The sequence below is a fragment of the Thermobia domestica genome, chromosome 16 (genome assembly GCF_964235325.1).
Source record: "Thermobia domestica chromosome 16, izTheDome1.hap1.1, whole genome shotgun sequence".
NCBI lineage: Eukaryota > Metazoa > Arthropoda > Insecta > Zygentoma > Lepismatidae > Thermobia > Thermobia domestica.
The window spans coordinates 60,465,954-60,530,521 of NC_137469.1; the positions used below are offsets into that span (position 1 = coordinate 60,465,954).

Consider the following 64,568-nt stretch of genomic DNA (forward strand, 5'->3'; position numbering starts at 1 on the left):
TCAGCATAATGGTTGATTCTACCTAAGATGTTTCAGTGCTCAATCAGCTGGCTATAGTAATTCGCTACGTTATAAACAGTCAAGTATTTGCAAGGCTGTTAGCAGTTGTCTTAAAGAGTGTCACCACAGGACAAGGAACTTATAATGAAATCAAAAGAATACTTTCTGCCAACAATATTTTGATGTCTGATATTGTAGGCTGATCTTTCGATAGAACTGCTAACTTGAGTAGATGCTATAAAGAAGTTAAAACATTACTGGAAAAAGATAATCCTGAAATCATTTACACCCACTGCATGGCTCATTCTCTTAATTTGGTTAAGACACATTCAACTGAGCAGATTCCTGAAGCTACAAATTTATTTGGCGTCTTTCAAACTAGTGCCATGTTCCTGTCTGAATCTTAAAAAAGATTGGATGCTTGGAAGAAAATGATTGATGCAAGTCACGAGGGACATGACAGATATGAAAACTTCAAAAAGTTGATGTAACACGATGGTAGAGCAAAAACAAGGCACTGAATGCTATAATCGACACTAACGAGTCTCGCTACGAAACAGTAGGCCAAGACGAGGACGACTGTCCATCATCATCAAGATTTCTTATATTTTTATTATTCCTCAATGATGTTGTAGAGGACAGGCGCTTTGATGCAAAATCAAAATTTCAAGCTGAGACTTTAGTGAATAAATGGACAGAATTTAACACTGTAACGACGTGCTCTGTGTATCAGGACTTGTTTACAGAAACGGAAGCTGTTTGAAAATACCTATAGTCTCACGGATTGGACTATCTTACAACCTGGACACTTGTAGACAATTTGCAGCTGTAGCTTCAGAAGAAAGTAGAGGCAAAAGAAGTTGTCTGTTTAATGCTTTACGAAAATACAAAAATATTTTGTGAGAAGATATTGAGAAGATGTGAGAAAATATTTTGTGTAGAGTGTGGAATCACTCTAAGGGGTGGAAGAACCTCGCAATATTAACGAAGATGACGCCCGGCCAACAAAGTTACTGATCCTATATAATACTCTTATTATTGTTCATTTAACGTTTAAGGAATAGCCTGTAAATGGATTTAAAAAATAACTTTTTCTTAGATGGTACTGTCACGGAGTGTCCCCGCGGTATTCGTGGTAAAATTGATTCAAATGTAAAGTTCTCCGCGACCCAATGTGAATTGTAGCAATTTTACCCACCATACTGGTTATTTGCATATTTATGGGCCTTCACATATCCGCAATTCAATCATACACTATTATAACGCTCGGACACAAAATTGCTATTATTTTCTTTCGATGTAACTGAACATGAATGTGGGCATATGCAAAACAAATTGGATCAAGTACTGCTTCTCTGACATATGTTGCCCACCCCGGCCGCCATATTAGATTCAATTTTCGCTTTTTCAAATGGGAATAACTACAAGTGATACATCAAATTCATGTATAATTTTCTCGAAAATTCACTGGTGTAGTGAATTTTACCATAGCTTGTATCGTTTGCAAGGTATTGCATATTAAATGTCAGGCACTTCACGAATATTGAACCAGAATGGAAAGTTGTGCAGAGCCTCGTGTGTATATGTAATGTTTTATGTGATTTATCACTGACGAAATATTCTCTGAACGTACATACATACAGACACACAGACGTCTATACGGAAATGGTAGGTCTTTATCCAAATTTGGTACTATCTAGATCAGTGGTGTCCAATTGTAGTGAGCCTGAGGGCCATCACCGCCTTTACTAGTAAAGTGGAGGGCCGCAGCTAATAATAATAATAATAATAATAATAATAATAATAATAATAATAATAATAATAATAATAATAATAATAATAATAATAATAATTATTATTATTATTATTATTATTATTATTATTATTATTATTATTATTATTATACTACAAAAGGAAATAATAAAAATGTATTTGAAATATTACATCGGCCTATCTATTCCATGACTGGGATACCTACATCCATTCCTGTTGTTGCGAGTCGAAGGAGATGTAGAGAAGAATAATCTACAAGACAGCTTCTGAAGCGATTCTTCACAATCTTGATGCTGGAAAATGCATTTTCACAGAAACAAATGCTACCGAACATTGACATTGTTTTCCAGCCAAACTCACAAAAATAAGAAAAACATGTTGCCATGGATGCCCGCGCCTTTCTGTTGTACAGAAGCGCTAAATGAATGCCTTATTTTGAAAGAAGCATGGAAACATTAAAAGAATGAATATATGAAAATAGTATCAGTAATAACAATCGTAAATCGCGAGAGCTCTGTGGGCCGCAGTAAATGGTTTAGCGGGCCGCCATTTGGACAGCACTGATCTAGATCTACATTAGGCATTTTGACCGCAATACAATACTTCCTTGATATAGTATAACAGTAAAGTAAGAGCAATCACTCACAGAAATGTAATAAGATTATGATGCTAATGTTGTAAAGAACTTTTTTATACCTACAGTATTTTTCCAGTTAGAAATTATTTTGATTTGTCAACATAAAAAACGTACGCGTAACTGATGTTACTCTGCAATGTCTATTCGCGTAGTGAGTGGAGGGATGTAATATGAAATACCTTCCGAACTGTGCACGCTACGGTAAAATTCACTACATCAGTAAATTTGCGAGAAGATGTATCACTTGTACTGTACCTATTCCCATTTGAAAAATCATAAGTTGAATCTAAGATGGCGGTGGCGGATTCAAGAGGGCGGCCGGGATGTGTAACATGTATCAGAGAAGCAGTACTTGATTCAATTTGTTTTGCATATGCCCACATCCATGTTTTTAGTTACATCTAAAGAAACTAAAAACATTTTTGTGTCCGAGTGCTATAGTAGGGGTCAAGAATATGATCGCATTCCGGATATATGAAGGCTGATAAATATGCAAATTAACGGTATGTGCCGCTAGAATTAGTACAATATACATTGCACCGCGAAGAATTTTGTATTTGAATATATTTTACACGAATCCCGAGAGGACACTTCGCGAATGTACCTTGTTAGAAGTATGAATACTTTAAGTTTACTGTGGATATATTTTTGTCATTTGTTGTCGGATAAAAGCAATTTGTAACATATAATTGTAAATAAATATTTTATGGGGACAAGCCAAGATTTGGGGGCCGGTGCCCCCCGTGCACTCCCTTAGCTACGTCCTTGATTCGGGGTAAACTGTGTACGTTTCGAAGATGCTATAGCAAAACCTCATTAATTATGTAAAGAAAACTTATTGAAAATGTGAGTTAAGCCTGGAAGTATTTGACTTGAGAATACCAGGAAGAATATCACGTATGTTTTATGTCTACTTTATTGTTAAATTCTATTAGCTACATTTAGTTAGCTATGATCTGAAGACCTCTTTTGGCAACACTGCCATGCAAGCTTCGACATGGACGCTGTAGCTGCAGGCAACTGAAGAGATTGTGTATTAGAAAAGTAAAATGCATATAGAACCAGAAGAATTATTAGAAAGTGATTCCATGCAGTGTTTTTGATCCACAAAGTAAATTTACTGTTAGAAAATATACATTCATATTTGATAATCACTTATCAGCTTTTAAGTGTAAGTATTGAAAGTTAAATATTTATTTTTTAATATTATTTATGCTACAAAGGCAAAGTTAAGTTTTAAATGCGGTTAAAAAAACCTAACCTTAATATCTTGTAAGTAATCAATACTAAAGTAACATACTTTAAGTCACAGAGATGAAATCAGTTTATGCGTGGATAATGTACAAGGACAAAAGTACGTTTAATTACCCTTTGTATCATTGTGCGTACAACTCCGTACAATAATCAAGTATATTTTCAGTTTGTGTATAGATTACGTTAAAATTAAAGTAATGTGTAGTAATAACAATATAACGTGTAGTTCAAATTTTAGCACACCACTCGATATATTTTTTGAAAGATTATAATTCTTTCACGTATAACCCTCTAAAAGATTTGTGCTTCACAATATGACAATACCCCATGGTCAATGTTCCGTTAAGGGGGTCCAGTAATTTCTTCCACACGAAATTTGCAATTTCTCCAGTACTTCCCATTGATTTTCGTTTGATTACATAATAAAACGTTATATTAGGTTAGTTTTGTTTTGGATCCTCTTCACGGAACACTCCATTTAACATAGATAAAGTTAAACGGTCATCAAAAGTAATTCTCCGAAAAGGGGTATGTTTAGTACAAGGGGTCCAGAAACACGTAAAAAATACAAAATTTATAGGAAAAATGAGTGATGCAAGTACTTAGACGTAACATAACGTAACCAAATCTAACATAAACTAACGTAAGCTAACCTGAACTAACCTAAACTAACGTAATATTAGTAGAAATAAGCGAAATTCTATCATTTTTTAGAAAATTATGCGGGACTCCTACACTAATATAACAAACTAAACTAACGTAACGTAACCTAAATTAGCCTAACCTAACTTAAACTAACCAACCCTACCCTAAAGTAACCGAATGTGAACAGAAATTACCAAAATTGTAACATTTTTTAGAAAAAAGAGCTGGACCCCTTCTGCTAAACATAGGCCTCCGAAAATTGCAATTCGTTCATGATTTGTGTATGAATACAGCGTCTGGACATGTATTGTAAAAATAATCAGCAAACATCAACCTGTGTTAGGTGTCCATTAAGATGAAGATTGAAAATCTGAATCCATACATACATTCAATGTATATATACATCTTTTTTAGTAAATTCACACTGGGTACCTTAATAATTTTTAGGGTGTGAACTTCCATTCATCTGTGCAGATTCAATTTCGGAGGGCTTCAGTTTTCGTATGCCACAAAATTTATTGAAAAAAAAAAAAAAAAAAAGCCAAGCTCCCACCATAAAGCACAAACGATACCTATCCAAATTAGGGCAGGGGCGCGTCGATGACGATGCGCATACTCGTAGATGAGTATAGTATATAACAATGTATACGGCATAAAAACATTTTACGTGTTGGACTATGGCTGCAGATTAAGACCTAGGCTAGGGTAATTACCCTGGCGCATGCCCATATTATTGAATACAGATGCGTGCAAACTGATGTGCCCTTGAAATGATCACGTGTAATATCCTAATATATGTAATCACGAAATTCGATCGTCGTGCCTTAGAAATTGTTTCTTAGGGTAGGAGTTCGGACTGCAGATTAACTTTAGGCCGACGACTTCCCCTTACGGGTATAAATACGCGTTCGAACATGTGTATACACAAAACAATTTGTGGTTGTTGGTTACCAGAAGTGAAAATACCTTCTATACGAGTGAGGGCAGGAGCCGTTAGGAGGGCACTCGCGCTAAAAGGGTACAGTCCAGAAAACACTGGCTATCGGGTAATATCAAATGAATTGTAATTACTTGTAATGGAATCAAACTTGTGACTCTATACTTGTACATAAAGTAACAGATTTTCTGCATCATGCAGAAATACCTCACCGGTGGATATTAGTATGTTACGCAGTCGTCTGTAAAGTGCACTCGTTGATTTTAAGTCTAGTATAGTCGTTGTTGATGGTTTCATAATTGTAAAAATGAAATTCTCTTTTCCTGCATTGTGGAAAATTATTCCGACGGTAGAATTATTATCCCTACATAATCCTCTTTCATATGTACCCAGTCATTTTAACCGTAAAATTATCACTTTTATTACCGACCTTTTTTACGTAATGGTCTATTAAAATAGTATTGCAATTTTCTTTGGTAAATTTTAGAAATATCTGGATTCAGATTCTCAAGTGGCACCGCCATTAAATCTCTCAAATGTTGTCTAACCGGCTCAGTGCACTGCGAAGCTGGAGGGCCCACGATGGGTAGTTCGACTGCAGCAGGCTCGACAGCGGCTGTGGGTATGCGGGTTAGGGTTTTCGTAGTGATTCTATAGTGGGAAGGTTCTAGAACACAGGTCCGCCATATAGAGTAATAGTTAGGTTGGTTCCTTTCTAAACCGAACACATTGTATTGTCAAGCGAGCGTCAGCGAGTGAAGGCAGGTTAGTGCCCCGCAAGGCACGTTGCTTTCTGTCTTTATTGCAGCTAAATGGTAAGCGGGACCTGTGTTCCTGAACCTTGCCGTAATAGTTTTACGATATAGTTGTAGACATTAAAATACAGTGTATTTTGTGCAGAAATACTCCGTCGGCGGAAAATAGTATCAAATAGTCACCTTTTATATACACCCATGTATTTTAAACGTCGTAAAGCACTTGAAGTGATTTTACATTAGTACTCCTATTATTCAGTTCTTCCGCTTGCAGAAATTTGTTCTTTATAAAAATGACTTTCAATGAACAGTATTGAATTTTAGCTGGAAATTTTCCAAAATATGTAGTGTCTAAACTTGACCAGCACCATGTATATTAGAACATAAGTTGTAATAAGGGAGGACATTAAGAATGCGCGACACGCTTTAGCAGCATGTCGATAAGTAAGATCGCTTTAAAAGTGTATAGTGTAATAGGGTACAGAAGAGTAAAGATGAGTCGATTTACCTCAGGAAAGTTTGGACTCCTTTTGAACTGATTGCGTATTACTACAAGACGCGTTCTCTCGCATGCGCAGTTTGTCTAGAGTGACAAAAAACATCCTGTCCTATTTTTGGCCGCATAATTAAAATGATTACGTACTGGTACTCGCATCTCTGATTAGAAAATGCATTCTTTGTACCTTAAAAAAATGTTTCTTAAAGGAAGAGTTAAATTGTAAAGGACGTAGGGTGCGGATTCACCTGAGGAGGACGTATATTTTATGAGTATATAAATATGCAGTCAGAGATATGTCGTTAAGACGACTTTGTGAAAAACACGAACCAGCTTGTTCTAGGTGACCACTAAAAGCAAGAATTGTATCTAAGCAAGTCAGAGCAGCAGCGCAACAAAAGGAAGGGCCGCGTAAGCGATGATGGGTGTGTGCGTAGCCATAGATGGTGGAAAAATTGTGTTGCTATGTTGTATGTGTCCCACACTTTTGGTTGACTTTCATCGTTAGGGATTTACGGTACTCTGATCTGAGCTTGAGATACGTGATTTTACATGTGTTCCTATGGAAAACTTTCTTATCTTTACGATCATCACACAGTTACTGTTACTAAGCCGAGAAGTTTGTTTTTATACATATTAAGTTTTTTATATACTTAAAATAACTATTTTATTTTGGATAATAACTCATAAAGCTTAACCCGTACAGGGGAGCGCGTATGGAGAAATAATATATATTTACTTTGGAACAATGCAACCCGCGTGTTTTCGTGGGTGGTTTATTAAACGATGACCGCAAGGGGTCTTGCGCCCAAGAGATCGTGCACAGCACTGAGGATTTTTTTAGTTAATTATAGCTTGTATATAGCGAGCCGGGAAAATTTTGATTTTTATTTGTAACATTGGGATTAGAATTATGGTTAAAATTATTTATGAGTTTTTTTTTTTTTTTTTTTTTTTTTTAACGAACGCTGAGCGATTTTTTTCACTATATAAGGGAGTTTTAAGCGATTTGGTTGAAGCCAAGAGCACCAACACATAGAAAAACACATTAAATTTGTGAGAAAGTAGCTTTGATATTTTTTATGCACGAGGCTTGGTTAATTAAGTTTAAAATTAACATTTTTTTTTTTCTTTCTTAAATGCGATAAATGGGCTTGGAGTCGGTGATAGTTCTTTCAATGTATTTCAAAGTGGCAAAAGTGAAGACTTGTTCTATGGTGGTGTACTAGTTGATTAATAAATATGTTGACTAATATTTCTTTTCTATAGGCTCCGATCACCTGTTGCTAGAATTTTTATTACGTATTCTCGTATGTTTTCAAAAATATAACTTATACCCACCCTTACACCTTTGTTACGTTCCTGAATTAAAGTAGATGTATGCTGATCTATAAAAATATTAGATGGGTATACGCTGTATATTCCCGTATATCCTCCATTACATCCTTGATACGTTCATAGTGTTAGATTTTCCAAAACACTTTCTCATTATTAGTGAGTCTAAGGCCTGTTTGACACGTAAGTATTTTTCGGAAGATTTTTTGCAGCAAAACTGTTTATCATTAGTATATTGCGTATAGAGTTCAATTAAGCTATTGTACACTACCGCATATAATTTTGTGCATTGACGAATTGTGATAGATTAGAAAGAAGTTAGGACATAATTGACCAAGTTAACTATCATCAGGAGGTGAAAACTAAAATGTGTCGAAAATTCAAAGTTGATTTAAAGGCGGGACAGTTTATAAAATGAAAATACCATTTTACTTTCTTTGCCTGTTATTTGAAGGGAATTAGCAGTGGATCTGAAAGGTGTAATATACTTGGGGCATTTGATTGGGAAAAAAAAATGAGAACTGTAAGAACACATGCTGAATTTAACTAGGGTAAAAACTAAGGGGTGCACCCACGCGAAAAGGAGGTCCGGCAAGTCCGGATTTCCCTTCAGATCTTCGCAACTCGACATAGATTTGCACACTTTCATAATAAAAACAATCATTCTTTAGTAGATAACTGGTTGTAGAGTGTGAAGATTTGATCTTACACTTGATAGTATTAATAAAACAAAATTGATCTAAGCAAAAAATATATACTAATAAGGGTCAGGGTTTGAAAAAAACGTTTAAAAAAACCACCTGGACTCATATGGGTTTTTTCGGGTTTAATTTTTTTTTCTTTCGAAATGTTTCAATGTCTTTTGGGTAAAAGTGTTAAAATGTGATTTATATTTCAAGATTGTCATTGTCACAACTTGAAACAATTGTTTATTCAGTGCTGTTTTGAAAAAGTGACCGCCATTTTGAAATTTTACATTGAATCGTCGAGGAAATCTCTACAGCAAATTTAGCTTATCTCCTGCTTCCACCCTCAAAATTTAAATTTAAAAGACAGAAAATTGCGCTTTATAGCGTGGATATTCGTAATTTTGAAAAAAAAAAAATGGTCGCCATTTTGATATTTTACGTTGGTATGCCGCCAAAATCTATGCAGGAAATTTAAAACATCTCGTGCTTGTACCCTGAAAATTTAAACTTAAAGACCGAAAGTTGTACCTTGTAATGTATGTGTGGTACTGGTAGATAAACGAACAAATGTAGATCGAGTCATCCCAGGAGCCTTAGTATGTTCTATCGTAAACAGTCACTGAAAGTCTCAGTTGTATTAAATCCAGGGTTGGAACAGGCAACATTGATTCTCAGGATATAAACAACGTGGCCATCTGGTTATTTATTGGGAAGTATTCAATTTTAGTTATATTTATTCTGGATATTTTCCTTATTATTGAATTAGCCTTGTTTTACTGATAAAGGATAGTCGGATTGCTATCCGAAAAATTTAGAGTGTAGTAATTAATCATTTGACTGTCATTGGGAACATGAAGGTTAATAACTTCGGAGTTGAAATTGAACTATTTCTTACGTTCTATGGGTAATTATGATGAATTTAGTTTTATTATTATGATACATAGTACTTGAGAAATACTCTGAGGGGTGTGTAGAGTTCCAGTTGAGAAACGTATGGGAAAGAGACCATTGGGAAAACTTGGAAAAATGTGGGAAGACAGTTTAAAACGGTTTTATGGAGGTAGATAATAATCCGAACTGGATTGGCTAGGCAAAGCGTAGCACAATAGCGAATTTACGTTGACGTAGTAATGATTTTTTTCTTTTTTCATCAATATGGTGTTAATTTCCTTATTGATTGTAGTAGTATTAACTTTTGTAAAAGTAATTCGTTTTAATTATTTCAGAAATATGGCGCGGAAGGCTGCAGGTAATGCAAAACCTCAGAGCAAAGCTAGAAAACTTGCTGTCTCAATGAAGAGAACGAGGGTGAAGAGTCTGCGTACGTTGAAGTAAGTATGAATTCTGTCGTTTGAGAAGTTATTATGCATAATTTTAGAACAAGTTTTTTCTCATGTAAGATTAAAAGTGATATTATATTGTATCTGTGAAGCACCGTGTCCGTAAATTTTCTCGGGGTCTTCCGTTTCTCACCACATATCCATTCCATCAATGATATAACTATTCACTTCCATTAATCACCCGTCTGCTCAAACTACAAGGTATAACCATAGGACGTAAAACAATAGATTTAATTTCATTTTTATCTTAATGCCGTTCTATTTTTTGAAAATTGTGAAATCTTTGGATTAAATTTCAGACAACGGACGACAGGATTAACGTTGTTTTTTGCTGTGGTATTACAGTCAAATTTCTTGGCTAGAATGATACAATAGCACATTTAAGACCCTCAGTTCTCTTTCTACATCGTATTTTGTAGAAAAATATCTCATATAAGGTTATTTTGGACGTTCAAATGGTTAATTTCTAGCTCAATGAATGTAACAATACGGAAATAGTTACATGAAGACAGTCATAAAAGTAGCGAACAAATAAGGAACTCATCCAAAATCAACTAACGAAACAAAATATAGATAACAGTACCTAGGGAGTGATTTTTGCGAATTCTCCATGCTGTTGATCCTGCCATGAGGCAACAATTGTTTTTGAAACAATCAATTATAATTTGATTGTTCTCATTCAGAAGTTAACTGAGGTTTGTACTAGTACTCACTACAAACATATTTAAGGAACTGAGTAGATGACATTTCGATACTTCGGTTGGGATCATTGTTATAAGCTGGTAATTGTTGCTAAACGCGATCAGACTACCTCTAAGTCAGACTTAGAGTACAATGGGGGGGGGAAAAAAAAAGAAAGAAAGAAGATTCCAATACCACGCTTTCCAATGCTGCTATTTTTCCTATATATTTGCATCTCTTCCTATAAACTCCTATATTTTAACGAAACCTTTTATATTTTTGTGTCATTGCTACTTCCACTTGTGAAAATAAGGATTTTCAGCCTCATAAGACTAAGTTGTCATACTCAATATCTCAGGGACTTATCCCCTATTTGCATGAAAAATTATTGTTCGATATTAAAACTTCTGGTAACTTCTTCAATCTTGTTGTAGATAAAACAACAAACGCAATAACTGATCAACAGTTTGATATTCACATTCGATATTTTTCTTCTTCAACCATTGTGTTGTTACTCAGTACCTGGACAGTGTATTTTTGGGGCACAGTACATCTTCAGATCTTTTTCAAGCTATTGCGGAAACTATTAACACATCTAAACTGCGTCATGATAAGTTCCTCATACTGGAAAGTGACGGATCTAATGTGAACGTGTTTCTTCGGCTAATGTTAAATGATTGGTGCCAAGATCAAGGGTTACCAAAGCTTCTGGATATTGGTTCTTGTACTTTGCACAGTTTCTAATGCGTTTCAGATGAAGTAAAATCATTGTCGTGGGATATTGAAGGTTTTTGTGTGGATGTATTTCTGTGGTTCAGAATGTTGGCGGCTCGACGAGAGGACTATGCTCTTTTCAAGTCAGTATTGGATTTAGAAATACTTCACTTTTACTCTTCTGCGGCTCACAACAACACAGCAATGGCTGTAGATATCCCAGCCCTTGTTAACATTGCTAGTCACTTTCATTTGTCACGTTGAATATGTATATAAGATTTCAAATACATTTTTTAAATATTTTTTTCTGGCGTAATATTATTATTATTATTATTATTATTATTATTATTATTATTATTATTATTATTAGCTGCGGCCCTCCACTTTATTAGTAAAGACGGTTATGGCCCTCAGGCTCATTATAATTGGACACCAGTGATCCATCTCAAAGTCAGACTTAAAATATAAATAAGGTTCTAATACTGCCAGAGCAGCAAACGAAAAATTTTCAAAGCCTTACTTCTCAATATACACTCCGTAGTAGTTAATGCAAAACATAAGACGAAATAATCATAATAATAGCGAACAAATAAGGAATTGAGACAAAATTAACTAAGTAACATAATTATAAAAGACATTTGTCAATTTTCCATTGTTGATCTGTCAATTTTTCATTGTTGATTGTTGAGGCAACTGTTGTTTCTGAAAGAGTAAATTATAATTTGCTTATTATCATCAGAGGTCAACTAAACTTCGTAGTACAACTCACTATAAATATTTCTAGAGAACTGAATAGACGGAGTTTCGAATATTTTGCTTCTGACCATTATTACAAGCAAGTCATTGGTCGTTGTGGACCAAACATCTCAAAATCAGACTTACTTTGCAGTGAAAAAGTGAAAGTTCGAATGCTTTAAGAGTAACTAATTTAAGAGTTTCCAAAGCGTTGTTGGCGCCCCTTTATTTTGCCGCATCACACCTGTTGACATCAGCATGGCAGATCGAGACGGTTCCAAATAGATTGTTTTTTTGGCTTGGATATCGATCAGTACGCTACCAAGTCCCGTGGTCGTAATTTGTTGTAATGTAGACGTGAATGGTAACACCCACATGGCCTGCATGGAATACTGATGACTAGTGAGTCTGGCAGGAAGCCAGTTAACAGGTGATCAATGTACCATGGAAAAGAATATCAGAATGATGGACGGGAACGAAGTAGATTTTACTCTGATGCCGTTTCTATAATATGTATCAATCAGACCTAAATTATATGTATGCCACAGACATGAAGTCATCAATGAGAGCATCCGGTGCTTCGGGTCCCTGGTTCGATCCCAGTTCGCGCCGCGTGGACTTTGTGGTGGACAAACACCGTGCTTGTGGGTTTTCTCGGGGTTCTCCCGTTTCCTCCCACTTTCTTCATTCCACCATTTGATTCATTTCTCATCATCATCGTCTCCTTTAGCCTAACCGGCATAACCTTGGGATGTAAAATTTAAAGATTTAATTTCATTTCAATGAGAGCAGTACGCTATATGTACATTCAAGAACTGTATCGGCACCATGTATTCAAATATTGCAGCGTTTCTTTAAATATATTCTTTCACCGATGCAGTATTCTGATGAGCATGCATTAGTGATCATCGTTATACTATGCTACCCAACTGCATTCACCATCAGAACGCTTCATAAATGTAGATCCGAACTATCATCTGCCAAGAACTACTACCTATTCTCAACTACATATTACTCATCTGGAATACGTAGAGTAAATGAAAGAGAAGTTCGACGTATTCAGGTGACGAAATATTGTCAGGGATCCTAACTATTTATTCGTACATTTTTTCCGTATTTATATTGGCTTCAGGAAAAACGAACAACTTAAATGCTACGTTATTAAAGTTGACACTAAATATAAGTTCCGTATTTTATTGTTTAATTATTACTATTCATCAAATTAATTTACACTATTCCTGTAATAATATTGTATATGCAGTTTAGACTTCTTTCCACATTTTCAATTACAAAAGCATAGATGAAAATTGTGAGAGCAACTTAATACATTATAACCTCTATGTTTATACTAAGTACAATCTGTATCAACAACTTCCTTCTTCTGAGGGGCTGCGGTGGCTCAGTGGTAGAGCGTTCACTTCTGGTATATGGGGCCCTTGGTTCGATCTCAGCTCACATCAAGTGAACTTTGTGGTGGACAAACACCCTCTTCATTTTTTCTCGGGATTCTTCCGATTCCTCCCATTTTATTCATTCCACCATGTCATTCATTTCTCATCATTACCGTTTCCTTTAGTCTAACTAGTATAAACGTGGGACGTAAAATTTGAAGATTTCATTTCATTTTTTCTTCTTCTTACAGGTATATAAATAAATTTCGTGCAAGAAAAAGAGTCTTAGATTAAATTTACAATATATTAGAATGGAAAATGTATAATTATTTTGTTACATAATTTCGATATATATTTACTTAGAAAATTGTATTTTTATTATGGAGTTCATTATTCCGAATCTGCATGTTTTCTAGCAAATTGTACATCTAAATATAAATAATCTTCGAAATGGTGCTCAAGTATATTAAATAAACAAACTGGTGCTAAAGTAGATTAAATAAACAAACTAGTTAAGCTTTCAGATACGCAGCTAACGAAAGGAGTTGACAAATTGAATATCTACATTAAAACATAAATATAACTGTAAGGACCATGGACCGGTACAGCGTTTCTCATAATTATACATTTCTCGTAACAATTATCAAAAATATATTGTTGCAAAGCATCGGCGAAACATAAGACGGAACTATTGTATCGAAATTTTATATGGGATACGGTATATTGCTTATTTTTTCGTAGAAAGTTGTGATTTTTTCCCCTACTATTCCCAGTGAATAAATCTTGGGAAGAATTCCCATAGTTTCCATGAGAGCATTGGTGGAAGCTGCTCATTGTTGCCAAATGGAGTCGAACTATCTTCAACTCTGACTTACGAGGAAACCGATTTAAGTGTGACACGAAATTGTGGACGAGTTTATGCGCAAACGAAGTATTTTTGTGTACAATTAAACCCATTAGAGAGGAAAAACCCTCGATCTCAACCATTCCGGAGATATAGAGGAATAAGGGGAAGGTTGGTGCAGCAGTATTTTGCGAATTTTCGGCTATGTTGCGAGTGAATATGTTTGAAAATTGCATTGAAACGTTAAGAAAGATGCACCAAGGTGGAATAAAAGTGGTGCTGAATATTGAGGTGAGTGGCGTAGCTTTTACCCGGGGCCGGAAAAAGAAGGAGCCTAAGGAGTAACAAACGCCATTGAAACGAAGAACAAAATTGTATGATATTACATACTAATATATCATGTCGTTAGTTCGCAAGAAATGAGAAAAGGTGATAATAAAATGTATTAATTACATTGCCAAAGGAATAGGACGTTATTGTGTGAACTAAAATGCAGTGTTATATTCTGTGCGAAAGTGCTATAGAAAAACGAATTAAATAATACGAATCTTAAACACATATTGTTGCAAACGTAAGTACGTCAGTGTGTAGTTGTGTGACATATATTAAAAGGCAATGTATGGATCAGTAAGCAAAAATAGTATCTTCAACTTTAAAAAAACGAAAACCGGTACGCCTTACATACTGTATATCACATGCAGTTCCGATCGGTTAATAATTGTAGAAATTATAAATGTTTGGAAAGTTCGAACGACCACAATTTGTTACATTTTTCATCCTGTTTGGCTGATGATACTTTTTATTCGATTCAGCGTACCAAGAAACCTGAACATAGATACCTGACACGCCTGTTTCAGGCAACAATGGAACTCCGATATTTCGCCTTCCCAGTGCAAAACATTCTTCCCCTAGAATTTTTTTCTTTTTTTATGGGCTCTTCGGTTTTGTAACCTTCATGTCTAAGACGACGTATTACTACAGTTTCCTGGATGTAGAAGTTATTCATTTTTAAAAGACTCTTTTACTTGTACCAACGCTACATATTCAAAAATTCTCAAAATATCGGAGCACCAGCCTTTCCCTTATTCCTCTATATCTCCGGAACGGTTGAGATCGAGGTTTTTCCCTCTAATGAGTTTAATTGTACACAAAAACACTTCGTTTGCGCATGAACTCGTTCACAATTTCGTGTCACACTTGAATCGGTTTCCTCGTTAGTTTAAAATTTAAAAATAAAAAAAATATATATATATAAAAAAATTCAGGAATTTAAGGACAATAAATTGACGATTTTTCAAAGCATTTCTATTCATTATATACTCTTCGTAGCTATTATTGAGAAGCCATTCTTACAAAAGAACGTCTAAAAAAATAATTACGTAAATACATTTAAAGTTAGCGTGTGACCATTGTTGAAATCTGCTCAATGCTGCCAAACGAGTCGAATTATCTCGGCCTATTTACAATAAATAAATACTTTCAGAGCTACTAATTCAAGATTTTCCAAAGCCTTTGCTCTTCGGAGAAACTTATTGCTGCAAAACAATGACAAAACACAAGACAGTGTAACCACCAATATATTTATCTTGTATAGTTTTAGGGTTACACTTTAGCCCACAGTCCGAATATTTATAATCTAGTTTACTACTTTACCAAAATCCACTTAAGCGCTCCATCTTGATATAACCTTTTATTATAATACGTAATGAATTAAACATTTACACCTTTTAAATATCATACATGTTGATTCTACAAGATGGATCTTCTGTTATATCTTATGTTTTGTCGTTTCTATGACGACCAATAACACATATCGTCAGATTACCATGTTAAAAAAAATATCAATAATAATATCAGAAAGAAATTATTTCTTTTTATATTTTCTTCTTCTAACTAGCTTGTGCGTATTTCAGAAGCACATATTGCCCGTAAATACAAGAGATAATGTTTAAGATTGCATGAAAAATACACGATATCGTTATAACAGAACTTCGTATAAATATATAAAACTGAATTCAGTATCTCAGCTTTTTTTTTTTTTTCGTAGGAAACGAAGAATTTTTTAATCCTGTTTCTAGTAATGATATTGAAAGGAATGAATATAGAATTTTGTTATTTTTTTGTGACCATTGTAGGAAGCTGCTCATTGTTGCCAAAGAGAGTCAAACTGTCTTACAGTCAGACTTAGCTTATAGTATTTAAAAAGTTGCAACATTTACGAAACAATTAATTCAAGAGTTTCCAAAGCGTTTCTATTCATTGTGTAATAGTTCTTCATAACTATTATCGAGAAGCTGTTGTTAGAAAACAATGCACGTTAAACTGGATACGATAACTCGTCCGTTCTCGTGTAGAAAATGATGAATGATTTTAATACTGTTCTCTATAAAGATACGTAAGGAAATGAATCAAGAGCCGTTCACAGTTCGGAAAGCTTGGTGAATTTAGAAAACAAATACTACGGAACTGTGAAAAATAAGTATAGTAATTATATGTTGTGTTCATTCATTAACTAATATTTCATGTAAGATAGTGAAAAGATTTTTTTTCTTTCTTTATAGGAAGATTGTTGTTACCAAGAAGTCATTAGATTCCGTGCGAAAAAATAAGAATATTTCACAAAGTCCAAAGTCGCTTTCCAGAAGAGGCAGCGGTCGGCGTCCCAGTATCCAAGAAATAAAATGGGAAGTAACGGACGTGAACAAGAGAAGCAAAAATGAAACTGTTGTTGGAAAGAGAAAACCGCAACAGAAAACTTTTCAAAAGACATCCCCGACGAAAGGAGGTAATCGTTCAACTGAAAGTAGGAAAAATGCGGCGATAGATGTTAAGCAAACGTCTCCGAAGGGTAGATCAAGGTCAGTCATTGAAGAAAAACCCAGTAAGATATCTCCGCGAAAGTCATATAGTGTATCTCCTAAAAGGCAGGCACGAGAAACTGGAAAAGAGTTACCTAATCGTAGTTCAAAGTCACCACCAAAGGTTGTTACTCGTACATTACCACCAAAAAGTGTCAATCGTGCATCACCACCAAAAAGTGTCAATCGTACATCACCACCAAAAAGTGTCACTCGTACATCACCACCAAAGAGTGTCACTCGTATATCCCCAAGCAAAACTACCCAGCAGCAATTACCTAAAAAACAACAGATACTACAGAGCTCGCTAGAACCGAAAAAGCAGAATAAGCCCCTTCAGTCAGTGAAAGAAGTAAGTAAAACCGTGTCTTCGATATCAGTACCACAGGAAGAACAGAGAGAGAACGTGCGTAGATCTTCCAGATTGTCGCCTCAGAAAAGTACTGAAGCAAATGATGTTCAAGATTCCCGTAAACATCGGAAGTCTCCCAAAGAGAGTACGCTGAAAGGCGACAGATCTCGTTTAGTGGAGAGCCAGGATGTGGAGGATAAAGAGAACAAACATGCGTCTGCTACAGTAGGGAAAACACGTAGTTCTAAGGATGTTTTACAAAACGAAGTTCCAAAGTCGCCAATAGAGCACAAAAAGAAAGGACAGTCTTCAGGGCGAACAGAGAGAAATTCAGAAAGTGAGAAGAATACTAGTAATACCGAAGTGCGCAAGGGAAGTAGAAAAAAGCTGCAGTCATTGAAAGATAAATGTAACGATCAACAAGAAGATACTGTCTTAGTTGACCCAGAGACATCGCTTGTTAGACCTCAGAAGCGGATAGAAACCCAACAAAGTGTAGAAGTTATATCACATTTAAATAGTGGCGAAAATAATACGGACGATTGTTGTAGGAAGGAAGGCTCGAAGAAAAGAAATAAAACGAAAGTTCATTCGAATGATATCTTTGATGTAATCGACTTAGAACCAGAACCTTCTGTTAGCAACATATTAACGAATAGTTCATCATCTAGGAAATCTAGTAGTGATATAGAGATCATGGACATTCAAATCATTGATAATGACAGACCAGTGAGTTCTGAAATACAGTGCACTTCGTCTAAAAGGAAACGGAAAAAATCTGAATCTGAATCATCTTTATCAACAGAGAAACAAACTTCACTTGTTACGGAGCCGTATCAAGACAGTAATGAAGGGTCATTTGGGAGTGTAGGGAATCCGTACGGTGCATTGTTTGAGGAAACTGCGTATGATAGATGGGAAAAGTCTCAAGGGAAGAAATTGCCTTGGGAAACTAGTGGAGAGATATCAGAAATTACAAGCGCTGTCGCTGAAAATAACAATCAACGTGAGGAAGTACCAGTACAAAAGAGAACAAAAGCTGGAAAGAAGGATAAAAATAGGAGGAACAGGAGACAAAACGCTAAAAGGAGTGAAGACAATATTGTTGCAGAAGAAGAAATGCTCGTGGAAGATAATCACGAATTCGTCATGGACAATACCACGTTAGAGGATGATGTAGCATTACCTGGAACATCTTCAACGGAAGAACCGTGTGAAATAATTGATTTATCAGGAAGTGAAAAGGGTTCTGATGATGTTGAAGTAGTCGAACCCAGTGCCGCGCAAAGGGAAGAGAAACAAGACTCAACTCTAGGAATACTGCAGTTGCGGAATTATATATCTACCATAAAATTTCATGAATTAAGCTTTGGAAAGGTTTTAGTTGTGTTAAAAAGTAACAGTTTCATTTATTTCAAGGGTAAACTTAAAATTACCCCCGTGTGGGGTAACCTGGATGTTCTGGGATATGTGATAAAACCTGATTGCCAAAGGACTTACACCGTATATTGTCCGAAAGGCTATAGTCTTTTATGCTTAAAGGTGAAGGGTGGCGAATTGGAGAGTGATCCCGAGCAAGCTAAAAGAACTTTGGTGTCAGAATCAATGTCCGTCGATCGCGCAGACAAAGTTGTATCCGAATTGAACAGTGCTGATGCTGCCTTCGTTGCGGAAAAGATAGAGAATACATTGAGTGAATTTGTGGGTAAACACGTTGCGCAGTACATTTTAAGTTACGAGAAGATACCAAAGTACACATATCCTTGGTTGAAGGTGGAAAAAGAATTGGATTGTAACATAATAGCACCTCATATGAAACATGCTCCACAACTTTTCTTAAAAGGACCTGAATGGGACGGTATAGCAGATGATTTAGTGGATTCATCTCAGTTTGGTAAGTTTGTTTATATATTTCTTGAATTATCAAATATTTAACTGTAGAATTGTCTCCTTATCATCAGGTGGTTACACAATCAGTTGCCAAGACGCTTCTTTCGTAAAGTTTTCTCTAATCTTGCAAGTCATACTGAGCTATTCTTACATTGATTGATAATTTTAATGAAAATCTTTACTCTTGGTGAGAATTTCGGGAAATACAGTCTTGAGAAAAGTATTCTGAGTCAAAAGACTCAAACCAATGGACGAGTGAAAAAAGTTAAATAACAATCATCTAATATACAATACAACATAATAATAACTCATCCGTGAATGTAGTGCAAATAATCGGTTGCCACGTCTAAGGTGGATGAGACATATCGCTTGCTAGGTGCATTAAGTTTACTGGCGAAACCTCTGTATATATATATATATATATATATATATATATATATATATATAAACTGGATCATAAGAGTAGTCATTAACAGCTAATAGGATTGGCACAAGGTAAAATCCACTGTTAAGTTTCTATTTCTGTGCAATTGAACTTTTCAGTTCCTCGTGTTTGTAATAATGCATGGTACGATGTTTTGTTTCACTATATACCGTAACAAAATATATTGCAGCACACGTTATTCCGAACATGAGGAACCGTGAAGCTGACAGTTATTGACGTTGAAAATATACACAGATTTGAAAATTCCTATTATTTTGTTCTTTATCTGTTAACTAGCCAAAACCTTATGACCATCCGCTACGATTTGAACGAAGTCGTTGAACTTATGTAAGAGTCAGGGGCTGTCCCAGATGGTGATCACATTCGATCAGTCAGTGTAGTACTTGCGCAGGGAATGGGGAAGGTCGACGGTATATCGGAGTTTGAACGAGCATCTTAGAAACAGCGCGACTTGTTGGGTGTTCGCAAAATGCCGTGATTAGTGTCCTCCATAGACGGGAAAAGGACGGTGAATCCAGCACCAAATGACCACATCTCATTAAAGATGTTCAATGACGAAGACTACCATGGTTGGTATAAAGGTTCGGGTGCAAACTGTGGTACACTTAACAGCAGACTTTAACAATGGACCAAGGAGAAGTGTGTCTGAACACGCCGTACACCGTTAGAAATGGGCCTCCGCAACCGACATGCCACAAATATATAATTATTAATTACGACTGGAATGGGCACGTGCCCATCATTCTTAAACCGCTGAGCAACACCACAACGTTATATGATCGAAAGAATCACGATAGTGCTTTCATTACATCAGAGTCCGAATCAGTCGTCTTCTAGAGGAACAGCTAGTCGAGACGTCCACCATAGGACGACGACGGGTCAATGGTGGCTCCTTTATGATCTAGGGAACCTTCATATGATCATTCTTGGGCCCAGTACTATGTGTGTGGAGGGCACCATGACGCGCCTAGCTATCGACAGGTCATTGCTGATCATGTACATCCATTCATATCGACCATGTTTCGAGCTAGCAATGGTATTTTTCAACAAGACAACTCTCTGGGTCTCAAGACCAATGTTGTGCTGCAATGGTCCAACGAGGACATGTGAATTGTAGTTACTGCAACGGCCCCAAAATTAACCCGATCTTAACCCAGTTGTTTTTAGGATGTCATAGAATGTCAGATCCGAACTTATCCCAGAATTTACAGGAATTACGTAACGTATGTGCAGTTGTGGTACACCACGCCTCTATTCACCTACCAAGGTTTCATTGTTTCCATGCCAAACCGCATTGGTGCTGCCCTGCGAGCCAAATAATGGACATACGAGGTATTAGCCAGATGTTCATAATGTTTAGACTGGCGAGTGTATATTCCAATGCATTTTGTAGAATCGAACAATATTAATACACTTTTCTCTATAGAATCATCATAAGGATGCTGATAAATTAAGTGTTTCAGAAGATAATGGAGATAATATATCCTCCGTCTCAATCGTCCTGTTGTGGCCCCGCGTAGCGTAGACGCTAACGCTCTCGCCTTCGGTGCGAGCGGTCCCGGGTTCGATTTCCGGTGGGGGCACTCGGTCGAAAAAGTGTGAAACGCTTTTTCAGGCCAGCCACCCTGAATAAAGTTTTCCTGGGTTTTCCTCATTCACACCAGGCAAATGCTGGGGTGGTACCAAACATAGGTCCCAGGCCGCTTCCTTCCGTCCCTTTCCCCGGATAGTGTGCTTACCGAGGGACGTCATCTCTCAAACGTGACGGGCTATATGGCCTTAGATGCCGAAAGCCCAGAAATCTAAATCCTAAATCAATCGTCCTGTTTTCCTTATTGCCGTCGTAGGTAGCAGTAGGTAGAGAAATTCGGCGAAACGTTTCTCATTACCTTAGTTTATCCAACATTTTTCTTCAGGCGTTTATGGAAGTTATCAAAAGGCGGGTAAAGACTGGTAGGTTTTTATAGCACAGATAGTACTTGAAATCCCTGAACCCATTCTTTTAGTGAGTACTATCACTATGAATTTGATGACAGTCAGATCAGCTTTTTTTTTTCATACTCACTAGTTAATGTGTGATAGGTTATAAAGAAACACGGAGATTTCTTCGAACATTTTCCCCCCGACGCCCATGTATTAGATGTACAGTGGCCGATTCTAGTTCTGTTGATTTCAAGTTTTTCCCTTAAATAACTTTCTAAACTCTTACTATTTCACCTCAACTCTTTAATATCCCTCTCATTTCATAACCTCTATACAGAAAATCTTAAAATATATCTACAAGGAGGCAGGATGATTTAGTTGTAGAGTGATCATCTCTGGTGTTAGAAATTTTTAGTTCGATTTCAGATGTGCATTTGTGGTGAACGTTTTTTTTTTTTTTTTTTTTTTCCTGTTTTCTCCACATTATTTCTTCCATGCTCATTAGTTTGTATTTTATAATTCATCTCCCGTAGCCTTAACCTCTTTAGTCCATAGGTGAACGGTTATTTGCACTTTTGCTTCTATTCTGAGGCTTGCATCGTACTGCTTTGTAATGTTTGTGTACCTTCCACCTGTGTTTATTTCAAGCGATAGCTTAAAAAAAAAAAAAAAGTGCTAGGAGTCTAAAGATTAAGAACATAATTGTTGAGCATTAAACTAAAGATAACATTTTATTTAATTTCACGTTACTATGTACCGTATTCATACTTCCATCTTTTATCAAAAATTACTTCTTCCTGTGTACTGTTTTTTAATTTTTCAATTTTCTCTTCCTGCGCACAAAGTTCTAGATTCAAATTTTTCTCTAATAGAATTGCTGCGTCATCTCTTTCTATTCCATCTGCCGTGTTGATTATAACACTAGTGTTCACATAATTCTTTTAATTAATTTTTTACGTAATTTATGAATTCCTCTTCGTTTATAAATTTTATCACGCAGCTTTTGACGAGTAAGCTTAAACTTCTTGACGGGATAATCCGTCCATATTTCCACTTTTACTATGACCGAAGATAATCGAATGAATGTCATAAGTTTTGAGGGAACAGAGATTTTTTTCTTGGTACATTTTAAAAAAATATTTCGATGCCTATATATATTCATCGAAAGCCTATATGGGTGATTCCACGAAAAAGGGAAATTTTCTGTCACGGGCATTTCTTCAAACTACTACTAGAAAGAATCACCTCATTTTTATTTTGTTTGGTAGTAACCTTCACAAAGTAGGTATGCCATGTATAACAGTTTGCAAATATAACACGAAACATACGTAAAAAAGTAATTATTACCCAATTTCTCAACACCGTGGGCTGTCACAGACTACAGTTGACTGATTTTAATCAATAAATTACAACTGAAGTCGCAAATCAAACATCATTTAATGGTAATTAAATGGAAGAGAACACTTCAATGTTTCGGTTTTGTGGAAAGTAAACCTTTATAACGATTATTTTCGAAAGCTTGACTATGCTTCGTTTCTGTCACCTCTATTTCGTCTCAACTCCATGGCAATAGAAAAAATTATCATTGCTCTCAACAGATAGCATGGTCGTCCACATTGGCAACACCCACAAGAAGACAAGGCAGATATGTTTGACTGAAGAACAGAAAAAGTTGTGTGCACGTGTTAAAAGCTATAGGAAAAATATTTTTGTGTGTGAAAAGCAGGTGCGTATATTAATTGATACTCAACACCGTGGTATTTATTACTGAATGTATTTGTATGGTATATACCTTCTTTCCCTTGAGGAACCTACGCCTTAACGTAGGAAATTCGTACACAATTACTCACATGTACTGGTTAAAAAGTGGGCCGGTAAAGATAAATTATATTCGATTTTCTCAACTCCATGGTTCTCAACTCCGTGCCCATCTGAAAACTAAGGAATCCACGGTGTTGAGACAAGTTCACGGAGTTGATAATCCTATAGTATTTGTTATGCTCATGCTCTTCCAAATATTTGTTCTTTCAATATATTGATAGAAATAAAGCTCGTTTATGGTCTAGTGACTAGTATACTCGCCTTTCGTGCGTGGTTCTGGGTTTGTTTCCCGGTGGAAGCCTAAAAATTAATGGTGTTTACTTCGTACAGTGAGGCAATTGAAAAACTCATTTGAGTAGAGATGTACTGAAACCTGATCGCGCAGACCATCGCAACGGTCGTAGGAGCCGACACGCTGACCACGTGTCATTCACACTCAAAGGCCGGCTGGTGGGTCCTAGCCCATTTAAGGAGTGTTTCGCGGAAGTTCATATTTGGGGCTGTAAGGTAGCCAGAGGTAAAACTTCAGACAAGTCAAGATGGATGGTATCTGTTTTTAACTTATTAACGTCTCAATCTTATGATCAGCTAATTGTTTTCTTTTCAGGGATTGTCGAAGAGTCTGAGGGCAATGTACGGACAGTCAATTTTATGACGCGGATCGGGAGGAATTTCTTCTGACCTACTAAACCTGACGTTTAAAAAGCGTTGGCAGTTGTCATTCTGTATAGAGTAGAACAGCCCTTCCCTGTTTCCTCAAGACATTTCCTTCATTGGAGTGGAAAATGAGGACTACTTAACAAAGAGCATCGAATTATCCAAAGAAAACAGAAATGATGAGTGCCTTACACTGTTATTTTGTGTGCATTATACAGGGCGTTTCAAAACAATACCGACAACGTTTGGGAGGTGATTCCTAACACCAACTGCACGGTGATTCCTAACACCAACGGTATTGCACTTTCGACGTGTTGACTTGATCACACAGAAAAAGACGGTTTGCATAAGCTCAGAAAACAAATGAAGCAGACAATAGACAGGTTTAGTGACTACTTCATATGTTTCGTAAGCTTATGGGAAAAGTTTGTCCTCTCCATATGATAGTCAACATATTGAAAGCGCAACAGTGGCGGATCCAGGATATGATCAAGGGAGGGGCTAAACCATAGTTTACCGCTTTATCCAGTGTAAAACAGAATTGAAGTCCATTTTATCCAGTGTATACCTCAGCGTCAAGGGGGGGGGGGGGCTATAGCCCCTATAGCTCCCCTTTGGATCCGCCCTTGTATATATATATATGTACTCAATTTTGGAACCTTCATTAGATATATTTTCATATGTTTGCAGTATTTTCTGGAGTATTTTTGTATAACAAATTAAGTGTCATCTAGTTTGTTAGAATTTTATCCAACATAAGGAGAATAATTCTAACTTACAAAAACTATTGGAAAATTATTTCAATTTTTATGTAAATTATAAGAATCACTTATAAACCAAAACTTATCACCCAGATGTATCACGTTTCTCAACTCCACAGCAATTTTCAACTCCGTGTTAACTAATCTCAACTCCGTGACCTATGGTCTCAACTCCGTGGGTGCTAAAAAGTTTACTTAGTAGTAGTAAGTGCATGTGATATTTTTATCGAAATAGGCGACCATCAACGGAACAAAAATTTTCCAAGTGAAAATTTCCCTTTTTCGTGGAATCACCCATATATATATATATTAAATTTTCAGAGAGAAACCACTGTTCAGAACCTCTATAACTGCAAAATTAAAAAACGTTCGATTCAGCTTTCTTGTGATGATCACTGTGTCTCAGGTTTTCAGTAACGGAAATGTGAAATTCCTATTTAGTGGTCATCATCATTGCTGTGCCAAGTTGGCTGACGATTTGGTTAAGTCTTTTGCTGGATTTGTTGTTGTTGTTAAGCCACGTTCAATACTTCGGCGATACTTGTATTTCGGTGGCCTAATCTAGTAAAAAATGCTTGGAGGTAGCTAATCATTTTGTATTGCCGGATTACGCTATTGTCGGATATTACGTAAGATTTGAAGAATTAAATACGAAAAATTTCTGGTAATAGATATCTAGGCGACTTGACGTTTAGCTTAAAATACTTCGTGGAGATGCCTGATCAATATATCTGTTTTATATTGTTTTACCCGTTGTTTTATATTACTTAGAACAACGATTATGATACAAAAGATAGAAACAAGAAAGGAATAAGATCCATTTGTAATATATATATTTTTTAATTTGGTATAAAATTTTATATTGCAAGACTGAATTCTAATCAAAGAATTTAATCTAAAGGTTTTAAACAAGTGAAATCATAGTCATGATGCAAAGAGTCTTGCTTCTTTCTTATGTGTGGAGTCCCTTGTGGATGACTAAATTGTAACATTCTCACTTTTGGTTCAACTCCTCGTGAGAGCTCATATGGTATGGACTTAACGTCAAATTCTAGATATACACTTCATGTAGTCTCTGTATTGAAAAGGAAATATAACTCCAAAGAGCAGTCTTTCATCAGAAAGATATACATATGTTAAAGCTGTCTCCTGCGTTCCTCTTTCAGATCTTAAATCTCATTCTTAAGTATTTTTGCAAAAGACCTTTTTAAAGAGAAGTAAAGATAGAGGTTTTTTGAACATTTTGCATTTGAAGGTTTACATTTTTCATTCTTACTATACTTAATACTTTGTTTGCAGGCAGAATGTGTACTGTTGTGTGTGGTGGGAAAGGAGTGGGTAAATCGACATTCCTAAGGTACCTGATCAACCGATATCTTCGCTTCTATGAAGAAATTATCTTCTTAGATTTTGATCCAGGTCAAGCAGAATTCACCATGCCTGGTTGCGTATCAGCCGTTTTAATTAATGAGCCTTTGTTAGGACCCAATTTTACTCATCTCAAGAAACCAGAAATGTAAGTATATTTGCAAATATACTGTCTACCTATCTGATGTTTTATTTAAGCTGTATCGTTGCATCACAGTTTGGTACATCAAATCGTAGAAGTGTGATGCTAACAAAATATTAGATAGCATAATGTAATATATCTACGATTATAATGTATTCAGCAAGAAATGTCTCCTCGGAAATCCGATATTGTACATTGTCTTTAAGTTCTTAGCAACATAAACCCACTGCGAACTACCCTGCTGAGCGTACAGTTAACAGCAAAGAGATCGTGTGCACTGAATTGATATTTTATCAATAGAGGCTTCACTTACCTCGAATTGCATTTTTCTTTTTTAAATCCAAAAACACCAAACTCCGTAGAGTTACGTTATTATCAAACATTCGTAAAATTTACCACTCAAAACATTTTATTTCTTCCAAAACGTACTATAATATAAATCTTCATTAAACTTAAGAATTTCTCAACAATTATATCTTCATTACATATTGAATAAAGGAAAAAATGGTTTTGCAGTACTGTAGAAATCTGCAAACCCTACAGTATGCAACCGTGTGGACTTTGTGGTGGATAAACACCGTACTCGTGGGTTTTCTCGGGGTTCTCCCGTTTCCTCCCACTTTCTTCATTCCACCATTTCATCTATTTCTTATCATCCTCGTCTCCTTTAGCCTAACCGGCATAACCGTGGGACGTAAAACTAAAAATTTCATTTCATTTCCTACAGTATGCAAAAGTGACAGTTACAAAATATTGGCAGAAGCACGGGCGTCTCTTGCGGGAAGGGACGAGGGGGACGCGTCCCCCCCTCCAATATTTTGAAGTACAAAATAATCAATATTTTTTTCTAATTTAATTTATTTACTAACGACAGAATAACATATAAATAATAATTATTACATTTATTTGGAATGCAATGTGCTGGCTGTGAAACTATTATAACAGAGTTTTTGATATAACAGGGGTTCGTGGGTGAGCAGAAAGTAACAAATGGCATCGAAGATGATAAACAGGTTGGGTTAGATAGTACCATTTAAATCACTTCTTTGATGTTCCCCCCAAATTTTACATGCCAAAGACGCCAGCGGACAGAAGTTTCACATCAGAACTGCATTTGTGCACAGGAAACATTAATGTCATTGTAATTGCAGTAGCAGTCATAACGGCTGTTCAATATTCAAAACCGTAAAACAGATATTATCACTAAATATTAGTGAAAATGAAGACAGCCGTGAAGTACAAACAGGAAAGCTGCAACTAAAACAATGAAATGGCCACCTGTAAAGTCGTGTGTTAAACAAATGAAGATATACCTCCGTCGTCACGTGGAGCGCATGTACGAAAATATGTAAAACGTAATGCAACCGTTGCCAGTTGTCAGATTTACGAATGTGTAGCGTTCCACTGTTAAACTAGATAACTTTACATAGCGAAAATGACGGACTTTTTCAGCAGCCGTTTTTCTGATTTTTAAAATAATTTATCTGTTTATTTTTCAGTGCAATGGAGAAAAAAAGTAGTGTTAGGTTTAAAATATGTAAATAATAGAAAACCGAGCTGGATCCGTTGGCATTTGCTTACAGTGTTGGAAAATGTCCATGTATGAAATTAACTTGGAGCTTTAAAAAAGAAAGAAAGAAAAAGTGATAGTTGAGCAAAAATTGCTCTTCTGGGAGAAAAAGTAATGGACTTACAGAATAAGTAGATAAAACGGTGACCAACAAATCTCTGTTAATCAGATTATTTGTTTTGAAAAGATTATTGTTACCAAAATGTAGCGAGAATTGTGAAAAAATTAAGGAAACGACTGGTACTAGTCTTATGAGTTTTGAAAAAGGCGATAAACTTTTGAATGTAGATGAAAGAAGTTTACCTGACTGATTCTGAAGTTTCGGTGAAAAATTTGTGATCACTTCTCTTATAGTTCAGACAGTGCAATTGTTGACTATCACGTCCCATTGCACTTCAAGATATGGCTTGCGTTTCAACGATTAAATGAAAGTGAAGTGTTAAAAACAAAAGTGTTGTACTGACTCGATTTTAGGGGAAGGAATGCTAAGGTGAAGGTAGAGAAGGGTTTTTGAATAGTATGAAGTGCTTTGATGGTTTGGGTTTAATTTTCAGCTAGGAGTGAAATTTATTCTTTCATTCTACTTTGGGCAAAATTCTGCTCAGGGATTCATCTAACTTTGTCAAAGAGATATTTAGGGTAAAGACGGCTGGAGTGTGATACTGACCGCATCTTTTTGTGACCTCTGTTTTCCAATATTAAAGTGTGGAGCTTTACTTTCTTTACTTTTGATATCAAGAGTGTCGATTGGCAAAAACAGGGTCGAAACCTCCTAAATTGAAGTTTCAGTTTGGAGACTTTGAAGATTCCAAATACCTAGGTTGGTATCTTTGCCATTAGAAATGACCGCTTTTGAGGGCCAGATGCACATTTGTCGCTGTCAAAATCTTTTTTTTAATCTGAACTGTAAACTTGTCACATCGGCAAATCCTTTATAGATATATTATTATCGTACACTCCTTTGTCGCGGAAGACCTGCGTTTGATTCATGATGGGAGTTCATGTGGTTCGGATCCCCCTTTAAATTGTAGGTCTAAGTTTTAAATAGCTAAACGGCACGTTAAACTTCAAATCAGCCAACCAAGTAAACACAGTTTTTATTATCCGTTTACTATAGCTTGGCGTTGTGTTTTGACACAAAACCTAGCTAGCGAATCTTAGCAGTCCTTCCCCTTCTTTCCCCTTAACGCGATGGTAACAGTGGCACTAACTCATCAACTTTAGCACTAGTAGGCTTTGGTATTTGCAAGTTTCATAAATTTCGAAACAAACAGTTTACTTCTAATGTGAATTTATTGGTACAGTTGTGCTAATAGTTAACTGTATCAGGTTGGTCTCTCTAAACTTTGCGTCGTGGAGAGAAATGCAGTCTTACAGGAGGATAGTATTCCGATTTTGAGAAGGTGGGGAAAATAGAACGAGGATGAGCAAGATGAGAAAAAGAAAGAAAGAGAATGAAAGAAACACTTCTACATTTATTTTATAACGAATTTAAACAGTCATAAAACGAGAAAAAGATATTGGAACCCATGATCACAATATTTGCGAAGGTGTTGACAACATAATATTCTGGCAGAATATATCTCCCGCCAATTCTGAAGTCTCAGCGTTCAGTCCAACTCTGGCTTTACAGAAGCTACCATCTAGACATTTACCTAGTGGGACTGAGGGAAAGACTGGCCCGAGCCGGTTCATGCCCATGCTCGATCTACCTATTTTAATGCCTTCCTTTTGTGTTGGACAGTGTCTGGTAAGGGTACCCAGACAGTGTGGGCAAATCTGTACTACTTAAAAATGTTTACATGTTAAAATTCGCTTTATACTGTGCTTTGAACACATAATTCAGTGTGTATTTTATTCTTCTTACAGCAGCATGCTTTATTTCCCAGTACTTTAAGTCTATGGTTGTTAGTCATAATTATTGCACCATAATTCTCCTTCTAAGCTCGTTCAGTTAGTATGAAATTCTAGACTTGGCAGTTTGCACCATTGCAAACCTTCACCAACAGGCAATATGTGGCGAGAATATTTCCACCCACACTCGCATCGAAATTCCCAGCCTCTGTTTACAATCAGTACAATAAGTTTCTGTCGCCTTGTTATGAAAACAACGCTGTCCAGCGAACATAACGGTCTTTGCTCTCTCTGTTTATTGTTTACAACACAAACTGCAACATCCCAATATTGCCAGTCGTACAAAGTTTTCACACACTTTCGAACAAGAATACTTGTACAAAATTGAGTGGGCATTATATGTAAGATTATATTGTATAATAACTAACTCGATTTGTCATAACGTTAATGTCTCAGTCATCTCAAAAGTAGCAATTTATGTAGTAATAGTAATTGTTCCATGACGGTGCAGAAGTAGGTACATTCCTGAATTAACCATTTAGGTTTGAGAAGCAAGCTTTTGACGCTCGCACTACAATTGTTGTTTGTAAACAATTATCCATCCCAGAGTGAACGGACAATAATCAGGCTCTATTTCGCTGTATTTGTAATTATTTTAATTTTCTCAAGTTGAATCAATGTCTGAAAGTAAATAAATTTCAAATATGTGAATAAAATACAATAAAATTTGTTCTTAAATTTTTGGAACATTTACATTTTTTTGAAACTTTTTAATCGTTTATAATTTAAAAAGCAAAACTTAAAACATGCAAAACTGAACAGTTTTTCACTTACTAAATCATCATCATAAATGTATAACAACAAATGGTTGTCCATTTGTCTTATCCAAAAATTTCAGTAGCAATGTATAAATTCAAAATCAGTGACCTCGAAATTCCCTGAAATACCACTTTTTCTTATATATTTTTCCATTTTAAGTCCGCCATTTTCTTTTCAAAAAAAAAAAAAAAAAAAAAAATCGAAATCATTGACCTCGGAAACATCCCATACCAATTTTGATTGAAATAAAATTAGTGTAAATATGTTTTTAAAGAAAAAAAAAACATCAAATTCCAAATCAGCAATATCATAAACCTTTTAAGTATAGAGTTTTAGAAAGATTAAATTATGTTTTCGAATTTTGACCACGTTTTCGGCAGTTGGGACTGTCCCAAATGGCTTACCCTTTATATCCGAGGCATTATGTTCCCAGCAATGTTGGAAGTTCGACAATTGACTTCATTTGATAAACGTGCATTTTTATTTGTGTAGTGAAGAGTCTATGCCCCTTCGACATTTTAACTATAGTATTATTGCAGACTAGCACTAATCTTGACTTATCTTTTACTCTTTATTTTTTTAGGATGGTCTACGTTGGCGAAGTTAACATAGCACAATGTCCGTCTCGTTATATTGAGTGCGCTCAGTACATAATCAATCACTGTAAATCGGATTCACGCCTTTCTCAACTTCCATGGTTTGTGAATACAATGGGCTTCTGTACAGGTGTGTGATTTTTTCCCCTCTTATGATAAGGAATAAACTTTTGTTAAAAGTACTAGAATTTTATTAAGAAGATAAGAAAAATTATAGTCTTAATATATACTTAAGGACAGCTAAATTTACGCATTTTTAATCAAACTATTAAAGAGATAAATAAAAGACTTACTACGTTGATGGTGTCTGTAGGTTTTCCTGTATGATTTCGACCATTAGCTTTGTCGCCTTATTCAGCAGGTTAAGTCGATAACATGAAGATCGAAACACTTTATAAACATATTTTGAACTTCTAGTGTAAGGGTTCTAAAATTGGAATAAGGTCTTTTGATAAAGTTGTTATTATGCTGGAAAAATGAAAAATGCTGCAATTTATTTACGACAGAACTGAAAGTTTAACAATTCTTCTGTTTGCGTTAACAATGTGACAGACTCTCTTAGACACTGCTTTTTTACTCTTGGTTTAACTTTTCAACTTTAAACTCCTGTTCAGAAATTAAATTATAACTATCGATTGATGTATACATTGCTCCTCTTTCGAGCATATTACACGTGGAAACAAACATTAAAGTTCCAGAGTAAATAATGATTTTGGGTCATATCTTATTAAACACTCTGTTTAGTACACAGTCTCATTGCTAAAGAATCTCCAACTTATGGGAAAAGCGTAAATTATACTGAAATTTCGGTATGAGACTAGAATTATACGGGTAGCCGTTGACTCGTTGCGTTAATTTTAAATGTGAAATAAATAATGCTAAAGAATAAACACTAAGTACGATCTTCGACCGTATTTGAAAAGTAGCTGTAAGAATAAAGTGGAGAGATGGACATATTTTGTAGTATATTACGACGAAAGTTTGAATGAAATATCACAAGAGGAACAAGTGGACGTTGGCTTGCGTTTTTTGGGATAATCAGTACATGAAAATCATTTATTTGACATCGGTATTTTAAGCCATGAAGACCTTTTAAATGGATTAAAAGCTGCACTACAGGGTTTAAGTATGAGAAAAAAAATTCAGATGTCCATGGATGATCAGCGTCAACTTAAAAGTGTCCAGGTTTTTCAAGAACACTTAAACTTTGAATCAGCTGATCAACAACTTCTTCTTGATATTGGTTCTTGTAAGCTTCATTTAGTTCATCGTGCCTTCAAAAATGCAATGAGATCAACGTAGTGGAATCTAATTAGTTTTTACGATCAATTAATAACCTGTTTAAAAATATCCCGTCTTACAGGACACGTTTTAATCAAACTAACATAAGGGGGCGCGGTGGCTCAGTGGTAGAGCGTTCACCTCCGGTGCTTGGGATCCCTGATTCGATCCCAGCTCGCGCCGTGTGGACTTTGTGGTGGACAAACACCGTGCTCGTGAGTTTTCCCGGGGTTCTTCCGTTTCCTCCCACTTTCTTCATTCCACATTTCACTCATCTCTCATCATCACCGTCTCCTTTAGCCTAACCGGCATAACCGTGGGACGTAAAACTTAAAGATTTCAAACTAACATGATAAAAATCCAATTTGACGTATGAGAACTACAGGGGGAAAAAAAATCATTTGAAATGACTTCTCCGTTTTCGCGTGATGCAATTACAAACAAAGCCCTTTTCATTTTTATATAATAGATTACAGTTAAACACTGCTACAACAAATTTGATTGAGCGCAAACAACATTCATTATACGCATGATTTCTAAACATTTTTTTCAATGGTATTCTGTTCTGGTGATGATCTTTTGATACGTATTTTAAGTCAATTCTGGAACTAGGCATGTACTAAAAGACACAATTGAATAAGTAATTATAAACACATTTAAATAATTATTTCAATCTCCAGGTTTTAAATAGGAGCGTCATTTCAGACTTCACTTGAGGGGGGTAAGAGCACCACCGACATAAGACGTTCATGTTTTGTACTAGTATATTAGTAGACAATCGATTAAAGTATATGTAATCGTCAAACTCTTGGGGGGATTGCCCCTCCTGTCCTCCTAAATGACGCCCCTGGTTTTGAAGTATGTTTTTTGAAGTGTTTACTTTATTTTTTGTTTCATTGTGGATTTTATCACAAAAAGGGGGAGGGGATTTTGGAGCTGTGGAAAATTCCAACAACTTTGGTAATAAATGATTTAATGAGAAATAATAAAATAGTAAGAATAAATGGATAGCTTTCTAGCAAGGTGTATTTTCATTTCAGGTATGGGTGTAGATTTGACGGTTGACGTGATCCGTATGGTAAATCCCACACATTTAATTCAGATCAACAGCCGATCGAAAAAGAATAATTTCCCCATGGAGTTGTCAGTATTTAGTGTATGGTTTCATAACGGCAGCTGGAGTTCAACATCTGGTCCGCACGAGGAACTTAACTATGTATTCCATAGTATAGACTCAAAAGCAGAGTCAGGAAAACATCCTAATAATGCCTGGTAAGAAAACTGGAAGATCGTAATTTATTAGTTTTTTTTTCCTGTCAGTATTTTAGAATGATCCCTAGTGGGACACAATTTTTTGTAATTTAGGTTACATAAACTGGGGATCTAGTTAATTAATAATAACGATAAAGGATGGGTCATGATAAGGGCCATTTTCTGCGTAGCAATGGATTGTAAATAAGTTTATACCTATAATCTTCACAATATTCTGCGTCAAACATTGTTTAGATTATGTTGAAATCATTTCCGGTTGTCCCTGTATAGCGTCCGGAAGTTACCCCTCACTCCAATCTTCGAAAAGTTGTGGTTAGTACGTAATCAACGGATTCGCGTGGAAAGCGCCAACATGACGGAAAAATTCGTAATAATATTTTGTTCCGCTGATAAAACGACATAAAATAGCTAAATAGCAAGACCACAGATGTATTTATTACACTATGAGAGCAATTTGTTAAGGAAAAAGTGTGTTCGGTGAACCTCTATTTCGCCATTACTATTCGTTTTCGGAGTTGTAGTAACAATAGAACGGACACTCGGAACAATACCAAAAATGTGCTAAATAGTAGTTTGATATCCCTACTTGAACATACTACAAAATCAGTTTGTTCTGGAAATCCGCTATGTATAAAAATAAAACTTTACACTTTAAGTCGCATGTATGATATGAATCCACAGGAAAGCAATAACAAAATTAATTGTGCAAAGAATAAACTATTAAAGGAAAATATGTGAAGACATCGGGATTAAATATCGTCCTGAAGAATGTTTAATCGTCTTCTGCATCGTCAGTCCAATCATCATCCACCTTACTCTGGGCATCGTCGGCGTATTCCTCATACGATGCAGGTGCATGGAATGTAGTTGGGTCGTGCCTGCGAAACTCAAAAGTATCACAAAACCGAAGCTACATGAGCACAGTTAGCCCTGGCACCGGTCTTGCACTGGCAATACCATCCCAGGATATCAGCAACGAGTGTAGATGCAGGAACCCATACGGCGATACTGGATTTTAACATGACCATCATCTTGCTGATTAAGAAAAATTCATAGGCGCCTACAGTGTTCACATGCTCCCCAGTATAGCTTTTTGCTTCTTAAGAGCTGGTATACGCCGAGAGTTAGTTCACGCAGCATCTCTTAGGATAATACAGGAAGGTTCGGAAGATTTGCCGTATCCATCGGAGCCCATTTCATTTTGCTGCGCTCGTGGTCCCAATCTTTGTCGTTTACTTTATATATATATATATATATATATGAAGAAAAGCCCTCATCCTTCGTACAATGTACTCGTCATTGGATGTGTCAAGCATGAGTGGAGCCCGAAATGTGTTGCAAAGCATACAAACAATCCGTACATAGTCCTCAATAAATGGAATTTGAGTATTAGGCATAATGTGTTCCAGGGCCTTCCATCTCTTCATTCTGGAATTTGCGGATTCGATAACCCATTTTATTTTTGTTCCCATACGAGACCGGTTGGCCTTCATTGTTGCAGTTGCTTCTGCGTTTTTGAAAGGAAGCACAGGACTTGACTATGGAATCCGTGGTCTTCCAGTAGGTACGATGAGTCTCTAAAATCCCGGTCTACTACGAATACATCGTCTTCTTTTAACCAGGCACGCATCTCTTCAACATCAGCACGTACTATTTTGTCCATAATCGCTACATTGGAATCTTTAGCCCAGTAAGGACCCAACACAGAACACATACCCGTCACTGCCGACGATCATCATAGGTTTGGCAAGAGGACGATGTTTGTGCATACTAAACGAGCGCCTCTGGAACACATAGTTCAAGCTCTTCTCAATGTATATGTAGGTTCCATCGACCACAATAACTCCACATCTGTCCAGTCCGCCATCATGTGTTTGGTTTGGTGTGCTCTTGACTGAAGTTGTCACGTGTCATATGTTTGAATCCGAGATGTAAGGGAACAATACACGTCATTAGAACTTACCTGGCTTTGTGAATTGCTCGTGAGCACTGTTGCTTTGTGATTCCGATAAGAGTTCCAATGACTCCCAACGACAGTTCTGTTCTCAGTTCAACCAAGAGCAGTCCTAGGGTCGTTTTGGGTATTGCGTATTTCGTCTCTGACGTAAAGAAACAGCGCATTGACCTGGGCAGACTTTAATCAGATTGTAGCAGTCGGCATCGGTAGTTTCAGGTTTCTTTGAAATCTCTTTGTAGCAGTGAAAGCACACGAATTCTTTAGTTCAACATCCCGTTGTATATGTTCGGTAAACATGTCTCCTTAGTTTCGCGTTCTTCAAATGTTTACTGCACTGTACACATTTCACTGTCTTCGATTTTGAGGGCATTCTGCATAACAGTATTATATCCACACACCTTGGATGGCAATTATCCACACTTATACACTCTAATACACACTGTCTTCGAAGAGAGCCTTTTGTTGACTAATAGTCCATACAAAAAAGAAATGAACAATGTAATTGCTATCTATACTATCCACACTATATAGTTACGCTCGTATATATCACAATGACATTATCTGCCATTATTCTCATCTTCCTTTTGACTGCTGGTTCGGACTAAGACTAACCGACCATAACGGCATTTAAGTGTGTTCAACACCACGTTGTGTGCGTATCAGGAAGAATGTGTCCCTCGTCCCGAACAGCACGAGTAGAAGGGAATAACAAACCGGCGTTATGGTTAGCATAGAGACGCAGTTCTAGCTCTTGCAATATTTTCCTTTCGTGGTTTATTTGCACTTTTTTTTTTTCTTTCTTCACTGTGGATTCATATTAGACGTAAATACAAAGTTTTATTTTTATACATAGCGGATTTCCAAAACAAACTGATTTTGTAATACATTTAAGTAGACATATCAGACTACAGTTTGACATATTTTTGGTGTTGTTCTGAGTGTCCGCTCTATTCTTACTACAACTTCGAAAAAGAATATTGATGGGAAATACAGGTTCACGGAACGCTTTTTCCTAAACAAGTTGCCTTCATAGTGTAATAAATACATCTGTGGTCTTGCTATTCAGTTATTTTATGTCGTTTTATCAGCGGAACTTATTATTATTACGAATTTTTCCGTAATGTTGGCGCTTTCCATGCAAATCCATTGATTACTTACTAACAACGACTTTTCGAAGGTTTGAGTGAGGAGTAACTTCTGGACGCTTTACAGGGACAACCGGAAATGATCTTAACATAATCTAAACGATGTTTGACGCAGAATATTGTGTAGATTACAAGTATAAACTTTTATAACAATCCATTGCTAGGCAGAAAAAGGCCCTTATCATGACTCATCCTTTCTGGATAGCCAGAAACTGGCCGAAAGTGCCAATGCCCTGACTACATAGCATATGTAAAACATCAAGTCGACTACTGGTAAGTTTTACTGATCACAACATAATGAATTAAGTTGTAATTACGCATTTCGCGTTCGTGATTCACGTTTGTAAGTACTTTAAATGTAAGAAAACAGGCAATCCAAATGTCTTTGAAGTAAAAGCATGAGTCTGATTTTCAGAAAAAAAAATCTGAAGAATGTCAAAGTTACCAAAATTATAAATTCCGATTTAGCAGCTGACGATTCCCACAGTAATAAAACAACTGTCCACTAGAATATAAACTGACAACATATAGTGTAGACGCTAAAATATTGATTTTTTTTTTTTTTAAAGAATTTTTTATGTATTTATTTATTGAGCTGCATTGACTAACGATCGTTTTGCCCAAGGTTTTCTTTTCTTTGTACAATTTTTGGATCAAATGATCCAATATACTTCAGGAAAAAATTTCCTTGTAGGCCTTTATCTGGAGAACTACATATAATGTAGCCAAACCCAAACTATCACTTAACTCAGTATGATGTCATGTGCTTATTCCGTAAAAAGTACGAAAACTCGATTTAGAGACCGTTCAAAAATTTTGTGGCTCCTGATCCAAAACCTTATTATTGGGCAAGATCGCATTTTTAGATGGTTTTTTTTAATCATTCCTAAAGTTCTTGTTCGTTAGTTAAACGATTCTATGGATTTAGAATAACTTTCCTTGCTTTTCAGCGTACGACAGCCGAGTAGCGCTCATGCAACTTAGTAATGCGTGGTGAATGCGTCGGCGTTCACAATTATTGTTTGTTGCTTCGAACCGAATTTGATAACTCATAATTCAAACAGGCTCCACATTGCCTCACGACAGGAACGTACGCAGGGGGTGGGTCCTGGGGGTCCGGACCCCCCAAATCCGGACTTTTTTTGTAAATTTAGTCTAATTTTAGGGGAAATTTTACAACTTTTAATATAATTTAGCCTGAATATGTGTTTAACCCCCCCCCCCTGAAAAGCTTTGGATCCCTCCCGAAAAAAACACTCCTGTGTACGTCCCTGCCTCACGTTGCTTGGATAACACTGAAAATTATGTTCTGCTACTATGAATTGAATCTGGAAGGTTAATTGAAGCAGGTTAACAGTCTCTGCGGAATTGAGTGTTATCGACTATGTTCATTTTGACACATTCTAATTTAACAGTTGCAGTATATTTTGCCTGACTTATTGTTTTTTCTCAAGAGTAGTGAAGTTTTAGAATAGCATACATTGTATTACAGTATAAACTAAAATAAAGATATTAATTTGTCTGTGTGTGTGTAATTCTATTTCAGAAATCACAATTCCTTGACGACAGTGAAATGCATTTATTATTATTATTATTATTATTATTATTATTATTATTATTATTATTATTATTATTATTATTATTATTCCTCTTCAGTACGTTTCTTTAGTGCTGGAAGTCACCGTATTTCCGATGTAAGACTTCCAGACGTCCGTTCTATTGGGACCGTCCCTGATTTTCATATTAGTCTGTAAACTCGTCCGATAGATTTCGAATGTCCAATAAAGTTTCCCGATTTGGAACAACTGTTGAAAGACGTAACGGATTTTTAAATAAGCTATTTATTTATTTATTTCATTTTTATTTTTTATGTTAAGTTACTTTACAAATTCAGAAGCAAAACTATTTATCAGGAGTAAAATAGTTTCTTTTTATATGTGTGTTTTATGGACTTTTTTTTAAATCGTACATTATTTATGTATTATTTAACATAATATTTATTATTTATCATATCAACTTTCTTTGTCAGATACCTAATTATAATTCAGATACTTCAATCAATAAATAATTTTACAATTATAATTACTTGTAGCTATTTTTGTAAATGGCTGATTCAAGAACTAAGGTTTTATTTAAGTTGAGGAAAAGTTTGATATCGAAATAGACTTAGACGGAACACATTAAATATATTCTTTTCTCAAAGACCTCTCCCACTGTCCAGTACTACACAGATCGGTAGTATCTAACGAAACGGGTCTTGTTTCTGGTTTTTGAAACAGTGAGATTCCTGCCTTGAAGATAATAAAATACGACGATCAGGTTTATCTTATTTAGAGATGTAAAAATAAAATAATTTACTGGCGCAACAGTATTTATGGAACCAGTGCATACTAGTTGGCTTGTTGTACCCATGCCATTGGGGTGATGTGTGTTTAGCACATCGGACCTCTTCACCGTTAATGCTGGCTTTCTAGTCCAGAGAATTGTTTATGTTAGAGGATTAGCCCGATTCTTTAATTTTACCTGACCGTTATGATGACCGCCGAGAAGTCCTGATTTACCACTTCGGATATTTCTGTCTGGAGAATAATCAAGGAGCAGTTATTGGTATAACACAAGAGAACAATCCTACTGAAGGAATTTTCGCACTGCTTTACCAGAAATGCTTCGTTCCGGGTCACGAAAAATGTGGGCTTGTCTTACTTTGTTTATGGAGCGCAATGACATGTATACATATATAGATCAGTTAGACTAAACAAAAATTCAGAGGCACGGTGACTTGGCCATTCTGTACAGTGTTAATCATATAATATCATTAAACACGCTGGTACGAAAGGATCATTGAACTTGCTGATTAAAAACATGTAATAGTCATGTACGCGCATGACTTTTTTCGTAGGAAGTAGTGTCCTGTGTACTAGAAACTCATTTGTAAGTAATTCATTGTAAGCTGTTACGTCTAAACGAATTGATTGTTTAAAATTGTAATTGCAGGGGGTTTGCGCCATCAAAACTTAGAGAAATTGTTGTGTTGTCGTACCTGAGTCAGATGGTGAAGCCGCCGTCCTACGCTCTCTCGGAAGTTACTCCTTACAAGTAAGTACGAAATGGTGTCTGTACAATAAAATAAAATTTTAAAAAAATCACTTTCCTTTCAGAAATTGTATATTGCATCTATGTACTATGTTTCGCTACCTAACCCTGCAAGAAAAGCTTCAAAGAGACAGAGAACGTACTTTTTGTTTCAATAGAACTTTCGACTGACGAGTTCCGTCGTGGCTAAGCGGTTAGCGTACGCACCTTTAACGTGGGAGAACCGGATTCGATTCCCGGTGGGAGCTCATATGGTTCGGATTACACGTTAAGCTGTAGGTCCACGTCCGATATAGCCTCGCTGCTGGAAAGGACGTTAAACTGAAAATTAAATCAAATAAAACTTTCGACTGAGAAAAAAGAGCTGAGTTTTCAATACTCTTCTTTCTTCGTTATCAGATTGAAATAGAAAAGGAAGTAGGAATGAATTTGTAGCAGATCTTGTCATTCAGTTCCCATAATCTGCTAGACATTCTGGAAAAGTGTATTGATAGAATACTGAAGAATGACAGCTCTGGAATTCTGCTACAGGGAAATGTCATCGACAGTGGCTGTGAAACTGGCTTTCGGGGCTCCAATGATGTTTCATTTTGAAGGCAGTCTTTAAATTCTGATATTTTAAGTACAAATATTACAGGGAGAAATGCCATTGTATTCAACAGCGAGGTGATATGTGACGTGGACCTACAGTTTAGTGTGGGATCCGAACAAAATGAGCTCCTGCCTTGAATCGAACCCGGGTCTCGCACACCAAAGGCGTGTACGCTATCCAGGTAGCTACGAAGAGGCTTTTGATATTCTTCCAATAGATCTAAAGCATATAGTAGAATTGACCTCAGCTGGAAGCATTCTATTTTGGAAAACAAAATACTACTAATAATAATAACCCTAAAGTAACATATAATAGACATGAATCATCATTAAAAAAAAAAAAAAAAAAGCCTATGGAGAGTGTTGTAGGGCGAGTATGTTATAGAAAATTAAGATCGTACGTGTCTTCCTTTTCTTTTCTGAAGCACGGGCGTTTCTTCGTGTGACTTTGATTTTTGCACAATTGAATTGTTTGTAGGTAAGGTTGGGGAAGAGGAAAATCTCCGAAACGTGTTGAATAGATGGATGATTTGGAGGGTTAGATACTTGTTCCACGAATAGCCAGAACAGGAGCCAGATTACATTTGATGTGATGAGAGTGAAAAATGGGTGTTTAAGCATCAATGTAGATGTAATGTGATGATATGTACAGAAACACACACACACACAGAAAGCCTTAAACTCAGAAGCACTGAGTTTCCGAGTAAGTCAAGGTCGGGTGTAGATAACAGGCTTTCCAATTCTATTTTTCCTGTATATTTGCGTCTCTACCTATAAACTCCTATATTTCAACGAAATCTTTCAACGAAATCTCCTATATTTTTGTGACATTGCTACTTCCACTTGTGTAAATAACATAAGGAAGTAAGGTGTGGTTGGTTGGAGGGCCTTTTTCTCCACAGTAGGGTGTTTGAATGGAGACTCTTCTGTGTTTCGTCCTTTCCTGCTCATTGCCTAAAGATAATTACACCAAACAATATACAGTTAGCGCAAAATGTATTCATACACCTACAAAATAAAAAAAAAAAAAATAGTTTCGTCATATTCATTAAAAAGTTGTGTGGAGTAGTGATTTTAAAGATTTATAAATAATTTATTTAGGTGTATCAATACTTTTTTGCACTAACTGTAGGCAAACAATAGTAGAATATGTTACACATAGTCAAATCTTACCTTAAAAGCGCCAGCTGCAGAATGTTTACATTTTAGATTTTATTTTACATTTCAGATAGTTGTTTCAGGAAGGGTAAACGGTATTTCTGCGTCTTCCCGTAGCGTTTTCAGTATTCCAGTGTCATTTCTGCGTTTTCTGTTCAGTCATTCCTATTCTGATATCCAGTTTTCTGTTTCAGTGACATCTATTGAGCGTACAGGGTTAACTTTATAAGGAAAGATACCTGGTAGAACATCCCATTTTACTTTACAACTATTTCCATGAAAAACTTGTACGATGTTAAAACTTCTGGTAACTTCTTCAGTCTTGCTGTAGATGAAACAACAACGCAGCAATTGATAAACAGTTCGATATTCACATTCGATATATTTCTTCTTTAACCAATTGTGTTGTTACTCATAACCTGGACAGTGCATTTTTGGGGTACGCTACATTTTCAGATTGTTTTCAAGCTATTGCGAAAACTATTAACACATCTAAAATGCCTCACAACAAGTTCTTCATGCTGGAAAGTGATGGATCTAATGTTCCTTCCAATAGATAGAAATATTATTATGAGTTTCCTTGTTCCTTGTTCTTTTAAAATGTTCAAGGAAGTAATTGAAATATTCCTTTTTCACAGCTTCACGAAACCTCCTATATTTTTTCGTCGTGACTTCCTATATTTTTTTTCATTAGCATTGGAAAGCCTGAGATAAAAGGGAAAAAAAAAACTAGAAAAATGGTAGCAAGTGACATAACCGAGCGCTTTGTGCACTTTTTACACTGTGGATGTTGTACTTGTTTTCTTGTACAATCGTGGTTTGGCTCGGCAACGAAAAAAAAAAAAAAAAAAAAAGCAATTAGAGTGTTGTGCATGTGACGTGTCTATAACATCATATTACAATAGATTTTTTTAACCAAAGTAGATAGTTTTCAAAAAGATTCCTGTATTATTTCTATTTCAGTCAGCATGTGCGAGAGAGTGTCCAAACAATTCGTGTCCTGACCTTGCAAATGACGTGTTTTCATTATTAATTTTCCATACAGTTTCCCTGGATGTCAGAGAACTTTTTCTGTTGCTTCAGTATCAGCTGAATGTATGTATAGAAAATCGTTTCCTTATTCACCTGTAACCATTGGTCAACTTCATCCATGGCGTCTTCATCACCGGAAAGTTTGTGGACGTTTTAATGATGTTCCTTGAGTTCTGGAACACAGAATAGTTATTTGAGACCAGACCAAGTCAGATGGTGGGGTGGGAACTTAAGTATTTGGAGTCCTGCTTATCAAATGTCATCTTGCTTTATTTTAGAGATGTGACTTGGGTCGTTCCCTATAAATATCTAAATAACGTGTCGCAATTCCACTCTCTTTGATTGGATGCTCGTAGTAGTAACCTGTCACTGTAGAAGCATAGTATATAATCGATAAACGGTATATGCAAATATTCCCATACAAACAAATCCTTCATTTTTCTAGTCTCTTAAGTCTGTGCACGGCACATTTTCGGTTGATTGATTTGTTGTTTATCATCCTGTTCAGCACCATGGCTGTATGAAACGTGAACTTATACCTTAACATGGGATCCGAACCACATGAACTCCCACGGGAATCAAACCCAATTCTGTGCAAAAGACTATACGCTAATCATATAGTATATACTGCTGAATTAACTAATTAAGCCTGCCCTCGACCATTCGCTTACGCTTTCATTACGTCATGTGCTGGTTTGCACCGACTCGCAGAGCGTAGTTATGAGCCTACAGAATGTCTTCAGTAAGCACGTCCTCGTTTAAGACATTCTTGTGAGATGCCATTAACTACATCAACAGGACTGTGTCGCCGTTGGAGTGCTGAGTCATGTCGGCATTGGGAGGAACGAACGTACTAACACAGCTGCAAGCATGCCATTTTGACCGAGGTTGTATTGGAGCATAGTCTTCCTCGCTCTGATCTTTGTAGCTATTTCCATACTTTGATGCGCTCTCATTGGTAGGCAGAATGGAACCTGGCAAAAGAAAATAAACTTCACGCAATTAAGCCACGCCTTGGAGAATGGACACATATCAACTCGCTCTCGTCGTCGAGATGATGTGCCCCTGATGTGTTTACGTATCTGACACTTTGGTCTGACTCATAGTTATTTGGTGCGTGGTTTGAATCGTCCGTATTGTGAGGAATGTATTGTCCCACTGAGTATTCAGCACATTCTTGTCAAATGTCCTGAATACTCAGATCTCAGAGAGCTTCAGGGACTGCTGCTTACACTAGACCATGTATTGGGCAATGATATTGATAGTGTTGAGCGTTTTGTGCACGCTTGTAGTATTGCTTACGTTCCCTTGAATTTTTTTTATGTATTTGCCTTTTTATTCTTGTTGTATTTTTATCTTTTATTTTGATTTTTTATTATTATTACTATTTCTTGTTATTGTTTTATGTTTTATTTCTTGTTACTATTATTACTCTTTATTGTTAATGTTATATATTTGTTATTCTCATATATATTTATTATTTTCTTTTTTCTATGTTTTTATATTATTTTGCAGCATTTTTTTTCTTATATTTTAATATATTCGTTTTAAAATTTTATTTACCACAATCCGTATTTTTTGAGCAGTCATGTTGATCGTGACGGGGACAGCCAGCCTCGATGCTGACGTTCCCATTAAAATTCAATTAATCAAGTTAATCATGTAGCGACGAGTATGTTCTTGAAGGTGGTTGTTTCCACATCATGGTCTTTCGATTCATGAGGCTCAAGCTGATGGACCCAGATTTCGTCCACTATAACAGTTCTTCAAATGACTATAGGGCCCTGTTAGAAAATGTTTCAGTTGGCATCTGCAGCCCTTAACATGACATTATTTCTACATGTCTGATAATATACGCGCGACATACGAAGGCAGTTTATCATACTGACGGGGAACCCCTCTGAGTGCGAGGTCGGGAAAGCAAGAAATCGTTGGTGGCATTAAAAGCACCTTCCCATTAAATAACCATATACAAAATATTAGCTGCTAATGGCCACCACAGGGGGAACCAGGAGGAGGGGGGGGTGGCTTTATCAAAGACAGGCGCATGTGATGCAATTTCAGGAGGAAGTGATGGACACGAAAGAGGTGGAAGAAATGTGAATCTTTGGAAATGAATAGTTAAGGCAAAGATAAGGAATACGTATTTCATGAAAAAACTGAACAACGACACGGGCATAAGCCCCGGAAGTGCTGCATGCGGGTCCAAATATAGAAATACCGTCAGGCCACAGTAAGGAACGAAATCACTTTAAGACAGTCACAGTATATATATACAGAGAAAAATAACAGTGACCCACTAGGAATGTACTTACCTCAAATAGGTGACATGGATGTAAAGCAAGGTCCCATTGGTAATGCAAAATCCAAACTCCTATGGAACATACGTGTTGCACGTCACAAAATGTGCATCTGTCATGTTGAAGAAATGGTGCAAACACACTGCCACCTTGCACCACGAGCAACGAATAAAAAAGGAAAAGCCACAAGCCAGAATGTAATCTCGGTGAGATCAAAGGCAAACTCCTTTGGAGCTATAAAGCATTCAGGACGAACATACTGGTAGCCACTTCTATGAAATGCGTACAGAATCATATTGGTATATTGTTGTGAACAGAACTGATGAAAGATTATTGCATGCAGTCAATCCGAAACAGTCGGTCATGGAGTTGTTCCTGCAAACAAGCATCCCAAAGAGCGTAACTGCAAATGGTGCGAAAGTAAGTCTTGTACACTCGAAAAAGACAAACAGCCAATGGCTGAATTTGTCCAGTGATTCCAGGTGGAATGAATTTGAATGTCACACACTTTCCAGGAGGGATAGTTTGATCGAGAATATCGTGATTTTTTATACGCAGACCAGGAGTCCAGCAGAAGCAAGTTATTGTCACCAGCTATGGGCCAAAAGCAATGTTCATACCAAAGTCGCAGTTCCTGCAATCCCATTTTACCACTTGCTGGCAGTGACGTACACTTTCCCTAATGCATTTGTAAGTTCGTCCGCACAGGGCCTAATTGTGGGCAGTAGAGAACCCGCAACTTCACCCAGAACAATAAATAATTTGCCTGCTAACGCCCCATCTAACCAAATAATTGGCATTATGGTGTGAGTGCGTCAAAGCACTGATGAACGTTGCTCGTGCCACAACTGTCTTTATACCACGAATAGCCAAGGTACCTTTCTTATGCATTTCCTCTTCGAATCCTGACTGGTCTGCATTGAAAACGCAGTTTCTGTGAACGTGGAAATCAGTGCGTTCACCTCATTTAGAAATTCTTGTACGGACGTTGTAGTAGTTTGTTCATCAGCACATTGTCGCCTTGTTTGAAATTTTGTGATTTTACGTCTCCCTATTCTGTAGTGTTTCTTAAACTTCTCCAGCCACTCTTTACTTGCTTGAAAGTCAGAGTATCCAATATCACCTGCACATTAAAACCCATAACGTGTATATCACTATCATGAACATCGTGCAATTCGTCCCGAGCCTCTTTGAATCGCATGAACGCCAGTTGTCGTAACAATCTTGCTTCATCCTCCTGTGACTCCCCGTAATTTTTTATGTACTAATCGATTATATTGCTGTTCACTAATACGAAATCTGTTCATAATTGTTTTCTTTTTATGACGTGGATATACATTCATATAGGTAATAATGGTCTGTATCTTTTCCACTGGCATTGCTTCCTTTTTCCGCCGTTTACTTTGTGGGGAGGGGATAGTGCCATCTGATGTTGCTGATGACAACCCCGCCACAATATCGGTTGCTGTATCACTGTGCATATGATATGCCTCGTCTTCATGTGCTTCCAGCTCTACGTTGTCGTCTTAATCCAGAGTATCTGCTATTTTGCAATCAACTGTATCGTCCTGTAAAAATGCGAGAATTTCATTAGCCACTTCCTTTTCCTTATCGGATATCTCTTCTGTTCTTGGCACGCGAAATATCAACTTTGGTAACTGTTGTTGCAAATACCATGCAATATTAGCTTTATTAACGCTTTCCATTGCCACCTACCTTTTTTGCTACACACAAACAAAGCACTACACTGTTGCATTTGCCACATTCGTTACTGCCCGTTCACGTGTTTTACTGTCCGCATCTTCCACTCTATTCGACTATCTCTCGGGCGAACCCGTCTACATCTTGTCCACTACTAACACGCATTCGCCGTCAGTACCCAGTGGCGCTTCGGTCGCCCTTAACAACGTTTCCCAGTTGGTCTTTCAACTTCTGCTGTGACCGGATACCATTCCTTCACTTCGTCGAATGTGAGTCACTTCCGGGGCGTATTCGCCCCGGCCCTATCGTTGTCTAGCTTTTTCCATGAAATACGTATTCCTTATCTTTGCCTTGTCTATTCATTTCCAAAAATTCACATTCCTTCCACCTCCCTCGTGTCCATCACATCCTCCTGAAATTGCATCACATGCGCCTGTCTTTGATAGAGCCCCCCGGTTCCCCCTGTAGTGATCATTAGCAGCTAATATTTTGTATACGGTTATTTGATGGGAAGGGGCTTTTAATGTCACCAACGATTTCTTGCTTTCCCGACCTCGCACTCAGAGGGGTTCCTTGTGAGATCCAAGTGTTTAGTTAAAATGCCACGTAATATGTTAATAATATATCTAGTGCTTTAATGGTGTACGTGCGGCCACTTTAAATCAGGTGTTTTCTACACTGGATGTTTTCTTCAGTAATTGATTCAGAGCAGCCTGCATCATCACACGAGTATCCTCCACAAGAAAACTCACAGTACTGTTCTTTAGTAGTGAAGTATGCAGGAGCATTATCGCCTAATGTGTGTATGTTATCATCATCAATCAGTTGTGGGATAAGAAATCCTTTCAAATGGAAGCACTTTATCACTGCTTATACCCATTTTGGGGGCTGTGTGATGTCACCTTGCCTAATGAATCTATATTATAAAAGAGAACGTACAAATCCTTTGTTCCCTCATCACGCTAATACGGCTGAACCAATTTCTTTTATTTTTGGGGGGTTATTAGGATTTGGACCCTAGATGGTTTTTATCATATCACTTTAATTTTTAATTACCAGTGTCTTGAGATAATTGACCATTCAAGTGTCCATAGCGTACAAATCCTTTGTTATTAGTTCATCATAGGTATAAAAATAAACGTATTTATATGCAACCCGCATGACCGTGTCACTCGGCGGGTTAACATAAATGACAGGCGCTATAATGTTAACATTTACTGCAATTTGAAAGCGAAAAAGTAAAAATTATCTAAGTAACAAAGTTTATTGCGTTCCGGGGTGACCGCAGCGAAGCGGGTCACTCGGCGGGTTAACATAAATGACAGGCGCTATAATGTTAACATTTACTGCAATTTGAAAGCGAAAAAGTAAAAATTATCTAAGTAACAAAGTTTATTGCGTTCCGGGGTGACCGCAGCGAAGCGGGGTGAACGCTGCTAGTGAACTATGAAAATAGAAAAAGGGAGGGGGGATTAGAGGCGTAGCTTTTGGAATTGTTATAAAAATGAAAGCGCTTCCATTCAAAGTTTTTGAGGCCACTGAGGAGGTTTGAATATGAACATTTTGGACATCCCCTATATTTAAAAGTTTGTTTGTTTCTGTGTTTGTTAGAAGTCTTATTTCCAGTAGATGCTAGACACATTGTGCCGCTAGGGCATATACAGTATTATGCCTACCTGTTGTACTTAGTAAATATAGAATAATCATTTAAGTAAAAGCTTAACTAAACATAGATAATTAGAACTTTGTTAAAACATATATCACCAAAGTTGTAAATGTAGTAACCATTCAATTTAGTTTTATGGTTTATTGACTTTTTTTTTTTATTCCTTAATTAATTTAGTGAAATCGGAATATAGTTTTATATTTTCTTTTCTTTCCAGAATTCCTTTCTCCTCGTTGATGCTGAATATCTTCGTAGAGTCCGTTCTCCCCGAACAAATACTTAGTGTGCTAAATGGAAGCTTAGTTGCCTTGTTTGTGGTTGATGAGAATGAGGCTGAGTTTCTTGAAGCTGAAAATAAAGATCTACCCAAAATCCTGGTGCAGCCGCCTATTGCACCATGCGTTGGCTTTGGTAAATACTGACAAATTTTGTACATTTTTTTGGTAAAGTTAAGCATTTTGAAAGTCAGTGATTGGGAACGGGTGCTAATTTTGTTTGATTACTAAAGTTAGTATACATGAAGAGATGCTCGTAAAAATATCTTAACCCAGGCGGGTCGCCGATGAGTTTCACGCCTGATCTATAAAAATCCGACAATAGGCTGTTGTAATTCATGAAATGCTTCATTGAGCGTCGGATGCCATCGAAAACCCAAACAAGCATTTCACCCTCAGTACGTGGAGGTTGTGGTTCCAGCTGCTATACCAGTCATATTCACAGGATTCAAAGCGGTTTACATGAGAATATTCATACTTGGTCAGGCTTGCAAACTCCCCAGGTTTAAATTCAGTTGAAAATTGTGGTGGTGATGGTGGGGGAAGGACTATTCGGAGAAGGGAATAAGACACAGTAATGGACATCCCCGTTCTTCACCGAAACTACAGAATCTACTTTGCAGTGAATGGAATCATGGAGTAGCTTCCGAACAGAATTTTGATGGTGTCTAGGCTAGGTTGTTACTAAATATTAAATAATTCCTGCTTGGGTGACGTGACTTTTTGTCTGGTATGCTTATTTTGTCATGTTTATAGTTCTAAATGGATATGTAGTGTCCACAGAGTTAATTTATCTTGTACCTGGTACTATACCTGGATTAGGTCCTTCATATAATTCCATAAGAAGAGATTTTGTGGGGATGAGTAAGGTGTTGGTGGCCAGCGTAGAAGATTAGTTATTTTTTAAAAAGTACCCAATCCAGCGGTTTCGGGATTGAGAATTTAGATATAGCTAAAGAAATGAGCGAATCGTTATTGTGTTGATAGATGAAATATTCATATCATTTTGTAATTGTGACATTAATCAGTAGTGTTGTATTTTCAGATAGTTCAGACTTGTAACAATGTGCTCAACCTAACAAAGAAAACAAAAAATTTGGGAAAAACTATTTCTCTACATATCCTTTTTTTTTTTTTTTTTTTTTTAGCTCAATACACTTTTCCATATTTTTTTTCAGTACACTTTTCCCTCACTTCTTTATTGTTGGCAAATCTTCTACCACCGAGCCAAATTTTCAAATTTGGAGACAGAAAATAATCAGAGATTAAATCTAGTGAATAGGGTGCGTGAGAAAGGAATTCAAACTTCTAATTCATTGATTTTGGCCATCGCGATAACGGATGTGTGAACTGATGCATTGTCTTCATAAAACAACGCTTTCTTTTTCGCCAAATGTGGCCGTTTTTTTATTTCATCACTCAATCGCTGCAGTAAATTTCCATAATACTCGCCGTTGATTGTTTTTCCCTTTTGAAGGTAACGAATGAAAATTATCCCACACGCAACCCAAAAACTGACGTCATGACTTTGCCAGTAAATGGAACTTTTTTCGCCTTTTTTGAAGCTGATTGTTACCTTTCAGTCTATTATTTTGACTGTTTCTTCGTCTCAGGTATGGAGTAATGGACCAATGTTTCATCCATGGTTATGAATCGAAGAAAAAGCTCGGCTTTATTGCTGTAAAACATCGTAGATACTCGATTGAAACTTCCTCATGACGTTCTTTTTGTTCCATTGTAAGCAAACGCGCATCCATCTCGTGCAGTTTTCTCATCCAAATTTTCAGTCAATATCCGATGTACAGCACTTTTTGAAATGCCTACCATGTCTGCTAGCTCGCGCAGTTTCAGTCGACAGTCATACAATACCATTTTGTGGATTTTCTTCATGTTTGACGCCGTCACCTCATTTGGCCGACCAGCACGATGTTCTTCTTTGCAGCTAGTACGATCTCGCTTAAGCTATGCCTCCCAATATTTTACTGTTATAAACGAAGGAGCAGACTTCTTCAGAGTAGAATCTAGCTCGGCTTTGATATTGGGTGGACTGAGACCAGATCAAATCAGATGGTGGGGTGGAAACTTTAGTATTTGGAATCCTGCTTATCGGATGCCAGCGGTCAAGAGGACATCATGTCTATTGACCAGTGCGCTGAATACTTGCTAACAAGTTTGCGGTGTATTTCACAGGGTTCCGCACTATAACGATCTGCATTGATTGTATTACTTTGCCAGAGAAAGGCATGATGAATTATTCCCACCATAGATCCATATCAGCAACAATACCTTCTGTGTGTGGGTGGAGAGGCAGGGTTAGGAAACTGTCCTGGACCTTGATCCAAACCTTTTACATATTGTCCTAGTAGAGCTATTTTTCATCTGGAGTGACAATCCGATGCAAGAAAGTTTCCAGAGTATTCCTTAGACTCCTCGAACTCCAGACGTCGATTCTTATTGGCCAGTGTCAGCTCACGTGACACCCATGAGTCCCACGTTTTCACCTTATAGATTGCACGGAGCCGCCGAACGACAGTGGCGTGATACATGCCTAATCCACCTGCAGTGGCACGAATACGTTTCCGAGGGACTACTTGTACGGTGTTCCTGAGGAGCTCATCCGGACGTGATGTTTGTCTGTGCCCAAGGGGCTCATTTTACAGTGCTGTACCACCGGACGAAATTTGACAAACCAACCGCAAATGGTGGGTTCATTCGTCATTCCTATTCCAAATGCACTGTTATGTTTTTGTGTGTTGCTTTGTAGAATGTTCCAATTTCAAGTCTTGAAGAAACATCACACATAATTGTGTGTTCTCCATGATGCACTATCATACGATTCTGTTCGACAATACACTACCTCCTGATTGATAACTCCAGTCTGTTTGCTGGATGTATTCGTTTGTGACTTTAGTCCATTCCTGTATTGTGTTGTTCAGCTGCATTTCCCACCAGTCAAAACGGACATTTCATTCGTAACAAACACTTATCATCCAATATTTCAATCCCTGATGGTCCTGAGGTCTTCGTCTGGACTAATTGTTTCTAAGAACATATCCTGAACTCCTAGTAATCACATCTTTAATGCCCTGCTTAGGCTGAAGAATTCTAAGGTTTCTAGGTTTTGTCCTGAATCTTGTAAGGTTACAAGCTGATTTAATGAGTAAAATGATAAATATGTAAAAACGAAAACAATATTTGCGTGTTCAGGAAGTCCTCCATCGTGGTACCAGAGTTACCAATTTCCAAATCTGCTTAGTTTTTTATGTATTATGTAAAGAATTTTCTATATTCATTGATGTGGTAAATTTAGATGTCTATAAGTAAACTTATTTTAAAAAAATGTATTGTGTGTTATAATTTAGTTTGAAATTATATGATAAACCACTGGACATTGAAGATTGAAAATAGTATCTTTGTGTTAACGTATATTTATTATTTCATTCAGTAAATCAGCTCTTAGATCTTACAGATCCAAAACTAAAACCTAGAAATCTTATGACTCTCTTGTCTGAGAAGAACATTATTTCAGTTTTCTTGTTAGAAATAACCAGCCTAGACGAAAATCTTCGGACCATTAGAAGTTGAAATAATTTATAAATAGAACAATAGAACGATAAAGAGTGTAGTTTAGTTTAATATCTTCAGTGAAGTATTGAAAGTTACTATTTTTACTGTTACTTTTCCATTTCAGGCATCGTCCGTGGCGTAGATGTGGAAACAAAACATTTGTATTTGATCACACCTCTAACATCTGAGGAGTTAGCACCTGTGAATTGTTTGATGATGGGTGCAATCTTTGTTCCTCAGTGTCTTCTTCTGTCAGCTGAAGAAGTAGGCCAAGTGCCTTACGTTTCAGTTGGACCGAAGGAGGTAGGCACGAGAAAACCTGTCAAACGCTATTGTCCTGTACGAAGGCAACCGAAGAGCTTAACGAAGAAAAAAAATAGCTAGTGTATGCAAGATGCCCATGAACTAGACTTGAAATACACATGTATGTGTATATACATAAGTGTAAATAAATAGATCTCTTTTGACATTGTTTTGATTTTTGTACAATACAAATAATTTGGTTTCACAATAACCTCTTAGATGACACAATACTAAGGTTTTTTTTTTTTTTTTCGTTTCTTATTGGTGGATCTTAAGATTTTTTTAGTATTGACTGACGATCACCATGAAGGCTTGTGAAGAGTGCATAATGGGCCGAGAGAATAGGAAGTAATAGTGTTGATAGTTGATGCGCTGTCCACACCTACCTGGTTGTACATACAGGGTCTGTCCTAAAAGTATCGGGAATACATTGACGAAAACAAATTATGTCATATATATATATGCACCGAGGCTGAGAGAGAAATTAGATGGATGAATGGTAGAATGACAAAAATGAGAGGAAACAAAAGAACCCCGAGAAAATCCACGCACACAGTGTTTGTACACCACAAAGCCAACTTGGCGGAAGCTAAGAACTTCATATGTATGTACAGTGGATTAAAATTCTTCAAAAATGAGATCCTTTTGGGTCAATACACCGTTGCCAGCGCTTATGTCACGCTTGGTACTTCCTCAGGAAGTCTGCAACCGGAATCTCCAGGCACTGTGTGAAAGCTGTCTGTCCTCTTTCCACCATAATGATGTCCTTTTAGGCTGTTTCTTCCGAGGGAAAAAGAAGTCGAGCGGATAGAGTTCTGGAATGTAGGGAGACTGTGGTGGCGATGTCACGTTGTGCTTCGCCAGAAACTCATCACTGGTAATCACATTGTCCACAAAATCAGGCTCAAGCTCTGCATGTTCCAGTACTTCTTCATGACAAATCGACACTCGTATTTCCTTGTGTAGTCCGGACAAAATCTTTGACGCCAATTTGCAACATATTTTCCTGATATACAATGCGTCTGGCACCTTGACTCCTGACAACTCCACATAACAACTGCCAACTTCGCGTACGATCCACACTGTGCAAAGGCTCAGAGGCAACTGAGCCAGGTCTCTCCATGTACTTAGCATCTCCCACCAACGTCCTTCTGCATGGAGACCATCCACCCCATTCCTTTGGCTAGAAAAAAAATCAATTCCGATACTTTTGGACAGACCTGTATACTATTTGGCCGACCATTCATGTGCTGCAGAAGCACATTTTAACTATTTTCCAAGGAAGTATGGTAAGTTTAAATTAACCTTTTAACATTTATTTTATATTTATTTATATATATGAAATTTTAATGTGCATTGTCGGTGGATGTTACTATCCTTTGTGATAGAAAAAATCGAAGCAAGGCTTCAACGAAGTAGTACAGTTTCCCATCTTGGGCTATAGCTGTAACTAGAGCCTTTCTGTTTCAAGTATGCCGTCGGAAAATATGTAAAACATACTTCGGCCTCAATCCGCCGCCCTCTTACGGAGGAAACATCCCCTTTGCTTTGGGGAAAGAAGTGAATGGCCTTGACTGTGTTGCCAACTTGTCATTCAGTCATTTGATCTTGGCGAGTAATGATCGTAGGTTACTTAAAATTTCTAACAAGACAGTACACACCGAAACCAGTGAAATAATTTATTGTAGCAACGCTTCCTCATCCAACTATTGAAAGAAATAGAAAGGTTCTAGTTGTACTTGACGACCAAACATACAAATTCGAGTTTGAACAAAATTTACAGAATGTGTGTCAGGTTGCCCGTATATTCTCGGAATTTTAAATCTTTGCTTAAAAATCTAAGTTTTACGTCCCACGATTATGCTGGCTAGGCCAAAAGAGACGGTGATGATGAGAAATAAAGGAAACGGTGAAATGAAGAAAGTGGGAGAATCTCGAGAAAACCCACGCACACGGTGTTTGTCCACCACAGAGTTCACTTGGTGCGAGGTGGGATCAAACCAAGGACCCCATGCACAAGAGGCGAACACTACCATTGAACCACCGCGGCCCCAAACCTTGCTTTAAATTAGAAATCTGATAAATTTGGGATATTTAAGCTAAGAGTTGAAAGAAATAATGCGACTCTGTTACGTAATGTTTATTTAGTGAACTCGTTAACACACAGATTATTACATTGGTTCATCTTCAGTTGTTTGTCCAGGACTGTAAGAATTTTAAGAATAGAGGACTGGTGAAAGATTTGATCCGTAGTTATTAGCCACTTGTTCCTTGTTTCCTTAAAGAAAAATAATGAATTAGTTTAGCTTGTTAACTTGTAAATGTATATATGTAACCAAAATTATACACACAAAATAAAGCATATGTTTAATAATTATCAATAAACTGGTTCACATACTGCTAATATAGTCTCTATATGTGCACCATCCACACCATTACACATGTCCAGACGATAATCAGTTTCACAGCAAACCTGACACCTAACAGTGCCAAATTTCTCGTTGATTCTTGATTTCATGTGATTCAAATTGATTTTAACACGGTACACACTATCTTCGCTGAACCCCAACAAGTTAATCTAATGCAAACGCATTTTAACATGTGTTTTGTCACAGTATAGTGCATTCTGGTGCTACTGCATTTGGTTTTGCATTGAATAAACTGAGCTGCCAAACAAATGACATTCAACCACCCATAGCTATCACTCCTGCACAGCAGCCTAACGAAACTTTGTCATTCTTTCCCGGAGAAACTGTTATAATTTTAATTTTACACATGTTTTTGGAAATATTAGAATAATTATGTGAGAATGAATACATTTTCAGTCCATAACTCCAATTACAAGACATAGTATTACATTTTTTTAAACGCCCCTCCATTTGCACCAAGACTAAGGAAGATTGTGATAATGAGATGGATAATAATGGTGGAATGAAGAAAGTGAAAGGAAACAGAAGAATAAAAAAAAAAAAAACTCTCGCACATGGTTTATGTTCACCTAAAGTCCACGTGGTGGAATCTAGGATGGAACAAAGGACCTCACGCACAAATGTGTGCGCTCTACCTCTGAGCCAACGCGGCCTCCTTTTACAACTTTGAAAGCAATCATTAAAAAAATGTAAAATAAGAGTTAATAATGGTTATTATATCTTATTATCTATAGTATGTGTACTGTGTTTGTGCAAGTGTGATAATGAAATACTTGATGACGTATGCTTTAATTCTGATTTAAAATACTCGCTGAGCAAAACAATGTTTAATGTGTAACAGTTTCTCCAACTATCCACTTTGGCTTCATCTGACAGTGTCTGATGAGGCCAAATTGAATAGTTGGAGAAACTGTTACACGCAGTGTTCGAAGTGGGAGAGAAAAGCAGAGGCGGTATGTTTTATTACGATTTTGACTCACATACCGGCTACTTAAATGTTGAAATTCAGTGATGGTATGTTGCCTAAAAGATTGAATTTCTATTTACACAATAACACAAAACCACAGGAGAACTTTTCCGTAACTACGCTGTGTGTATAGAGAGGCTCAACTTTGTGAGCAAAATAAGAAATATATCCTTATTTTGTATTATAGAGAATTTATACACGAAAATGATCAAAAACTGAATGAGGGCATTAATAATTTCCTGCGAGAAAACTCTAGGTCCCCCACTCGACTGTGGGGTATTCCAAACCCCCGGAAGGTCCGTCCAACATAACAGACAACCCCTAAACCTGTCCATGCTCAAAACACAGCATTTATATGCATTAAGGAATGAAGACACATAACAAAGAAACAATTCAATATGGCAGATCAAAATATAAATTAGATGAACTTTGAAAATATCTCATTTTAAAAACAAAAGGTAGGAAAAAGATACAAAAAATGTCGGTGTTATCAACTTAGAAATTATTTCTACATAAGAAATAAAATCTTTTTACGTGGAAGCTATTTGTCAATCACTGTGTATAAAAATTGGATTTATTAAAGGTGGGCTATTTAGCATCTGGGACATTCCATGTCAAATCAACAAGTCATCAGACTTGACCATCTCAGATTTGTGTAAAAATTGGTGCACAGCTTTATTACAGTGGGAGATGAAAAAATCCCAAATATTACCTCTCCCACCTGAAAGTGTCTCCATACAAGGTTTTTTTGAAATGTCAAAAGATTGCATTTTTTCAGTTACAGTGATTATTAAAAATTGTTATAAAATGGTTAATATGTGCGCTAGAGAAGTGAAACAAACACCATTGGAAATCTTAACGATTGCTCTACAAGTTGTACTATATTGAAAAAACCTGTAAAATAAAAAGTAACACTTCAAAAATTCAAATTAAGATTTGAATTTGGCATAGAAATGTCCCTCTGAATTTGTTCAGATTGTAGTCTCATATGTGTACTAAAACACCACAAAGTTGCATTTTGGGCACTCAATGGGATCCGATTCAAAATTCAACATAAACCAACCATTGCACGATATTGACTATGTGAATATCTGGATTCAGATCGATAATCATGTGCCTGGAGTTCTTTACCTGCAGCATCAAAGGAATTTATATTCAATTTCATTTGTTTCTTGATGTATTCATTTGAATTTACACAAGGTCTATTCCAATCTGTGAATGTAAATTCTAATACGAAAACATCGGTAAAATATAATTTTAATAACGTTAAAAAACGTCACTCGTGGCTAACCATAAAAGGCTCAAAAACACCTATTAAAGTGAAAGTAATACTAAAGCACACTGTAATGTTTTCCGTTATACAGTCCGCAGAAAAAAAAAAAAAAATGCAACATGAACATGTAAGTTTGTTGTGAAACTACGCCTAACAGCCCAGAGAATCAACATAACGTCTAAGTGGCACGAATCACGCCAGGAGAAACCTCGGCGTCCTCCCCTGCACACTTATATTGGAGCAAAAGACTTCATCGTTTCACAATAAACTTATATGCTCATGTTGCAAGTTTTTTTGCTGCGGATTGTACAAATTCTGCTTTTATAGACTTAATATTGATTTAAACTTCTCGATGAGTAAAACGATACGTTTATTGTGAAAAATATTAACGTATAACCAGTGGTCGAAGTGAGACGGTATGCGATGTCATACCGCCTCTGATTTTTCAGTGATAAAAGGCATAGTCTCTGGTTTTTCAATGATTAAAATATACCGCCACTGGAAAGTAGATGGGACATTCCATGTGAAATCAACCAATGAAATGGCAAAATCTGACTTGACGATCTTAGATTTTTGTAAAAATTGGTGCACAGCTTTATTACAGTGGAAGATGAAAAAATCGCAAATATTACCTCTCTCCTCCTGAAAGTCCCCATACAACGTGTTCAAAAATGCCAAAAAACGGCATTTTTTCAGTTACAATGATCATTAAAAATGGTTAATATGTGCACTTGAGACGTGGAACAAAACCATTGGAAAGCTTAAAGATTACTCTACTAGTTGTAGACTACTATATTTAAAAAAAAAAAAAACTTTAAAATAAAAATTAACACTTCAAAAATTCAAATTAAGATTTGAATTTGGCATAGAAATGTCCCTCTGATTTTTTTTTCAAAATTGTCCAGATTGTAGTCTCATATGTGTACTAAAACACCACAAAGTTGCATTTTGGGCACTCAATGGGATCTGATTCAAAATTCAACATAAACCAACCATTGCACGATATTGACCATGTGAATATCTGGGTTCATATCGATAACCATTTGCCTGGAGCTATTTACCTACAGCATCAAAGGAATTTATATTCAATTTTATTTGTTTCTTGATGTATTCATTTGAATTTACACAAGGTCGATTCCAATCTATAGTTCTTTTTGTTGTAGGAAGAATTAATACGCAGTTTTGATAATACTTTTTGGATGTGCTTGTTAGGTAGGAAGCACAGGACTGATTTCCTTTTAAAGAAATTGTGAGCGTTGGCCTGCATAGTATACAAGATTTCAGTTGCCTACAGTAGAACTAACACTCCATTTGCATTATTTGTACCGGTACTCAATTGTTTAAGATAATAGTCCTAATAGCCATTTACGCACTTATTAACAATAATGTATAATTTGGAAATACACTGAATATGAAAGAAATAGGTACAAAATATTTCAATATATGAGTGTGTCCATTTACCCCATACAGTGTGTCAACCAACCCAGACTCGGGGCTAGTGGACACATTTCAATTAATGTTATTTTCAGACGTCTAGCTCCCATAATATACTACAGATAATATTCCACATTGTTTTAATTAGTAGGAGAAAGTATAACGAGTTTGCCAATACTTCCGTTTCTTCTCTAGAAAATTTACCTCACCGACAAATGAAAAAGTGTCAACCATCCCCGGTCCTATATATATAGGGGTGGTCAGTTGAATATGAGCATAGTTAATGAAAATACTAATATATCTCAAAAATGATGTATTACAGAAAGTAGAAAGTCTCACCAAAAGAAAGCCTGATCATTCGTCTATAAACGCTAAAAAAGGACAAGGTTATACATACTTTTGTCCGTGAGTAATAAACAGGTTAGTAAGGTAGATGCGCAGTGCTCATATTTTCCGTAGTACAAGGGTAATATGAGCACTTCGTAGGGCAAATATGAGCAGCATTTCTTTTCTACTATTTTCACATAAAATACAAAGCAGATACAAAAAATGTACAAAAGAAAAAAATAAAGCGTAAATGATTACAATAACGAGCAAAAAATAGTTGCACATACACGTAAAACATAGTTCATTTCAAGAGTCCTGTCTACTGGTGTGACATAAATAACTAGGCATTGAATCTGCTACAATAATCACAAAGAAAGAACTCAGGGCACTGAACGTTCACACAAAGGGCATGATACCAGTCTTGGCACATATCACACTTGATCCATTCTTCCCCTTTGGAGTCTTTACTAAATCTTCCTTCACAAATATGGCAAATACTTTCATTCTCCTCACACTGTGTGGATGAGACTGTCTTCTTACTTGGCGTAGCATTTCTGGCGTTTTCTTCAATGAAATTATTATCTACTTGAGCTTTAGATTTATTTATGGATGTCTGCTTGTTCACCTTCTCCGCACACATAAACTGTGACAACACCTATCCCACACAGGGCTGGAGTGATAGACTGGAAATACGCGAAATGTATCCAAGATGATTATAAACTTGAAGACTGTAGAATTTATATTAGCCATGTTATTACAAATTATGTTATTACGGAACGTCTACTTTAGTAACCATCTACAAAAGCTCTTCACGTCCATTTCTTTCATAACTTAAAAAAAAGAAAAAAAGTGTGCTCGTATTAAACTGAATTCAAAAGCTCATATTTCACTGACTGTTAATGATTTTAACGTGTGGTGGTTGACAACTCTTTTTATAGAAAAAAAGTGAACAAAAAACTGGTGTTGTGTTCCTAGACAGATCTGACTATAAATCCAGTGACGAATTATATACTACGCATAGATGCCAAATTTTAGCTTATTATTCATTACCCCGATTTAACTATAGCTCCAAGAAAGCTATACTTTTTTATTCTACGTACCTGTAAACTTGTCTATTATTTCACAACAACTGCAGCGAACGAACTTGGGCTACTCTGCAAATTCACAAAACTCCAAACAATGCTACGAACTTCGTTGTTTTCATCTTGTGCAAGGTATATGTGTGCTTCGTGCTGCTCATATTAAACTGACTTCCCCTATATATATATATATATATATATATATATATATATATATATATATATATATATATATATATATATATATATATATATATATATATATATATATATACAGTGAAACCTGTCTTCAGCGGAATCGAGCGGGACTGGCAAAAATTTCCGTTAAAGACAGGTTTCCGCTTAATGGAGATAGACCTTTCCGTTAAAAAAAATATATATATGCTTATAACGGACATAATGAGAAAATATATTGATGTACGCAACTTGTCAATTACAGTACTTTTTCCTTCTACGGATTAATACCCCCCAAAAAAACTTAAAATAAACACAAAATATGCTGTGCACACTTTCCTTTATTTTTCCCAATAGTCAAGCAGGATTTTTTGCATACATTGCTACTACTTGGCTGCGGTATACTTCAGGACACAGAAAAGCTTTCTCTGGAATTTTGAAAGTCCTCTGAACTCTTTCCTCCTTGTTTTCACGACACGTGATGGAGATATATAACTTCTGCTTTACCTCAATTCCTTTTTTCCAGAACTTTGTTTTGTCAGTTTTCTTCTCATTTTTGTTGGCTGTCGCTAGTTGCTACACAAGCGGAACAGAAGTACGCCTACAAAGAAGACTGACAGCTGACATGCTACGTAGGACTAGCGAAAAATTGTAGGAGCTGAATATGAGTAGTGATTGACGAAGGTCAACACTGCCCATAAAGATTTAACAAAAGAACGAAGTATTTATCGCAGACAGTATATGTTTACCCTCTCACAGGATGTTTAAAAATTTTCTAAACGATGTAGTCTGAAACTCAGAATTTTCCGTTAAAGGTTTATTTTGCTTTCCGTTGTCCGCATAACACAGTTCCCGCTTAATGAAGGGACTTTTACATGTCTTTACTCCAAAATCCATGGGACCATGAAATATTTCCCTTTAAGACAGTTTTCCGTTTAATAAAGGGTCCGTTGAAGGCAGGTTTTACTATATATATATATATATATATATATATATATATATATATATATATATATATATATATATATATATATATATATATATATATATATATATATATATACATATATATATATACATATAGCTATATACATATAGCTATATATATATATATATATATATATATATATATATATATATATATATATATATATATATATATAATGTTGTTATAATCTTCCATTAGTTGTAAGCATCCGTCGTTGCCAGATTTCAACTCAGAATACAAAGAGAAGAATATCCTTATTCCGTTGCTGTTATTTATCCTTTGTTGTTATGTGAGTTCGCATACCCAATATATAATCTTGATTGCATATAGGCAAGGTGCTCTTATAAATTGCGAGACACTTTCATACATGTTGATCCACCGCAAATCTCCTCTGAGCCGAAAATCGAAAGGAGAGCTTCATGCGTGATTAGATTTAGTGAACATGTATTTGATGACTTTAGGTGTTTCCCTTCTATGCGAAAAGCTGATGACAGATAAACACACAGAGAGATACATTATCTTTTATTATTATTAAAGGTTTCAATAATCCTACATTTTAAAATATGGCTTGACTAGCGGGAGGGTTACCTTCGATGTGAATAAACCCGTTTTCGAATTTCCGTAAAGTCAATTTCATAATCATGAAATCAATGACGTGCGTAGAATTTCATTAAAGGGGGTTCATTTCATGTTCATATCTTTTCAGGTATGTGTGTACATATCTTCATACGTTAAATGTTTATTTTCTCGGAATACTTTGCTCAAGGGTAGATTTAAACCCGAAAACACTCCTTTGAGTACGCCACTGCATGGATTAACACTAAACAAGAAAGAAGAAAAAAAGTAATATGTAATTCTGTGTCAAGAACATGAATATGATCAGCTGAACAAACTCATTGAAACAATTGAGGGGGTGAGCGCAACAATGGTCTAACCCACATTTTTAAAAATGAAGAAAAATCAAACACATGTTTTTTTCTGTACAATATATATCAGGGGTGGATTCAGGGGGAGGCGATTGCCCCGATCGCCTCCCCCCCCAGAAGAGTAAAACTTTCTTATTTTATATATATATAAATAAAACCCATTCCAAAGTTTGGAGTCCTTAAAAGTAGCAGTATGAAAACCCACCGTCCCCCCAGAAGTCGGTCCTGGATCCGCCTCTGATATATAGGTCTATATATATATATATATATATATATATATATATATATATATATATATATATATATATTATAATATAATGTATGACACATTCAACAACTTGTGGTTACTTTTGGTATATTGTACAAAAAGCACATGTCTGTAATTTGATTTTTCTCCATTTTTAAAAAATGTGGGTAGACCACTGTTGCGCTCACCCCCTCAATTCAGTATGTTCAGTGGCATATGCAAGGGAGAGTTTTAGGGTTTTAAACACCTGTCGACAATATATTATACACAAATAAACATTTATTATATTAACATTTATAATCAAATATAGAAAACTGTATGAACTTGAAAGATTGACTTCCTTTTGATGAATTTCTGCGTACGCTACTAACTATGTTTATTTTCGATGATGGAATTACATTTTCTTTTCTTTTTCATCTGCCCTTGCACTAAAGGGTTTCCACAGGCTACATGACTAATCTTCGTAATATGCAGAAGGTGTGGCGAGCCGCGTGACCAATCGCTGGTAGCGTGAAAAAAAGTTTTAAAAAACGACTGAAGACTTCCTACACTCATTGTCCGTGGAAGTAGTGTTGCCAAGCCTCACATAATTTTCATCAGAGAGTGAAATAGAAATCGTTATTTGAAAGAAAAAAAAATAATTGTCATGTTTTAACAAAACAATTCAGTGTAGACAGAGTTGTAATGCGGTCCTCTTGCATTTCTTAACGTCAACGTTATTTTTAATACTATTATGTAATAGCATGCACACCAAATGATTAGAATTGAATATTCAACCAATAAAGAGCATAATTGTAATTAGTAGTTACATGATTCGTTATTGAGTACAACAGGTTTGTCTAAATTCATGAACATAGCATAATGCAACTTGACTCATGTTGAATTCCTGGAGGGAGAACACAAAAAATTAATTTTACAATCATTCGTTTTCATCAATTACCCGTCTTCTTTAGCCTAAAGAACAGGCGCGGATCCAATGGGCTATAACCCCCCTTGACGCTCAGGTATACACTGGATAAAATGAGCTTCAATCCTGCTTTACACTTTCGAGTGATCTAAACACTTTCGAGTGATCTCACCGCAACTAGATTACAGTGATTCGCATTACATTTTATTTTTATAGCTAGTAGAAAAGTTGGAGTTGATTATTCAAACTCTGATCCTGGATAATTTTATACTTGAAGACAGTTATTTAAAAAGAAGTTGAAGAAGAAATTGTGGGCTAAATGTGGCCCGCAAGCCAATAATTCATCATGCCTAGCGTAGATTATACAATAGTAGATCAGTGATCTCTGCGCAGAATAATACATGGTGTAGATCAATGGTTCTAAACCTAATTCCTATTATGGCCCCCATTTTATCACATCCTCTTGCTAACGACCCCCTTATAAGTTCTGGATTGTAATAATCTTGTGTGGGATTTTTAATACCCCCAATAGGTATATTAAAGGTTTCGTGAGATATCCATCTCTTTCTATAATAGTAGAATCCATTCCTTGTATATAGTGGATAAAGTAACTTCCCCAAAAGCGACTGGATTAAAAGCAAAATTTGGTCAATTCATTCATATTACAAATACCGAATCCGATCTGTCATACTGTTTCAAAATGGAAGCCTTTTGAAAATTTTAAAACTTCATAACTCCTTTAATTTTGGGTCATATAATAAAAAAATAAAGTGGTTTCTAATTTTGGTTAAAGAAATCTTGGACAATTGTTAAAAAAGGTTATTGATTATTTTAAATGACAAAATAATGTGCGTAACCAAGATTGAACCGGACATTGCGGCACTAGTGAAAGCACACCATGTTCACTTGTCAGGTATCCCATTAGCTTTCAGTTTTAATTGTATTTCATTCAATATGCAGGTTTTGTTGCATTTATATTTTTCTGGTATTTCAATATGTAGTTCTCGTTAGTTTCATATCGTACCTCTTACATTTAAACTGATTTTTAAATAAACTCTGCACCAGTTGAAACTGTTTAGTAGAACTATTTTTTGTTGTTCTCAACAGTATGTATAAAAATAAAAATATGCTTGTCAGAACAAAATTCAAAATAATATTTAAAAATATTTTCCGGTATTAGATTCTAATTATATT

The 64,568-nt window shown here is 36.3% G+C and overlaps 1 protein-coding gene across 2 annotated transcripts; it reads left to right on the forward strand.

Annotated features, from left to right (window-relative positions):
- Positions 1–3,370: 3,370 nt before the first annotated feature.
- Positions 3,371–52,787, forward strand: LOC145673078 (uncharacterized). 2 transcript variants are annotated; one of them, XM_081742429.1, is made up of 9 exons: positions 3,371–3,581; positions 9,748–9,852; positions 16,788–19,330; positions 26,233–26,449; positions 31,270–31,412; positions 33,604–33,835; positions 39,932–40,033; positions 48,696–48,889; positions 52,445–52,787. In XM_081742429.1, the coding sequence occupies exons 2-9, from the start codon at positions 9,752–9,754 to the stop codon at positions 52,702–52,704; spliced, it is 3,792 nt and encodes a 1,263-aa protein (XP_081598555.1). In that variant the 5' UTR covers positions 3,371–3,581; positions 9,748–9,751; the 3' UTR covers positions 52,705–52,787. The 2 variants fall into 2 exon arrangements, with proteins under 2 accessions (XP_081598555.1, XP_081598556.1); XM_081742430.1 differs by lacking the exon at positions 48,696–48,889 and having other exon boundaries at positions 52,445–52,643.
- Positions 52,788–64,568: the final 11,781 nt, after the last annotated feature.

Excerpts from the sequence above, each read along its gene's own strand:
- LOC145673078 (XM_081742429.1), top strand. The coding sequence starts at position 9,752 with ATGGCGCGGAAGGCTGCAGGTAATGCAAAACCTCAGAGCAAAGCTAGA. Across the intron at positions 26,450-31,269 it reads CATCTCAAGAAACCAGAAAT|GATGGTCTACGTTGGCGAAG; the intron begins GTAAGTATATTT and ends TTATTTTTTTAG. Across the intron at positions 33,836-39,931 it reads AAACATCCTAATAATGCCTG|GGGGTTTGCGCCATCAAAAC; the intron begins GTAAGAAAACTG and ends TTGTAATTGCAG.